This window comes from Triticum urartu, chromosome 6A, assembly GCF_056163025.1.
Source record: "Triticum urartu cultivar PI428250 chromosome 6A, HENAU_Tu73, whole genome shotgun sequence".
Lineage (NCBI taxonomy): Eukaryota > Viridiplantae > Streptophyta > Magnoliopsida > Poales > Poaceae > Triticum > Triticum urartu.
This window is the reverse complement of record NC_141878.1, coordinates 559995348-560067436: the sequence shown is the minus strand read 5'-3', so window position 1 is coordinate 560067436 and position 72089 is coordinate 559995348. Positions and strand designations below refer to the sequence as shown.

The following is a 72089-nucleotide window of genomic DNA, read 5'->3' as shown; positions in this document are numbered from 1 at the left end:
ATAAGATGCATAAAAGATAAACATCACATGCAATCAATATAAGTGATATGATATGGCCATCATCATCTTGTGCTGGTAATCTCCATCTTCGAAGCACCGTCATGATCACCATCGTCACTGGCGCGACACCTTGATCTTCATCTTAGCATCGTTGTCGTCTCGCCAATCTTATGCTTCCACGACTATCGCTACCGCTTAGTGATAAAGTAAAGCATTACAGCGCGATTGCATTGCATACAATAAAGCGACAACCATATGGCTCCTACCAGTTGCCGATAACTCGGTTACAAAACTTGATCATCTCATACAATAAAATTTAGTATCATGTTTTGACCATATCACATCACAACATGCCCTGCAAAAACAAGTTAGACGTCCTCTACTTTGTTGTTGCAAGTTTTACGTGGCTGCTATGGGCTTAAGCAAGAACCAATCTTACCTACGCATCAAAACCACAACGATAGTTTGTCAAGTTGGTGCTGTTTTAACCTTCGCAAGGACCGGGCGTAGCCACACTCGGTTCAACTAAAGTTGGAGAAACTGTCACCCGCTAGCCACCTTTATGCAAAGCACGTCGGGAGAACCGGTCTCGCGTAAGCGTACGCGTAATGTCGGTCCGGGCCGCTTCGTCCAACAATACCGCCGAACCAAAGTATGACATGCAGGTAAGCAGTATGACTTATATCGCCCACAACTCACTTGTGTTCTACACATGCATATAACATCAACACATAAAACCTAGGCTCGGATGCCACTGTTGGGGAACGTAGTAATTTCAAAAAAAATCCTACGCACACGCAAGATCATGGTGATGCATAGCAACGAGAGGGGAGAGTGTGATCTACGTACCCTTGTAGACCGACAGCGGAAGCGTTGTGACAATGCGGTTGATGTAGTCGTACGTCTTCACGATCCGACCGATCCAAGCACCGTTACTCCGGCACCTCCGCGTTCTTGGCACACGTTCAGCTCGATGACGATCCCCGGGCTCCGATCCAGCAAAGCGTCGGGGAGGAATTCCGTCAGCACGACGGCGTGGTGACGATCTTGATGTTCTACCGTCGCAGGGCTTCACCTAAGCACCGCTACAATATGACCGAGGTGGAATATGGTGGAGGGGGGCACCGCACACGGCTAAGGAACGATCACGAAGATCAACTTGTGTGTCTAGAGGTGCCCCCCTGCCCCCGTATATAAAGGAGCAAGGGGGAGGGGGCGGCCGGCCTAGGAGGGGGCGCACCAAGGGGAGTCCTACTCCCACCGGGAGTAGGACTCCTTCCTTCCTTGTTGGAGTACGAGAAGGGGAAATAGGGGGAGAGGAAGAAGGAAAAGGGGGTTGCGCCCCTTGTCCAATTCGGACCAGAGGGGGGGCGCATGCCTACTTCCTTTTGACCTCTCTCCTCTATTCCCGTATGGCCCAATAAGGCCCATATACTCCCCGTATGGCCCAATAAGTCTCTTTACTCGTTCCGTAATACATCATCTCACAACTAACTCATTAGTTGCAATGCTTGCAAGGCTTATGTGATGTGCATTACCGAGAGGGCCCAGAGATACCTCTCCGACAATCGGAGTGACAAATCCTAATCTTGAAATACGCCAACCCAACATGTACCTTTGGATACACCTGTAGAGCTCCTTTATAATCACCCAGTTACGTTGTGACGTTTGGTAGCACACAAAGTGTTCCTCCGACAAACGGGAGTTGCATAATCTCATAGTCATAGGAACATGTATAAGTCATGAAGAAAGCAATAGCAACATACTAAACGATCGGGTGCTAAGCTAATGGAATGGGTCTTGTCAATCACATCATTCTCCTAATGATGTGATCCCGTTAATCAAATAACAACTCTTTTGTTTATGGTTAGGAAACATAACCATCTTCGATTAACGAGCTAGTCAAGTAGAGGCATACTAGTGACACTCTGTTTGTCTATGTATTCACACATGTATTATGTTTGCGGTCAATACAATTCTAGCATGAATAATAAACATTTATCATGATATAAGGAAATAAATAATAACTTTATTATTGCCTCTAGGGCATATTTCCTTCAGTCTCCCACTTGCACTAGAGTCAATAATCTAGATCACATCGCCATGTGATTTAACATCAATAGTTCACATCTTTATGTGATTGGTTCACATCTCCATGTGACTAATACCCAAAGGGTTTACTAGATTCAATAATCTAGTTCACATCGCTATGTGATTAAGACCCAAAAAGTGATCATGTTTTGCTTGTGAGAGAAGTTTAGTCAACGGGTCTGCCACATTCAGATCCGTATGTATTTTGAAAATTTCTATGTCAACAATGCTCTGCACAGAGCTACTCTAGCTAATTGCTCCCACTTTCAATATGTATCCAGATTGAGACTTAGAGTCATCTGGATTAGTTTCAAAACTTGCATCGACGTAACCCTTTACGACGAACCTTTTTGTCACCTCCATAATCGAGAAACATATCATTATTCCACTAGGGATAATTTTGACCGTTGTCCAGTGATCTAATCCTAGATCACTATTGTACTACCTTGCCAAAATCAGTGTAGGGTATATAATAGATCTGGTACATAGCATGGCATACTTTATAGAACCTATGGCTGAGGCATAGGGAATGACTTTCATTCTCTTTCTATCTTCTGTCGTGGTCGGGTTTTGAGTCTTACTCAATTTCACACCTTGTAACATAGACAAGAACTCTTTCTTTGACTGTTCTATTTTGAACTACTTCAAAATCTTGTCAAGGTATGTACTCATTGAAAAACTTATCAAGCGTCTTGATCTATGTCTATAGATCTTGATGTTCAATATGTCAGCAGCTTCACCGAGGTCTTTCTTTGGAAAATTCCTTTCAAACACTCCTTTATGCTTTGCAGAATAATTCTACATTATTTCCGATCAACAATATGTCATTCACATATACTTATCAGAAATGTTGTAGTGCTCCCACTCACTTTCTTGTAAATATAGGCTTCATCGCAAGTCTGTATAAAACTATATGCTTTGATCAACTTATCAAAGCGTATATTCCAACTCCGAGATGCTTGCACCAGTCCATAGATGGATCACTGGAGCTTGCATATTTTGTTAGCACCTTTAGGATTGACAAAACCTTCTGGTTGTATCATATACAACTCTTCTTTAATAAATCTATTATGGAATGCAGTTTTTGTTTATCCATTTGCCAGATTTCATAAAATGCGGCAATTTCTCACATGATTCGGACAGACTTAAGCATAGATACGAGTGAGAAACTCTCATCGTAGTCAACACCTTGAACTTGTTGAAAACTTTTGCGACAATTCTAGCTTTGTAGATAGTAACACTACTATCAGTGTCCGTCTTCCTCTTGAAGATCCATTTATTATCAATGGCTTGCCGATCATCGGGCAAGTCAACCAAAGTCCATACTTTGTTCTCATACATGGATCCCATCTCAGATTTCATGGCCTCAAGCCATTTTGCGGAATCTGGGCTCACCATCGCTTCTTCATAGTTCGTAGGTTCCTCATGGTCAAGTAGCATGACCTCCAGAACAGGATTACCATACCACTCTGGTGTGGATCTCACTCTGGTTTACCTACGAGATTCGGTAGTAACTTGATCTGAAGTTACATGATCATCATCATTAGCTTCCTCACTAATTGGTGTAGGAGTCACAGGAACAGATTTCTGTGATGAACTACTTTCCAATAAGGGAGAAGGTACAATTACCTTATCAAGTTCTACTTTCCTCCCACTCACTTCTTTCAAGAGAACCTCCTTCTCTAGAAATGATCCATTCTTAGCAACGAATGTCTTGCCTTTGGATCTGTGATAGAAGGTGTACCCAACAGTAACTTTTTGGGTATCCTATGAAGACACACTTTTCCGATTTGGGTTTGAGCTTATCAGGATGAAACTTTTTCACATAAGCATTGCAACCCCAAACTTTAAGAAACGACAACTTTGGTTTCTTGCCAAACCACAGTTCATACGGTGTCGTCTCAACAGATTTAGATGGTGCCCTTTTAACGTGAATGCAGCTGTCTCTAATGCATAACCCCAAAACGATAGTGGTAGATCGGTAAGAGACATCATAGATTGCACTATATCCAATAAAGAACGGTTATGACGTTCGGACACACCATTATGTTGTGGTGTTCCATGTCGCATGAGTTTGTGAAACTATTCCACATTTTTTTAATTGAAGACCAAACTCGTAACTCAAATATTTGTCTCCGTGATCAGATCGTAGAAACTTTATTTTCTTGTCACGATGTTTTTCCACTTCACTCTAAAATTGTTTGAACTTTTCAAATGTTTCATACTTATGTTTCATCAAGTAGATATACCCATATCTGCTCAAATCATCTGTGAAGTTCAGAAAATAATGATACTTGCCGTGAGCCTTAACAATCATCGGACCGCATACATCAGTATGTATTATTTCCTTTGGCCGGACTGTTGGACTATGAAGATACAAGATTGAAGGCTTCGTCCCATGTCCGGATGGGACTCTCCTTGGCGTGGAAGGCAAGCTTGGTAGTACGGATATGTAGATCTCCTTCCTTGTAACCGACTCTGTGTAACCCTAGCCCCCTCCGTGTCTATATAAACCGGAGGGTTTAGTCCGTAAGACCAACAACAACAATCATACCATAGGCTAGCTTCTAGGGTTTAGCCTCTTCGATCTCGTGGTAGATCAACTCTTGTACTACTCATATTATCAAGAACAATCAAGCAGGACGCAGGGTATTACCTCCATCAAGAGGGCCCGAACCTGGGTAAGACATCGTGTCCCCTGCCTCCTGTTACCATCCGCCTAGATGCACAGTTCAGGACCCCCTACCCGAGATCCGCCGGTTTTGACACCGACAGTGACCATGGGAGACTACACCTGCTTCCTTAGCAGTAACATCATCAGTGGGCTATATACACACAAGAAGAGGTGATCCATCGGAATTAGTTGCCAGGCGCCACAGAGTATATGGGCGCTGCTCCTCCTCATGCTCGTGATCATCACCATCGTCATATCCCCCTTGGTTATAAAAATTTTCAAGTATAGGTGGTGGGATGTTCACAGGACCATGGAAACACAAGAAGAAGGTTAATTAGTAAAGGGAAACTTGCTAACCCACATGCATGTGGATGAAACAATTATAATTACGGTGGAAGACAAACGTACCAAAACTACGAGGATCCCATGCAAAAATAGTGCCACGAGTGGTGGCAGCAAACACAAGGCCCTCGTATTCAATTGCATCACAGTACTCATCCATGTACAGAAACTGATTTTTGAGCAATATCCATTGAGTCGAACCACCAAGGACGGCAACAAGCATGTCGAAGATAGCAACAACTCCATAGTTGTTGTAATTCCAAGAGCGGTTGGGAACTCGACAAATTGCTATCTTCCGTAGAAGACAGTCACAATGATCGTATTTGAACGTGCGTACAATACCGGTGTGCTCAACCTCTGGGCAGTCTGCTGAGATTTTTGGAAGTTGAACCCGGTCACGAGTGTACACATTCAATGTAAACAACCCAATCTCCATTTGCGCCCGCCCAAGCCTTGCCCTCAAGCGATGGCATCTTAACATCATACGTATCATTATCAAGCGGCATAAACTGGCACAGGGTGAGGTCTTCGTCGTGCTGGCGCCAGTCATCAGGGTCACGGCGAAGAAGATAGGGGAGATCAAACCACTCCTTGACTCTTGGGTTCTTTGTAATGATGTTATTAGTTGAGCCGAGAATGGGCTTGAACGAACCTGCCATGCAAGCCGAGGTGATGACGTCGCACCGATCAATGAGTTCCTCCACCACGTCATCTTTCAGATCGGGGCAAGAATAATAGGGTCGTTTCCAGCCTGTTCCCTCCATGGAGAAGACGATCGAACAATGGCAGAAGAAAGGGTGAAGGGCTGAAGGAAAATGGAGGAGGGAGAGGAAGAGCGTGCAACAGTAGTTCCAAATCGAGAGGGAAAGGCGAAGAGTCGGTGGACGGTTGCGAGTTTGCCACGGTTCACGAAGAGGCGCCCCGGCCTACACGTCCGTTCGGAAATACTCCTACTACTCGCCGTCGTCTCACTGATATGTTGGAACGGGACCACATGTCAATGAAACATGGTGTGTAATTTCTCGTGCAAAATGCGATCTGGCCGCGTTGGCCCGAGGTGCCGCATTAGTTATCGACCTTTATTTTTTTAATGGCGTGCCGATCAGTTTTGAAGCATGACTAACTGGTACTGTACGCAGAGAAAATATAAACTACTCTACCACTACTCCACCTCCAATACTAGTAGTATAAAAAAGATATATAGGCTGGAGCTTGAGCGCTTTCTTGCTAAGGGCTGTCCACTTGCTTCTCACACTACCACCCTCTATCCAGATCTAAAAAACACGGCCCCTCTCTCCCTCCTCACCGGTGGCCACAGATCCTTCGGGGAAGAAAAGGACGTGCAGCGTTGACGCACTCGTCGTCGGCGAGCGAGGTCACGCACTGACGACAAGGCCGTCCTCTCAGACCTAGCGCCCGCGCGGGATGGCCTCTGTCCCCAAGCTCGCTACCGTAGTGTGTGCGGAGGACGACGACCACGAGCGAAGCCACTTCCCGCCGACCCTCAGGTATGCTACCTCTTTTCGAACCATAACCTTGTTCTACTGCCCCATTTTCCACGTCATTGCATGTGGATCTTTTTCCACTCCACCATCTTCCCAATTTGCTATCCTCTGCTCCGCTGGCCACACAGACGAAAACCATAATTTGCACTATTAAAGGAAACCCTACTTCATGCAGACTAACCCATGTCTGGGTTGAATGAGGAAAGGAAGGGAGACTGTACTGTCCAAGAGAGTAGGCATCGAACCCGCATCTAGGTCTCCATCATATGCGGATTTTCGTGCTGAACATTTTGATATATTATACGTTTTTTCTGACATCATATGCAAAAGTTATAGCCGTTTTACATTTTCCCTACACTTTTTGCAAAACATGTCCACATTTAAATTTTTAAATTTCCCCAACTAGTAGATGTAAGAACATAACTACATCTCGAAGGATTTTAATTTTTGAAACATTTTGATATATTATACGTTTTTTTCTAACATCGTATGCAAAAGTTATAGCCGTTTTACATTTTCCCTACACTTTTTGCAAAACATGTCCAAATTTAAGTTTTTAAATTTTCCTAACTAGTAGATGTAGTAACATAACTACATCTCTAAGGATTTTAATTTTTGAAGTTTTTATCATTTTCTTTTGCTTTTTACAAAACCGAAAAGGCGATCCACAGGGGGGGTAGAGTCTCAAAATGGGACCTTTAGTAGTAGCGAGGGATTTTACCCCTCGCTACTACTATGGCATGTCCCGGAGGGGCACGGTTGAGACCTCTTAGTAGTAGCGAGGGGTAAAAACTTAGTAGTAGCGCGGGTTTATAACCCTCGCTACTACTATGGCATGGCCCAGGGGCACGGTAGAGACCGCTTAGTAGTAGCGAGGGGTAAAAACCAGCGCTACTGCTATCAACTTAGTAGTAGCGAGGGTTTAAAACCCGCGCTACTACTATGGCATGTCCCGGGGGGCACGGTAGAGACCGCTTAGTAGTAGCGATGGTTAAAAACCAGCGCTACTGCTATCAACTTAGTAGTAGCGAGCTTTAAAAACCCGCGCTACTGCTACTTAGCAGCAGCGCCTGATTTTAAAGCGTGCTGCTGGTAAGATTCTGTGTATAGGCTTTTCCCTAGTGGTGCCTCGCAACGCCCCATGCATGAAGGCCAGAGGCACTCCTGAGACGTGGCTTGCTTAGGCTCTGGCACGTCGATGCAGACGCGCAGCCCACCATCCTTGCATGGATGTGGGGCTACGGTGGGCAAGCAGTGGCTGCCGCGCATGACTCTCGACTCCTATAGCTCCTGGGTGTTTCTTGCGATGAACTCCTGAGGGTTTGGTCTTCCTTGCCTTGTACCTTCCTGAGGGAAACGTGCCTGGAAGCACCCCTCCAAGTGGTGCCCGAGCGCCTCCCTCACGACCTTCGCAAGGTCAGTGGCTCTCCAAGAAAGAGCCCTCGAGCCCTGCCTGAGGAGGGCGCCGGGCGCGCCTTCCTATGCGAGAGAGGGTGGCGCTCCCTGATTGGGCGCAGATCCTGATGCAACACCTCCGGAGGCGCCGGCCTCCTTATGGCTTGGGCCAGGCGAAACCTTCTTCTTCTTAAGGGTCGCCTCGGGAAGTCTTCCGTTTCTGTGGTCCGGGTCTTCGATTGCTGCGGCTTGGAACGCGCGCTCAAGTGAACACATTGCGTCCTTTTCTTCACAGGGTATGGTGATGACTCCACCGCTTCCTGGCATCTTGAGGACATTGTATCCATGGTGAGTCACTGCCATGAACTTGGCCAGGGATGGGTACCCAAGGATGGCGTTGTTTGGCAGGCGGATGTGGGCGACGTCGAAGTCGATGAGCTCGGTGCGGTAGTTGTTGTGCTGCCCGAAGGTGACCGGAAGGCGAACCTGCCCTATTGGAACAGTGGAACCATCGGTGACTCCTGAGAAGGGCTTGGTCGGCTGAAGCTGATTGTACGGCACTTGGAGATTGTCGAACGTCTCGACGGACAGGACGTTGAGTCCTGCTCCGCCGTCAATGAGGGTCCTGGTGACCTGCACGTTGCTGATGACCGGGGAGCAAAGCATCGGGAGGACTCCGGCCGTTGCCGCGCACTTGAGCTGATCCGTTGAGCTGAACGTGATAGCGCACGCAGACCACCTGAGAGGGCGCGTGGCCTAAAGCTTGGGGAGAACTGCATTCACCTCGCGAGCAAACTGCTTGAAGATGCGCTGTGAGGCTGGGGCCTGCACGCCACCCAAGATGCAAGCGATCGCGCGCGGCTCCTGGAAGCCCCCAACCCCCTCGTCTTGATGTTGGTCTTCGTTCCTCCTTGGCGGTGGCGGCAGAGGAGGAAGGCATGCGTTGTCGTGCAGGCGATCCTCACGAGGCTAATCTCTCCAGCCTCCCTCACGAGGCTGGTCCTGCTAGCGATCCTCGCGAGGTCGGTCACGCCACCCTTGGCGAGGGCCACGGTCTTCCCATCGTCCACCACCTCTTCCTCCTCCTCGGCCATAGCCCCTGTCATTGCGCTCGGGGCGTCGGCCGACACACCCATCTCTCACGGCACTGAGCTCTTGACATTCGTTGGTATTGTGGGTGTGGAGGTCGTGGTACACGCAATACCGGCTGCCCTTGGATGACTCAGGCTGATCCCTGCCTCGCTTGGTGTCTGGTTCCGATGCAAGCACGGCAGCCCCCTTGCGCTTCACGTCCTTGTCCTGGGCTTCTTCTCTTCTGGGTCGGCAGCCGGGAATTCGAGGAGGGAAAGGCGCCCTTCCTCAGCCCTGGCGCACTTGGTCGCCAAGTTGAACAGCTCCAGGGATGTGCACAGGTCTTCATGGATTGCTAGCTCCTCCTTCATCTTGATGTCACGTACGCCATCGGAGAAGGCCGAGATGATGGCTTCTTTAGTCACCTTGGGGATCTTGAGGCGAGCGTTGTTGAAGTGCTGGATGTATTTCTACAGGGTTTCCCCTTGTTGTTGCTTGACGCGGCGCAGATCGCTCACGGACGGGGGCCGGTCGCGAGTGCCCTGGAAGTTGGCGATGAAGCGAGTGCGCATCTTGTCCCAGGAGGAGATCGTGCCAGGAGCTAGGTGCGGGCCCCGTCCTTGAGCGCCATGGGAAACCAGTTCGCCATGACCCTTTCGTCTCCGTTGGCGGCTTCGATGCATAGCTCGTAGAGCTGTAGGAACTCCACGGGGTCCGCCATGCCATCGTAGCGAGGGGGCAGGTCAGGCTTGAACTTGCCTGGCCATGCGATGCCGCGTAGCTCGGGGGTGAGGGCGCGGCAGCCTGCTATGGCCACCGGTGCCCTTTGCTGGTACTGGGCTTGCTCTTGGGGATTACCGCGCGCCGCCGCTTGGAGTAGCGCGGGGTCTTGGCGTGGAGGTGCAGGGACGCGATCTTGGTGCGCCGGTGCTGGGAGCGCGCGAGCACCTTGTTGGGGACAAGGGATCTCTTAGCAGCTCCTTTCTTGCTGCGCAGGCGCCAGACGCGGAGGGTCTCGCCCTGGGGCTGCGCACCTTGGAGCCAGGTCGCCTTCTTGGGGAGGAGGTGGTGGAGGCACCTCCTGATCCTCGCCTCCAGCGTGGAATCGAGGGCGAGGCAGCGAGAAAGACGGCAAGGGGGAGCCCCCTACGATGCTGACGAGCTCGGTGATGCGGGCGAGCCAGTCCTTGTAGAGGTCGTCGACGGGGCGGTAGTGCAGGAGCTCTCTTGCCAGTAGCAACGTGGCGTGCGCGTCCGTGAGGGCGTGACGGGCGTGGGACGACGAAGCAGCTGGAGTCAGCGACGGTGTGGCGGTGCAGCCCTCTCGCCGCACTGAAGGATGCTGGGACGAGGCCTGCTGCTCGTTCCCCGCCGGGCCGGTGGTGGCGTTGGCGGCAGGCGACGGGGAACGACGAGGGCGTCCGCCGACGGGCGCTGTCTGGGCGACGCGGGTGGCGAGAGTAGCCCGGCGCTTGGCGCGAGCCCGACGAGCATCAGCCATGGACACGACGGAAGATCACACGCGAACAGCGGAAGAAAGATTCCGGCGCACCCCTACCTGGCGTGCCAAATGTCGGATTTCCGGTTCTGGTAGACCCTTGAGGTTCGAACACTGGGGTGCACGCGGAGATCTCTCCCCTACCGATCTACGTCCAATCTCCTCGTGTGATCTAAGCTGGAAACAACGAACAACACAAGGGACACGAGGTTTATACAGGTTCGGGCCACCGTTGTGGTGTAATACCATACTCCAGTGTGTGGTGTGGTGGATTGCCTCAGGGGCAGATGATGAACAGTACAAGGGAAGAACAGCCTCGCGAGAGGTGTTCTTGAGCTTGGGTGAGTTCAATCGCCTCTCTCTCTCTGCTAGGGCTCTATCAGATTTCTAGATGTCCATGGATCTCTCTAGGTGTCTCTAGATGTCTCTCTCTTGATCCCCCTTACTCTGTGGTGACTAGCTCTATTTATAGAGGCCCTGGGCCTCTCCCCAAATAAATGAGCGGGAAGGGTGCCAACAACTGGCCATTTTGAAGGGGAACATCTAGTACAAGTTATCCTGACCAAAGGTGGTCTTCGGCTGCCAAAAGCACTGGTGATGACGCCGTCTTGGGCTCCACGGTGACCTCCGTCCTGCCGCTCTGCTGGTCTTGGTCTCGTTGCACCGGAATGGTAACCTTTGCCCGATGCCTTGGCCTGTGCTTGCCCCCTTTGCACCAAAGGGGAAACAAGGACACTGCGCAGGCCGGTGCCCGCCTGGCGCCCGCCTGGTCTCGATCGTCATGGCTTGCATCACGGGCTCCTCGCGAGGTAACCCTGCCTTGATTTCTCCGCCTCCTCGCGAGCCTGCCTGATGAGGCTGCCTCTGAGGAAGTTTCTAGTCGTCCGCCCCGCGAGGCTTGGCCCCTCGCGAGGGTCTTGAGCTGTAGTTGATGAAGATGGGCCGCGCTGGGCCCCCACTTGAGCCACGCCGCAGGCCGCAGGCAGACAAGTCTGGGGACCCCCGTTCCCAGAACGCCGACAATACCGACGGATTATACGCTCACTGTGTCAGCGTATAGCTTTGTATATTGTTTAGTTGACCGGTCAACCAATCCACATGCTGCCTTATCAGCTCGTGTTCTGTATCTTCGTGTGCTGGCCCATGTGGCAGTGGGTGAAAATAAGTAAACTAGAGGCCCATCTGACACGCGGTGAAGTAAACAAAGTTGAAACCACTCGGGGTAGCACCCCGCACGCTAGTAAATTGAGGGAGCATTGAGGACAAACTTCTTGCGCGCGAAGGACGCACTCGCGCACAATTCACCACTGCGCGGCGGCATGCACAGAAGGATGCACTCGCGCACAACCAGCACAAGTGTACACCGGCGTCACCGCCCCTTGAGATGGACGGCGAGGCAGCCAACAAGCGGAGGCGGCTCGAGCCAAAACCGCATCCGGCGAGCCTGGACTTCATCAGCAGCCTCCCGACAACATGCTGCTCGTCATCATCGGCCTCCTCCCCACAAAATCTGCCGTGCGGACCGCCCTGCTCTCCCGGTGGTGGTGCCCCCTCTGGCGCTAGCTGCCTCCCCCTCAACCTCACCGTCGACAGCTGCCTCTGCGACGGGGATTGCAAATGCATGGCCGCAGTCTCCAAGATCCTTTCATTGCACCCTGGGCCAGCCAGACGCCTTGACATCCACATGTTCAGTACCAACTCCAAGGTCCAACCCAAGTTCGATGAGTGGTTCTTATCCCCCGCCCTAGATCAGCTCGAGGAGCTCAGCTTTGAAGCTGGACGATGTCGCTCTCTGCCGCCGTCCGCGCTCCACCTCATGCCAACGTTGCGCCACGCCAGCTTCAGCTCTTGCTATCTTCCCCAGATTAATGTCGCGCCCTCCCTTCTTCTCCCTCAACTCAAGTAGCTCGACCTCTTCGACGTTGTCATCTCGAAGAAGGCTATGGAGCACCTGCTCCGCAGCTGTACTGCGCTCGAGTACCTTCATCTTGAGCAGATCCACGGGTTCATTAGCCTCCACATCGCCTCGACGAATCTCCGATGGATTTATGTGTCTTGCTGGCCCCACAACAAGACATCAATTGGGAAGAGATCACTCCAGCTGTTCCACATTATGGTCATTGAGAATGCGCCTTTCCTTGAGAGATTGCTTGTATCGGATCTAGAAGGTCCAACAAAAATCAGGGTCATTGACGCGCTGAAATTGACAGCGTTGGTGTACTCGTCTGCCAAATTCTCAGAACTCTTTATTGGATCCGTAATCGTTCAGGTACAGCACTCATCTTCTTCTCCGTCTTCTTGAAATTCACATTTTTAATTTCTTCTTGATGTATTTATGACCGTCTTCCAGAAAATGATTCCCACAAGCTTGACCCGGTCCATGCGCACAGTGAAGATCTTAGCACTAAAATCTATCGGCCCCAATCTGGATCAAGTTGTTGGATTCCTTACATGCTTTCCGTGCATGGAGAAGCTACTCATCGAGGTGAAACTTCTTTCCTATAAGTAAACGGTAATCACAACGTAGCTCAATTTTTTCGTAATTTTCCCAAATTATGATGACAAGTGTAGTTTTCAAAACTGCATCTACGCACTGCACCAAAAGAAATGTTTTTCAATATTTTTTCTCACGTGATCACCTGCATCATTTTTATGTTGTACTACTATAGTAGCCTAGGCTAGTCATAGTGGAAAGTAACTTAGACTACTCCAGTAACTCTATGGTTACCCTAAGAGCAAGTACTACCTCCGTCCTGGTTTACTCTTCCAATTTTGTAGTATCAAAATTTGACCATGGATTTAACTGACAAAATGTTAATGCATGTCACTAAGAACTATATCATTGGATTCATATTTGAACATAATTTCAAATGGTGTAATTTTTAGTGACATGCATTGGCATTTTCTTAGGTAAATCTATGGTCAAAATATTATACTAAATACGAGGTAGTATTCCCTCCGTCCCAAAATTCCTGTCTTACATTTGTTTAGATACGGATGTATCTAACACTAAAATGTAACTAGATACATCTGTATTTAGACAAATTTAAGACAAGAATTTTGGGACGGAGGGAGTACAAAAGTGGGCTATGTAGGCCAAAACATGTGCCAAATTCACTTGTGATGCATTTGGCATCGATGCCCCTCCATTCACCGGTGCCCCAATCTGGATCATCTACTTTGCTCTGGTGCCAAATTAACTCACGCAATGAAAAAACACTGCGTGGGAGAGAGAGGACTGAGGCAATAAAAAACACTTGTTTGGGAGAGTGAGAGGCTGGTGTAGTTGGTTTGATTGATTTGTTTATACATGTGGGTCTGTGTGCACAGCGGTGCCAACTCTCTCACATCGCGAGAGCAGTGCTAAAATCTTTTGATTTGACATCGATGCGTATTATGTGGCATACTTTTGCGAAATATGGCATCGGCCACATAGTGGAAGGCAACAAATTCCCAAGCTCTTCACGTGCTCCTAGTTAAATGAGAGGAAACAGAGAGAGAGAGAGAGAGAGAATATCACTAGCCAGCCAACCCTATCGTATGAGCGAATGATATCGGTCCTCTTGATGACATGAGAATCTTATGCAGCCAGCTGCTCTAATATGTTCTCTTCTTTTGCAGATAAAAAAGACCCGAAAGTGAAAAATGTGCTGCACTATAACAATCTCATCGAATGCCTTGATCTCTATCTTTCAGAAATTGATTTGATCGACTACCGAGGCAGCACATCTGAGATTAAATTGGCCAGGTTCTTTATTCTGGAGGCAAGTGTGCTCAAGGTAATGAGGTTTGGCGTTCTCTGGCGCAACAATGAATGGCGTGCTGATCACCGCAAGCGTCTAAGCCTAAATGACAAAGTCTCCGCAGAAGCTGAATTTGTTTTTGAAACATCAAGTGGCCAGAGACTCGAAAACTTATTTACCCATTAGTGACTTGTCAGGGCAGTGGATTTTAGTTTGTACGATAATGTTGCATCCACCTAAAGTAACGAAAGTTCTTACGTAAACTTCCTAGTAATTCCCTCTTCGTAGGTGCAGCATTACTCCTAACATTTGTAATATCAGTTTGAAACTTGTAATATTGCATTGTCCTATTCCTACGTTTTCAAAATCCTGCGAATCAAACAGGTCCTGAGTTGGTGATGATGTTGTGCCTCCCATCTTTCACCAATAGCCATCGGATCTAGATCTGACGCATACAAACCAAGCTTCTCCATTTTTGCAAAAAGATGCCTGCACTTGTTCTCTATTTACAAACAACTCCTTGTCTCTCACAATCAGACCTATCTCCTCCCCACCACATCTAGGAGGCCGTGGAAAAATCTGGCCCGATGGTAGCTGCCGGAGCCGTCCACCCCCAATCTTGGTGTTCCATGCAATGCACGGGCATCTACGCATGGGAAATTGTGTCGAACATGGCTAGTTGTAAGCAGGCTAGCTCTACAGCCATGATGATAGTGACTGCAGATGGTGAGGCTGACTATGGTATGCCGAACACGGCGCCTATACTCAGGTGTCATCTCCGGCGCAGGGTCTTGTCACTTCACTGTGAGGAGCAGCACGTAATAATTTGACCAACGGGCAGTACAGTCCTAGTACTCATACTACTACATTGGTAGTACTACTACTAGTACTAGTAGCACCACCGTCTGGATTTAGGAGTACTACCACGTCCATCTGGATTTTAGTATTTGACTAGCAATATCTAGTAATGCATGTCACAAAAAATGTACTACTCCCTCTGTAAATAAATACATGGTGTTTTATTCCTATCGGCGAGAGAACTTAATGTTTTTTTGCTAACTAGAGTACCAATAGGATTACATGCAATGAACTAAACATTGCATGTCATGTTTGGTAGTCTCAAGTCATTGAAAGCATGCACGACCCACATCTCTCATTGGTTGATATGTCACGAAATAAGAAACAAGGAGGGAGTTAATGCACTATGCCTAAGTATTTTGGGATTATTTGGTTTTCATAAGGTGACTTACACAACATTTTTGTTTACATGCATTAACATTTTATTAGTTAAATCAAAGGTCAAAACTTGGCGTAAAATTCAAAGGGGACCAATAAACTAGTAAACATCAAACTTCTCTCGTTTGGCTCCAACTAGAGGTCCGGTGAGATGACTATACTGCACCGGCACGGAGGGGGACACAGCTTTGTTGACTTATGGCAACTACCTTTGGGTGAATGACACGTGGGCCCAGGGGGTGGCTGGCCCACCTATCATACAGCCAAAGGCAGGTGCAGTAGAGGGCCAAGGAGTAGTACGAAATCCTATGCACCTACGCACACTAACCAAGGGCAAGAGTGATCACTCGAATCGCAAGATCAGTTGATTAGAAGCTAAGCTAGACCCATGGAGGCGATGAGCGCGAGCATCAGCCGGCTGTGCCAGATGGTCCACGATGCCGGCCTGCGGCCTGGCACCGAGGAACGTCTCCAGGTAGTATTGCTTGAGGCCGCCAGGGTGAGGGGCCGCTTGGACGACAGCTTTGTCTCCTTGTTCGACGAGGTCCTCGTCGGTTTCCTCGACAAGTTCACCGTCATCAAGAAGCTTGCGGACGACTTTGACATAAGCCTCCAACCGACGCACCCAGGCTCTGCGATGCCCACCACCCTCAACGGCCAATATGATGACAACTTCTTTGACGCACCGGTGGCCCTGCGACTGCCCGCCGTCGCGTCGGAGAATGTCCACCTCGAGGTCGCGCTCGCCGCGCAGCGCCTGGCGCAGCAAGACACCATCGACATAATCACCCACGTCTACGCGCAAATCCTCCAGAAGGACTACTACATGCAAAAGGAGGACGATAGGACATTGGCCTTCTTGGACCGCAGGGCAACCTTGGACGGCACTGTTCAGAAGCACGTTGAGCTCGCCGCCAACACCGCTGCTCCTCACACGTCGGTTGGTGACCCGGCGTACTAGGGCGTGAGGATGTCGTTGATGGATCCGTATGTATTTTTATCTTTTTGTCAAATCCATGTAGTAGTATATGATACTACAGTAATTATCTTACCTTTCACATCAACTACATAATTTTCGTATGTACTCCATGCATGAACGGCGCCAGAACGAAACTTCTCATTACTCTAGGCAAAATCGTTATTTTCTATCTATCGGTCGCGCCATGGAGCAGAACCAAATTTTACAAGTTACGAGTTCAAAAGGAAAAGCCTGTCGTGTTTGCTCGCACCCCCACACGGTTGATCTGGCACGCCGCTCAAGCGGGAATGCGTGCGGTGTTGCATTTTCACTTACAAGTGGGACCGCAGTTGAGCAAACCGACTATCGGCAAACCCCCACCCCACCCACCGTGCGATGGCTGAGGAAACAGGAGGGAGAAGAGATGGCTATAGCACGGACTCCAAGAAAATTGGTGTCGGATGGGACTCATGTGGGTGGCGTGTGCCGTACTGCTAGACATGAATGCTGCCCATGCCACCCCACTATATCGAGCCTATATCGAGGTACGTAGAACAAATTTCCTGCAGTCCATGCTTAACCCTCCTCTATCTCTCTTCTCAGCCATCCAGCGGATGCGCAGAGCCCATCGTCTGTTTGCTCACATGCGGCCCAACATGTCAGTGAAAATGCAAGAGGACCCACTGAACCAGCACATCTTTCACCTCGATGTGCTGGTGATGAAAAACAAATCCAATAAATATCTTCGGTGGCCGCTTTTGGAGTTACTCAAGAATAGTAAGATTCTATTTACAGTTTAACCCAAGATGCACATCTCGTGGCTTCAACTACCACTCTATTTTCTTTCATGACACGACCTGGATGCTGGATGTCCCACGTGTCGGCAAAAGGAGGAAGAACCCGACCAAATCTTCGGTTGTGCTCTCGGATTAGACTAGTTGTGCTAACTTAAAAAAATTATTGTGTACTCCCTCCGTTCCAAAATACTTGACTTCCATTTGTCCAAAAATGGATGTACCTATATACTAAAACATGTCTAGATACATATATATTTTGAGAAATAGAAGGCATGTATTGTGCAACGGAGGGAGTGGAATGGATGCAAGTTTTTGTATTGGGAAGAAGAGTACATCCATATATTGATAGAGCGCAATTTAGTAGATGTTCTATCACTTTTAGCTAGCATAGAGGCTAGAGATGAGATTAGTGCACTTGTTGATACTCCTACTAGAATAGAGGCTAGACATGAGACTAGATGCGAGGAAGCAACGTCTACTTCTTTAAACTCGAAGAAGAAAGAAGCACGCAAGATCGAGCCTCCACAGATCAACAATGAATGCATCGAGAAGGCACTAATCCAACTTACAGGAATAGTAAAATGTATTCTTGTTGTTCTTGTTTTCTTTGGTCTTGCTTTTCTAGTCAAAATTATCGTTGGAGTTCATGCAAAATGGAGGTCCGTTTGGGGTCGTGCGTTGGAGTTGGCCTTACAAGTGGGACCGCAGTTAATGAAACCGACTATCGGCAAACCCCCATCTCGCCCGCCACGCGATGGCTGAAGTTAGAGAAACAACAAGGTTGAAGAGATTGCTCTAGCACGGACTCCAAGAAATAATATGGTGTCAGATGGATGTCGTGGTGGTAGCGTGTGCCATACTCCTGGACGTGAATGCTTGTTCTGGCCCATGCCACCCTACTACTCCTACTACTTACTCCTACTATATAGTACTAGTATCGAGGATTCGAGGTGCTGGTTACGTACAGCGAACACATTAACATATGGCTACAGTAAAAACACCCGCCCGACGCGCGAAGCATGTAAAGCTAGTACAAATTGTGTACTACTATTGTTGATTGGCCTCATCCGATAACCTGTTGCAATGCACGTACAATTATGTATTCGGAAAATATTTTTTTGCCTCGTCGCACCACTCACTCAGAGAAGCGACTCGAAAGCCATTCATAAATTTAGTAAGTTTATCACAGGCATATCATTTTATTACATACAACAGGTCATCAACCCACATCGACAACGAGGATACATTATAAATACTAAAGTTTTCACCACACAACAAATAACAAGCAATGAAATACACTTCAACTCAACCATTCCTCGGTGTTGGAAACGCTTGCTTTGAACCACAAGTGATTCTCTAGGACGGGCCATCGATTGTCGATCTGGAAACCAACGCAGGACTGATCATCCAGGCTAAAGCGGCCTACTATATCAGTACCAGGGTAGGGAACCACCCAAATGTCTGAGGTATAGACACAGTTGCTTCTCATAAATGGTATTGTTAACGTTGTGTCAACAGCAGTTGGATCGCCTTTCACCATCATCGGATAGTTTTGTCCAAGGAAGAGCGAGTGTCCGCAATTCTGTACCAGGGAGAAGGAGTTGGCGCTAGCACACTAGTATCCATCCTGAATACCATGCAACGGGTGTTGGAATAGGTCCGGAGAGTGTGAATGAGGGACTCCTGGATTAGGGGGTATCCGGACAGCCGGACTATATCCTTTGGCCGAACTGTTGGACTATGAAGATACAAGATTGAAGACTTCGTCCCGTGTCCGGATGGGACTCTCCTTGGCATGGAAGGCAAGCTTGGCAGTACGGATATGTAGATCTCCTTCCTTGTAACCGACTCTGTGTAACCCTAGCCCCCTCCGGTGTCTATATAAACTGGAGGGTTTAGTCCATAGGACCAACAACAACAATCATACCATAGGCCAGCTTCTAGGGTTTAGCCTCTTCGATCTTGTGGTAGATCAACTCTTGTACTACTCATATTATCAAGAACAATCAAGCAGGACGTAGGGTATTACCTCCATCAAGAGGGCCCGAACCTGGGTAAAACATCGTGTCCCTTGCCTCCTGTTACCATCCTCCTAGACGCACAGTTCGGAACCCCCTACCCGAGATTCGCCGGTTTTGACACCAACATTGGTGCTTTCATTGAGAGTTCCTTTGTGTCGTCATCTTTAGGCTTGATGGCTCCTTCGATCATTGATAGCGATGTAGTCCAGGGTGAGACTTTTCTCCCCGGATAGATCTTTGTATTCGGCGGCTTCGCACTGTGGGCCAACTCGCTTGGCCATCTGGAGCAGATCGAGAGTTACGCCCCTGGCCACCAGGTTAGGTTTGGAAGCTTAAACTACACGGCCTACATCTGCGGAGACTTGATCTTCGACGGATTCGAGCCCTTGCCGAGTGCGCCGCACGGTCACGATGAGCATGATTTAGCTCTACCATCGGACAGTGTTCGGGTGATCACACTGGCAGCCGCTCCGACCCTCAATTCGGAGCCAATTGCGCCATCCATGGACGGGTGGATAGACCCCACCATGGAGGCCGCATTCTCAGCGGCGATCGAGCCGAGTATCGACCTTACCCTTCACGAGAGTCGTGATGCCAAACTGTCAGATTCTCCCCCGGCCACGGACTCCGAACCGCCTGCGCCAGTGCCTATCGAATCCGACTGGGTGCCGATCATGGAGTTCACCTCCGCGGATATCTTTCCGCACTCGCCCTTCAACGACATACTGAACTCATTAAGGTCTCTCTCCTTGTTAGGAGAGTCCTGGCCGAACTATGTCCGGCAAGATTGGGATGCGGATGACGAAGAAATTCGCCACCCACCCACCACCCACTTAGTAGCCACTGTCGACGATTTGACCGACATGCTCAACTTCGACTCCGAAGACATCGACGGTATGGACGACGATGGAGGAGATGAACAGGAACCACTGCCCACAGGGCATTGGATAACCACCTCATCATATGATATATATATATATATGTGTGTGTGTGTGTGTGTGGTGGACACACCCAAAGAAGGCAATGGCGACGGGACAGCGGAGGATGACCCCTCCAAGAAGCAACCCAAGCACCGACATCAGCAGCGCCGCTCTAAGTCTCGCCAAGGCAAAAGCGGTGATACCGGCACAGGAGATAATAGCACTCCGGACAGTGCCAAAGATGACGACAATCCCCTCCAGTAAGATTTAGAGCAGGAGGATGGAGAAGCCAGCCCTCCCGAGAGAGCGGCAGATGGAGAGGCGGAGGGTGATAATTTCATGCCTCCCTCCGAAGATGAGGCAAGCCTCGACGATGACGAATTTGTCGTGCCTGAGGATCCCGTCGAACAAGAGTGCTTCAAGCGCTGGCTTATAGCCACGGCAAATAGCCTTAAGAAAAAGCAACAGCAGCTTCGAGCTGATCAAGATTTGCTAGCTGGCAGATGGACTGAAGTCCTTGTGGCCGAGGAATATGAACTCGAACGCCCCTCCAAGAGTTACCCAAAGCACAGGTTGCTACCCCGACTGGAGGAGGATGCGTTAAAACCTACACCTCCAGTGTATGACGCGGCTAATCGGCCACCTCGTGGCTGTGACAGAGAGGCATTTCAGCCAAAAGCTCAGCCCGCACCCCGACGCCACTCAAATAAAAATGTCAAGGCATGGGGAAATACTACACTAGACCTGTGAGACGTATTGGAGGACAAAGCAAAACACGCAAGATCGATCTACAGATCACGAGGGCGCGCCACTATGCGAGACGATAACTGTCACGCCGGATACAGTAAAAGTAAATCCGGTCGGGCCGAACACAGCGGACAAGACTCACTTGAGCTGCGTCGCGATATAGCCCAGTACAGAGGCGCCACACACCCCCTATGCTTCACAGACGAAGTAATGGATCACCAAATCCCAGAGGGTTTCAAACCCGTAAACATCGAATCATATGATGGTACAACAGATCCTGCGGTATGGATTGAGGACTTCCTCCTGCACATCCACATGGCCCGCAGTGATGATCTACACGCCATCAAATACCTCCCACTCAAACTCAAAGGACCACCTCGGCATTGGCTCAACAGCCTGCCAGCAGAATCCATTGGATGTTGGGAAGATCTGGAAGCCGCATTCCTCGACAACTTCCAGGGCACTTATGTGCGACCACCAGATGCCGATGACTTGAGCCACATAATTCAGCAGCCAAAGGAATCGGCTAGGCAATTCTAGACACGGTTCCTAACAAAGAAAAATCAAATCGTCGATTGTCCGGATGCAGAGGTCCTAGCAGCTTTTAAGCACAACATCCGCGATGAGTGGCTCGCCCAGCACCTTGGCCAGGAAAAGCCGAAATCTATGGCAGCCCTCATGACACTCATGACCCGCTTTTGCGCGGGAGAGGACAGTTGGCTGGCTCGCAGCAGTAACATATCAAAGAACCATGGTACTTCGGATACCAAGGATAGCAATGATAGGTCACGTTGCAACAAACACAAGCGCTGCATCAACAACGATAATACTGAGGATACGGCAGTCAATGCCGGATTCAGAGGCTCTAAACCCGGTCAGCGGAAAAAGCCATTCAAAAGAAGCACTCCGGGCCCGTCCAGTTTGGACCGTATACTCGATCGCTCGTGTCAAATACATGGCACCCCCGACAAGCCAGCCAACCACACCAACAGGGAATGTTGGGTGTTCAAGCAGGCCGGCAAGTTAAATGCCGAAAACAAAGATAAGGGGTTACATAGTGATGACGAGGAGGAGCCCCGGCCGCCGAACACCGGAGGACAGAAGAGGTTCCCCCCACAAGTGCGGACGGTGAACATGATATACGCAACCCACATCCCCAAGAGGGAGCGGAAGCGTGCGCTAAGGGACGTATATGCGTTGGAGCCAGTCGCCCCAAAGTTCAACCCATGGTCCTCCTGTCCGATCACCTTCGATCGCAGGGACCACCCCACTAGTATCCGTCATGGTGGATTCGCCGCACTGGTCCTAGACCCAATCATTGATGGATTTCACCTCACCCGAGTCCTTATGGACGGCAGCAGCAGCCTGAACCTGCTTTATCAGGACACATTGCGCAAAATGGGTATAGACCCCTCAAGGATCAAACCCACAAAAACGACCTTCAAAGGCGTCATACCAGGTGTAGAGGCCCATTGCACAGGATCAGTCTCACTGGAAGTGGTCTTCAGATCCCCAGATAACTTCCGAAGCGAGGAGTTAATCTTCGATATAGTCTCGTTCCGCAGTGGCTATCACGCACTGCTCGGGCGAACCGCATTTGCGAGATTCAATGCGGTACCGCATTATGCATACCTCAAGCTCAAGATGCCAGGACCTCGGGGGGTCATCACAGTCAATGGAAACACAGAGCTCTCTCTTTGCACGGAGGAGCACACTGCGGCCCTTGCAGCAGAAGCACAAAGCAGCCTCTTAAGGCAATCCACCAGTTCGGCGATTAAACACCCGGACACCTTCAAGCGCGCCCGGAGTAATCTGCAACAAGACCGCCTGGCATGTTCTGAGCTCGCATAGAAATGCGGCCCCCACCCTAGTCCCAACCAAACAGCGAAATCCGTGCCACGCGTACATAATTACGCATTAAAAATACCATGGGCATAGGTGGAGGGAGGCACGACTACGGAACACCCCAAAACGCGGCTCAACCGCACTAGGAGCTTCCCACTTTGTTATTTTTTCTCTCTTTCAGGACTTTACTCTCTGGAAAACTCCTCCGGCAGTACGATTGCCGGACACATGATACAACAACCAAGGAGGCAGAAAGCTACATCGCACCATGGAACTCCCAGGTGGTCTTTGATAACGAGTAAAATACCTGCTTTACTGCTTTAAATATCATTCCGCAGCTTGCCCTTGGAGAGGACATGTCAAATAGTCCTACTTTTTGCTTATCGCACTACTTGTATCATTCTGCTTCGACGCACCTTTTTTTAAAACAATGCATAGCACTAGACTATTACCGCATTCTCTATTCTTTCTTATATATATGTTCATTCATGACATTCGGCACCCGTACACTCTAGTACGGCCAATACTCCAGGGGCTTAAACATACCCCATAATACGGCATGAGAAGTCTAAACACTTTCGACAGTGCGGCACCCCGAACTTATAGCATTATATGCATCAGCTCCGAATCATGTCTTGGGTCAATAGTTGGGTTTGCCCGGCTCCCATGTTTTGGTACCTTACGTTCCGCTATATCGGCTAAGGTAGCACTGGGAGAACTACTGCGATTGTGCCCCGGTTCATCTCAGCAAGCACCTCAGTAGAGAAAGCTAAAACTGACTGTCATGATAAGGCGAGAGCCGGTCGCTGTTCGAGAGGTCTCGAGTCCCTAAAGACTTATGCCGCTTAGAGCGAGGAGTCGGCTTTGTCCGGCTTAGGTGTGTATAGCGTCCCGAATTCGGCCTTCCGAATACCAGGGGCTTCACCAAAATTTAAAATTGTAGACTTCTATGGCTAAGTGGGAGTGATAAAGCATTATAGTCCGATTGCCTTGTTCGTTGTGCTGAGCACCTCCCTCGAAGGACCCAACAATGGGAAAAAGAGTGCTCAGATTTATCCCGAACACCCCAGCACTCGTGGCATGGGGGCAGAAGCCGACGACTGGCCATATCTCAGATTTGATAAACAGAAGGTAATATTTTAAATTCAAACAAGTGTTGCATAGTGCAAATGAACAAGTTTTCATAATACAGGATCACACGAGCAAGTTCATTCAAAAATTACATCCTTCGCACACTCGTCCGCCATAATACGGGCACCCTTCAGGACATCCTCATAATACATTTCAGGGTGCCGATTCTCCTTGCCTTGCGGCGGCCCCTTATTCACCAGCTTCTCAGCGTCCATCTTGGCCTAGTGCACCTTCTCACGGGCAAAAGCCCGGCGTGCACCTTCGATGCAGACGGACCGCTTTATGACTTCCAGCCGTGGGCAGGCATCCACAAGCCGCCTCACCAAGCCGAAGTAGCTGTTGGGAAGGGAGTCGCCAGGCCATATCCGGACTATAAGGCCCCTCATGGCCTGTTCGGCCGCCTTGTGCAGCTTGACCAGTTGCTTCAGCTGGTCGCTCACAAGCATCGGGTGTTCTGTCCCAGTATACTGAGACCAGAACAACTTCTCCGTTGAGCTTCCCTCCTCGGCCTGGTAGTACTTTGCGGCATCCGACAAGCTGCGGGGCAAATCTGCGAATGCTCCTGGAGAGCTCCGGACTCGGGTAAGTAACAAGTAATTTACTTTCACATGCTTGCTTTGCATGATGAATGCCTTACCCGCTGCTATCTTCCTCATCGCCTCAATTTCCTGGAGGGCCTTTTGGGCTTCAGCCTTGGCACACTTTGTGCTCTCGAGGGTCGCGGCAAGCTCGGACTCTCGCGTCTTCGAGTCAAGCTCCAAAGCCTCGTGCTTCTTCACGAGAGCCTGGAGCTCTTGCTGCACCTCGCCCACCCGTGCCTCTTGTTTCTCCTGCTCGGTGCGCTCCTCGGCCGCTTTGTTTTTGGCCTCGGACAACGCTTGCTTCAGGGTTGCCACTTCGGTCGTGGCCCCTGGCACATCCATGATGATCCTATCATTTTGCAACCACGTCTTTATATATATATATATAGAGAGAGAGAGAGACAAGTTATTACTTACCTTTGTTCTCCTTGAGCTGCCTCTTGGCAAGGCCGAGCTCTTTCTCAGACCGCTCGAGGTTCTGCTCAATGCGGCGACCTCCGCAGTCAGTGTGGCAGAGGTCAGCAGCGAAGCCTGCATACGCATATAGACATACTTGTATTAGACTCTTGCAGATATTATTTGATCCTCTATTCGGCTTTTCTTTGTGAACACCAAACAGAGCATCAGGGGCTACTGTCTATGCGGTAATATTATCCTATATTTTAAATACTTACCTCAAAGCCTGTTAGAAGGCTGGCACAGGCTTCAGTCAGTCCGCTCTTGGCGGACTAAACCTTCTTGATCACCGCACTCATAATAGTGCGGTGCTCTTCGTCGATGGAAGTTCCGCGAAGCGCTCCCAATAGGTTGTCCGGTGCCTCTTGATGGATAGAGGTCACCGGCACGGGCGGCTTGCCCCTCTTGGAAGGGGGTCGCCCGCCGGAGTCCGGAACCACTGAAGGTTCCGGCGCGGTGTTCGGCTCAGGGCCGAACTTGGAGCCCTTGGGAGTCTTGCTCCCTCTGCGCCTGGAGTCTGGAAGGTCGCCTTGAGGCGCCTCCAGGACTACCTCCCCTCGGTTCGGTGCCCCTTGAGACAATACCTCGACATTGTCCAGAGGGCGAGGAGAGGAGGCGTTTGGAAGTGACTCGCTATTCATATCCGATGAGTCCAAGGAAACGTCCGACGAGGATACGTCGATACTGGCTCGGGGCGGACTGCTTGAGCATATTCGACGTTAGGAGAAGCAGTGCAATAAAAGTATGCTATGAGTTACTCTGGTATCCGAATACTTACGACTTCGCCAGGGGCTTGGCCCTGAGTAACCACTCGTCTTCGCCGTCGGCGCGGGTGGTGGAACAGTCCGGAAGGAGAGTCCTTCCCTTCTTGGACCCTCCGACCTCCCTAGTTGGGGCGGCCTTCCTTTTCCTGTCTCCCCCGGCTGGAGGGGGAAAACCTTCATTTTCCTCCTCATTTTCACGGGAGGAGTGCGTCTCGGAGTTATCGGACGATGAGTCTGATACCACCTGGCGTCGGGAACCGGGTTCCCATGGCCTTCTTCTTGATCTTCTTCTTCGGCACCCCATAAGGAGCCAGAGTCCGCATCTCCGTCAGGAGAGCGTCTGCAGGGTCTTCGGGCAGAGGGGGCGGACAGTTAATCTGCTCCGATGTCTCCACCCAGTCCTGTCAAAGGCATGGGAGCTCAGACCCCGCACATGGTTAAACTATGGAAAATGAATACCCTACGAGATGTACAGAACTTACCAGATTCGCAGGACGCGTCGCGCTTAGCCCGCGGTCCTCGGTAAGGGGAGGGGGGACCTCGGCGCCCTTGAGCAGCACCTTCCATACGTCCTTATGCGTCGTGTCGAAGAGCTCGCATAGAGTCTGGTGCTGGGCCGGGTCGAACTCCCATAAGTTGAAAGCCCGTTGTTGAGACGGGAGGATCTGGCGGAAGAGCATGACCTGGACTATGTTGACAAGTTTGAGTTTCTTGCCTATCATGTTCCGGATACACTTCTAGAGTCCGTCCAGCTCCACCGATGAGCCCAGGACAGGCCCTTCTCCTTCCAGGGAGTCACGTGGGGATTATGGATCGAAACTCGGGGGCCGCCACCCAGTTGGTGTCGCGCGGCTCGGTGATGTAGAACCACCCCGATTGCCACCCCTTTATGGTCTCCATGAAGGAGCCCTCGAGCCATGTAATGTTGGGCATTTTGCCCACCATGGCTCCATCGCATTCCGCTTGTTGGCTGCCTACTACATTCGGTTTGACATTGAAGGTCTTCAGCCACAGGCCGAAGTGGGGCCGGATGCGGAGGAAAGCCTCGCACACGACGATGAACGCCGAGATGTTGAGGATGAAATTCGGAGCTAGATCATGGAAATCCAGCCCATAATAGAACATAAGGCCACGGACGAATGGATGGAGGGGAAACCCCAGTCCGCGGACGAAGTGGGTGAGGAAAACCACCCTTTCGTAAGGTTCCGGGGTAGGGACAATCTGCTCCGCGGCTGGCAGCCGGTGCGCAATATCTGTGGCTAAGTATCCGGCCCCGCGCAGCTTTTTGATGTCTCCCTCCGTAACGGAGGAGACCATCCACTTGCCTCCCGCTCCGGACATGTTTGGAGAGGGTTGAGGAGAAGGATGTGGACTAGGGCGCTGGAGCTCGAGTGTGTGAGAATGGATGAGCAAGGAGGAAGAAGGCGTGGGTAGAAAAAGGTGAACCCTTATCCCTTTATAAGGGCGGACGAAACTATGCGCCCCCACCAGCCTGGTAAAACTCGCTTATCCCCCAAGCGCCGTAATTGATGGCGCGGTTGGGTTACCCACATCTGTATTGATGGGAATCTCGTAATAAGGGGACACAATCTCTGCTTCGACAAGACGTGCCAAGGAAACCGCCTCACGAAACACGCTGAGGTTGGTTGTGAAAAACGATTCGAATGGTGACCTGGTTGTGGTGTGATGTCACACTGCGGAATGCATCGGCAGATTAGATCTATGAAAATATTATTCTCTCTACGGTTGTATGTGGAACTTGTTTTGCAGAGCCGGACACAATCCTCGTGTTCAAAATCTTCTATGAAGTATTCGGAGGAGGAACCCGCCTTGCAATGCCGAAAACAATCTGCGTGCCGGACTCATCGTCATTGAAGCCTGGTTCAGGGGCTACTAAGGGAGTCCTGGATTAGGGGGTATCCGGACAGACGGACTATATCCTTTGGCCGGACTATTGGACTATGAAGATACAAGATTGAAGACTTCGTCCCGTGTCCGGATGGGACTCTCCTTGGCGTGGAAGGCAAGCTTGGTAGTACGGATATGTAGATCTCCTTCCTTGTAACCAACTCTGTGTAACCCTAGCCCCCTCCGTGTCTATATAAACTAGAGGGTTTAGTCCGTAAGACCAACAACAACAATCATACCATAGGCTAGCTTCTAGGGTTTAGCCTCTTCGATCTCGTGGTAGATCAACTCTTGTACTACTCATATTATCAAGAACAATCAAGCAGGACGTAGGGTATTACCTCCATCAAGAGGGCCCGAACCTGGGTGAGACATCATGTCCCCTGCCTCCTATTACCATCCGTCTAGATGCACAGTTCGGGACCCCCTACCCGAGATCCGCCGGTTTTGACACCGACAGCGACCATGGGAGACTACACCTGCTTCCTTAGCAGTAACATCATCAATGGGCTGTATACACACAAGAAGAGGTGATCCATCGGAATTAGTTGCCAGGCGCCACAGAGTATATGGGCGCTGCTCATCCTCATGCTCGTGATCATCACCATCGTCATATCCCCCTTGGTTATAAAAATTTTCAAGTATAGGTGGTGGGATGTTCACAGGACCATGGAAACACAAGAAGAAGGTTAATTAGTAAAGGGAAACTTGCTAACCCACATGCATGTGGATGAAACAATTATAATTATGGTGGAAGACAAACGTACCAAAACTATGAGGATCCCATGCAAAAATAGTGCCACGAGTGGTGGCAGCAAACACAAGGCCCTAGTATTCAATTGCATCACAGTACTCATCCGTGTACAGAAACTGATTTTTGAGCAATATCCATTGAGTCGAACCACCAAGGACGGCAACAAGCTTGTCGAAGATAGCAACAACTCCATAGTTGTTGTAATTCCAAGAGCGGTTGGGAACTCGACAAATTTCTATCTTCCGTAGAAGACAGTCACCATGATCGTATTTGAACGTGCGTACAATACCGGTGTGCTCAACCTCTGGGCAGTCTGCTGAGATTTTTGGAAGTTGAACCCGATCACGAGTGTACACATTCAATGTAAACAACCCAATCTCCATTTGCGCCCGCCCAAGCCTTGCCCTCAAGCGATGGCATCTTAACATCATACGTATCATTATCAAGCGGCATCAACTGGCACAGGGTGAGGTCTCCGTCGTTCCGGCACCAGTCATCAGGGTCACGGCGAAGAAGATAGGGGAGATCAAACCACTCCTTGACTCTTGGGTTCTTTGTAATGATGTTATTAGTTGAGTCGAGAATGGGCTTGAACGAACCTGCCATGCTAGCCGAGGTGATGACGTCGCACCGATCAATGAGTTCCTCCACCACGTCATCTTTCAGATTGGGGCAAGAATAACGTGGTCATTTCCAGCCTGTTCCCTCCATGGAGAAGACGATCGAACAATGGCAGAAGAAAGGGTGAAGGGATGAAGGAAAATGGAGGAGGGAGAGGAAGAGCATGCAACAGTAGTTCCAAATCGAGAGGGAAAGGCGAAGAGTCGGTGGACGGTTGCGAGTTTGCCATGGTTCACGAAGAGGCACCCCGGCCTACACGTCCGTTCGGAAATACTCCTACTACTCACCGTCGTCTCACTTATATGTTGGAACGGGACCACATGTCAATGAAACATGGTGTGTAATTTCTCGTGCAAAATGCGATCTGGCCGCGTTGGCCCGAGGTGCCGCATTAGTTATCGACCCTTATTTTTTTAATGGCGTGCCGATCAGTTTTGAAGCATGACTAACTGGTACTGTACGCAGAGAAAATATAAACTACTCTACCACTACTCCACCTCCAATACTAGTAGTATAAAAAAGATATATAGGCTGGAGCTTGAGCACTTTCTTGCTAAGGGCTGTCCACTTGCTTCTCACACTACCACCCTCTCTCCAGATCTAAAAAAGACGGCCCCTCTCTCCCTCCTCACCGGTGGTCACAGATCCATCGGGGAAGAAAAGGACGTGCAGCGTTGACGCACTCGTCGTCGGCGAGCGAGGTCACGCACTGATGACAAGGCCGTCCTCTCAGACCTAGCGCCCGCGCGGGATGGCCTCCGTCCCCAAGCTCGCTGCCGTAGTGTGTGCGGAAGAAGACGACCATGAGCGAAGCCACTTCCCGCCGACCCTCAGGTATGCTACCTCTTTCCGAACCATAACCTTGTTCTACTGCCCCATTTGCCACGTCATTGCATGTGGATCTTTTTCCACTCCACCATCTTCCCAATTTGCTATCCTCTGCTCCGCTGGCCACACAAACGAAAACCATAATTTGCACTATTAAAGGAAACCCTACTTCATGCAGACTAATCCATGTCTGGGTTGAATAAGGAAAGGAAGGGAGACTGTACTGTCCAAGAGAGTAGGCATCGAACCCGCATCTAGGTTGGAAAGGGGAAAATCAGTAGCTAAGGAACGAGTCTCGTGTCTCTTGGTTGAAGAAGGGTAGAAAGGCATGACAACGCAATAGAGAATGAACTGGTCGATCGGTTTGTTGTCCTCGCATAGGAAAAGGTGGCTAAAGAGAACAAAAATGGGACGTAATCCACATATGCTGCCTGGATATTTGTTGCTCTGGGCAACCATACCTCCCTCACCACTCTGCGTCCGTGGACGTACATCGTCCTGGTGCGCCCACTATCCGAATGGGCCTCCCATGCTCTTATTGCCACTTTTTTACTGTTAGTATAACGCCAGCAGTCAAGTCAAGTAATGCTACTGCTAAAGTGATGCCACATTTAACTAATGCCGCTCTCAGTCTAATGCCACCGATAAATTTAAGCAATGACATTTAATGTCACTGGATTATTTCAGGGTTAGCTGTTGATTGTGGATATATTAAAGATTTTTCAGCTAAAGCATTCTAATGATGTTGCACAGCCAGTATACCAATGATGAAACTTGTTACTACCTTCAGATTTTTGCACTGTTAATGCTTATAGTTTACATACCTCACTTTCATGAGATAAGTTAATTTTTTTTGTACAGTGTCACCAAAATGCCAAGGCATTGATGTCATTTTATTTTGGTTAAACTGCACAGACAATTATGAAGACAAGAGTAAAGGTCAAGAGTGGGCACCTCCTCCTCCGGCTGTCTCTTGATTCGTTCAATCAAGTTTTTATGTTTGATCGATTATCAAGATTGGGGTAGCAATTTTTAAGGTCCCCCCGAGTTCGAAATGATATTTACCTTGGAGGTACATGGTTTGCAATTTTTTTATACTGTCATTAGTTAATAATGCTAGTTACCTTCAGACTTTTGTATTTGGTTTAATGCTCATGCACAGCTAGTATACAATGATGAAACTTGTTACCTTTACATTTTGTATTGTTAATTCTTATAGAAACCTTCCAGTGCTAGAGTTTATTGAATCTGTTCAGTAAAACCATTGTACTGTACCCTATAATAAACTAACTACTCTATTGTTGCACTAACCACTGGATTAGTGTATATTTGTAGTATTCGAATGGTGTTGCATTAACGTATGGACATAAATAAAGTGTGGCAAGCTTTCCCAGATATGTGCTCAAGAAAACTACTACATGTTTTTCTAAATACTAGACGTTTGGGTACTTTAAATTGAACCACGAAAACGTCTTATATTAAGGAACAAAGGGTGTAGAGTTCACTCAAATTATCCCGGTAAAGGTAGTCACACCTTTGTTAAAATTAATGTTCATTATGGTATCGGAGGAGGTCTGTATGTTTGTCTCTAATGCCTGTCGACTACATACCTGACATCATGATGTAATGTTAAGTCATTTCCTTTTGTACAGTGTCACTGAATTGTCAAGGCGGTGATGGCATTTTATTTTAGTAGAACTGCACAAAATTTGCTTAAAAGAAGAGGAAAGGTCAGGAATGGCTCAGTTTTTCAAGAAAAAAAACTATGTATGCCTTCCTGACATCAGCCATTGTTGCTTTATTTATTCCTTCAAACATGTGGTTAGAAACAGTCTTGCTACCTTTTCCCATTAAGAAATTGGAATGCTTATATTTGTGAGTCTATGCTTCAACTAGTGTCACTTTTAGAGTAATCACACTTTCAATATCTATGCAAACAGGGATGCTCGATTTTAGTGGAACTGCACAAAAAGTCCAACTGGTTCAACATTAGGAGCATGTTTTTTTCCAAACCTTTATATCCAATTGGTGGCACTATGAGCTGTTCATTACGAAGGTTCATGGTTTGCTACTATCTTGCTACTCTTTTTGTACTGACATTAGATAGTAATACTAGTGGTTTGCATGTGAGTTTATTGGCAGGGTGGACCTACATTGGAGGTGCAGGACGGGATTCAATGATTGGATGCTCAATTTCGGTTGTATTGATTTCACCTCTTCCATCACTGCGAACATGGATATCCTTGGTCTGATGAAGAATAGGCGCTATATTTCTGCTATGAACCAGCAAATCAATACAGTATGAAATTGTCCAGTGCAGAACATGACAGATGCTAAGCGGAAGAGACATGTTTAAACCGAAAATACAAGGTGTGGTATATGTTTACTAGCTTCTTGATATTTGTGCAGACAGAGATGTCTGCCCGTTGCTATTTGGCAAACAAACAAAGTGTCCGCAATTTTGGTTGAACTGCACAAGAGAATAGTATAGTCACTGCATGCAGTGCCATTTGAAAATAGACACAGAAAGATTGGATAGTCACTTCATGGACTGCAGAAAAGTAGTATTGTACTATTTATTGGCCAACACTAGGTGCTTCATTGCTTTGGTCTGATTATACAATGGGCATCATTTTACCTAAGTTAAAGTTTGTATTCCGAAAATAGTCTCGCGGTGTGATCGAAAGAAGACCAAATCATATTGCAGTGGATGTTCCTCCATCATGTGTGGTTCATTCTCATGGTTCTAGCTGTTGGTGAAACCACTTACGTTTGCAAGAGGAATTGTAGGCTTCACAAACAAATTTGTCTTTCGGTCTGTACTGAATGTTGGCAAAGAGAAGCATCCATGTTAGTAGGAAGAACAGATGTTTTTTCTAGATCTTTGATTTTTGAGCTACATATTTGTATATGATCTGTGAATCATTGAGATGCATTAACATGTTGATCTTATGTATGGGAATCATACTAGTTAGTTTTAGTTGTGACGCAAGATCCGAAGTGGCTGATCTTTGCTTTTGGAGCTACATATTTGTATATGATCTGTGAATCATTGAGATGCATTAACAGTTACTTATTTCTGTTCGCTCAGTGTTTACAAGTTACTGATCGATCACTAGCTAGCCTACAAATGCGCTCCTGGCAGTTTTATTTGCGACGCAAGATGTGAAGTGGCAGTTTTTTGAATAAAAATGCCTACCTCTGAAGAAACTGACAAGCTACACTATCGATCCTACACGGATAAAAATGCCTACCTTTGAAGAAGTTTAAGCCTAATTAATTCCGTGAGCAAAGCAGCTAGACCAAGGCATGGCAATAATTAACAGCATGCAGAAGTTTAGGCCTAATTAATTCCAGCGATTTAAGTGGCTGCATGCGTGCCCTCGGATGCGACTCGTTGCATGCTGCTTCGCGTACTGCCTGTGAGCGATTCTGACTGCCTGCATGCAGCCGGCCGTAATTAAGGCAGCTAACTAATGCGAAAAAAGATATGCTTTAATTGTTGCGGGCTTTTTAAATCCGTGGAATCATTATTGACAAGGAGGGAGATGATTTGAGTGCACTCGTTTGACCGCCATGCCGGCAGGCGACCCAGACGGGACGGGACGGCACAGTCATAATTTCAGTTTCTCTAGTTTTTCACGGCAAGCTGGCGCGCTAAGCCATTATGCATTGAATTCCGATGTCCGTCGCGTAACCTTCCGCCTATAAGTACTGCTTCCCGGCCTTCTCCGGTGCCACCGTGACCCAACTCGCCATATCCTCATAAGCCCCCACCGGCCCGACGTCGCACGCCACGTCCGACATGCCCCCGCCCGTCCGCAGTAGGCGACGCCGGAGGCGGTCACCGCCGAAACTAGTGTTCGGGTTTTCACCGGAAGGCAGACAGAGGGAGGAGGCATTCTATCTATCTTTAGATGGCAATGCGGAGATTGAGGAGTTGTTGGAGCGCGACCGCATGGCGAAGGAGCAGGAGTTGTTGGAGCGCGACCGCCTGTCGGAGGAGCAGCGTATCGCCGATTTGCACCGCCAGCGGGACATGGAGCAGCAGCGCACCGACGCTCTGAGTCGCGAGCAGAGTGCCAGCAACTGGGCCGACTACGTGGAGGCCGGCGCCCGGCAAATAGCCCTGGAGGCTGTCAAGCACGCACACGTTCGCGACGCCGATTTTTACTACCAACTCGTCAAGTGGGTTTCCCGCTTGGAAGCCGAAGCTTCGGTGGACCACGCCGGCATGGAAAGGGCCAACGCGCGCGAGCAACGCGCCCTATCGCACCTCTTGCAAGTCTGAGGTGAGGCGCACGACGCCGGTGCTAGTGTTTAGCGTGTACCACAGATGGCGGCCGGCATCGTCTAGTTAGCTAAGAGTAAGTTAGTACCTGTATGCTACTAGAGTATTAGTGGGAGTAGATAGTTAACTTGGCTATGATGGTTGTCAACGTGGAAGTTCAGTACTCTATATGTGGATCAAACCTGTTACTTTGCCCTGAATGTTGAACTTTCCGTTTGAACGTATGGAATGGGCTGTTATTTTTTTAAATGGGTTGTATTTGTCCTCCACGGGTTTAGAGGCTGACTTGTGGGCCTAGCAAGTTGACGCGTACACAATCAAGAGATGATTGTACGTGGAGAGGATGACAGCAGGGACCTGCCAAGGTCATGGCAGTACGCAAGCGAGTGCCTCCTTATTTCAAGCTAATAAAAATGGCTCCTCCTAGTGGATTTCTGACATCTGGGTCCCATGCCATTGTCAACGTAGTCAATAAACGAGAGAATTGCACAACGAGCGGCTGACACCAGGGACCCAGCAACTCGCCCAGTTATTTTTGTTTTGGGTTAATTTGATAAATGCCACTCCAAATCTGGTGTATTCGAGAAATGCCATTGCAATTTCCAAACTTTGAAAAATGCCATTTCATGCCATTTCTAGTGGCATTTTTCGAAGTCTGGAGTGGCGTTTTTCAAAGTTTGCAAACTGCAGTGGCGTTTTTCAAAGTTTGCAAAAATTGCAGTGGAATTTTTCAGAGTTTGGAAATTGCAGTGGAATTTTTATGAATCGCCATAATTGGAGTGGCATTTATCTAATTTGTTTTTGAGACGGCAGCAGCGTGTCAACTGGTCTGTGCGGGACACTCTGGCCTGTCTAGACAGCCTTTTTCTTTTATGTTTACCACATACCAGCCCAGTAGTTTTTTTTCTTTCTGAAAATGGCTAGCCTAGTTTTTTTGTGATTTGTCAAGTAAGTCGCTTTATCAGGCCTGTTGGGCTGTGAATCTTTCAAGACGAGGAGAGATTCATTCGGCTGGCCGAGAAAATGGCCTATCAGTAATGAGAAATGGGTTGTACATTTTTAAAACACATCAAACCGGCAATTAGTTTCAAATATATTTTTTTCATTTCGAGATTTTAAATTGCATTGGTTTTTATGCATGGACAATTTATTGGATTTTATATTGATATACATTTATTTTTAAAAGCAGTCTGAATGTGACTCGAAATTTCGGGATTAAAAACAGTTCAGACCGCACCGACATATGCAAAATTTTGTATAATTTTTTAACCGTGTCCACAATATGGGCTGTAATGCTAATAAAAAGAATATGGGCTCCAAAAAAACCCGTAAGAATTAGCAAATGGGCTGTAAATTATTTGAAATAATGGCAGATGGGTTGTATGCTGTTTTCAAGAGATTTGAGGCTTTCCACAAATGGCCTGTATACTGTTGGATGTCCATCCAACGGCCGTCGTGTTTCTTCAATCTCTGCTCTTCCTGCTCCAGCCGCTCAAACAAGCGCCGGCGGGACTGCCTGCTCCCTCCTCCCCACGGCCGGCTGTGCTACCGCGCATGCCTCACCTCCCCACCGTACTCCCATCGCTGGCCTAGCCATCCCTCTACTCACCCACACCTGTTGTTATTCTCCGGCGACGGCAGACGAACCAGTAAACCCTCGTACAGTCGTACTCCCCTCCGCGTGGGAAACAAAAACAACTGCCGAGTCTTCCCTGCCTCCGTGTCGTTCCCTTCCTAGGCCTCGCCGTCATCCACCGCCCTGGTGCTCTCGGCGTGGCGTGGTCAACGTGATCAACGACCGACATGCATCTGAAGTGGACTGTACGTGGAGAGGCTGACAGCTGGGTCCACGGCCGCACGCAAGGAAATGCATCCTTATTACGTGCAAAATAATGATTCATCCACCTGACATCTGGGACCCACCGAAAGGGCCTCTATATTTCATGAAAAAAACATTATCGCCGCTGACAGCTCGGACCCACCAGCTATATCTTCCCACGCAAAGAAGTGCCTCCTTATTACGCACAAAAAAATGAATACTCCCCCTGCTAGCAGGGACCCAGTATAGTGGGCCTACTAAGTTGACGGGGACGAAGGGCTTTGTCAACTTAGTCAATATGCACGATTCTAGCTTGATTGACCGTACGATGTCCATCCAACGGCCGTAGTTCTTCTTCAACCTCCGGTCTTCTTGCTCCAGCCGCCCAAAGCAGCGCCGGTCGTGCCGCCTGCTCCTGCCTCCCGTGGCCGGCTATGCTACCGCGGAGGCCTCACTGCCCCCATACTACTCCCACCGCTGGCCAGGCCATCCCTCCACTCCACTCACCCACACCCCCTGTTATTCTGCGGCGACGGCAGCGCAGCCGAACCAGTGAACCATCGTACTCCTCTCTGCGTGGGCATCCACTGCCGCGTCTTCCCTGGCTCCGCGTCGTCGCCTTCCTAGGCCTCGCTGTCGTCCACTGCCGTGGTGCTCTCGGCGCGGCGTGGTCAATGTGGTCAACGACCGAATTCCATCGGAAGAATACTGTACGTGGAGAGGCTGACAGCTGGGTCCATGGCAGCCGCAAGGAAGTGCCTCCTTATTACGCGGAAAATAATTATTCCTCCACCTGACAGCAGGGACCCACCGAACGCCCACCAGTATTTTGTGAAAAAAACGTTTGCCCCTGACTGCTGGGACCCACCTGAGGGCCACCGTATTTCGCAAAAAAAACGTCCCCCCTGCTATCAGCTCGGACCCACCGGAAGTGCCTCCTTATTACGCACGAAAAAATGAATACCCCCTGCTAGCTGGGACCCACCTTGGTGGGAGGCTGACTTGTGGGCCTACTAAGTTGACGGGGACGGAGGGCTTTGTCAACTTAGTCAATATAAACGATTCTAGCCCCAGTGACCGTACGATGTCCATCCAACGGCCGTAGTGCTTCTTCAACCTCTGGTCTTCTTGCTCCAGCCGCCCAAAGCAGCGCCAGTCGTGCCGCATGCTCCTGCCTCCCGTGGCCGGCTAAGCTGCCGCGGAGGCCTCACCGCCCCCTACTATTCCCACCGCTGGTCAGGCCCTGCGGCGATGGCAGCCTCACACCGCAGCCGAACCAGTGAACCCTCGTACTCCTCTCCGCGCGGGCTTCCACTGCCGCGTCTTCCCTGGCTCCCCGTCGTCCCCTTCCTAGGCCTCGCCGTCGTCCACCGCCCTGGTGCTCTCGGCGCGGTGTGGTCAACGTGGTCAAGGAACAGCTTCCATCGAACATGGAATGTACGTGGAAAGGCTGATAGTTGGGTCCACGGCCGCAGCAAGGAAGTGCCTCCTTATTACGTGCAAAATAATTATTCCTCCACCTGACAGCAGGGACCCACCGGACGGGCCACCGTATTTCGCGAAAAAAAACATTTGCCCCTGACTGCTCGGACCCACCAGCTACATCTTCGCACGCAAGGAAGTGCGTCCGGGCAAAAAAACGATTCGCCCCCCTGACTGCTAGGACCCACCAGCTACATCTTCGCAGGCAAGGAAGTGCCTGACAGTCGGGACCCACCTGGTCGAAGCGTATGTAGCGTTGTCATTCTGGTCGCGAACGTGTACGTACATATATACTGGTGGATGTAGAGGCGCGCACGTGTCGTAGTAGAGGCGCGTACGTGTCATAGTATAGGCGTGCACGTAGCATGTACACGTACGTACAGCGACCAGGGTGCAAGAAAGAAAATACAGCCACGTATGTGTACATACGGGCGGGGTCTCGAACGCCTACTCGCGCATACATACGGTCAGGGCTCGTGTACATGGCTGGGTCGGAACGGAGAAACAGCGTCGTCGTCGTGTTCATGGGGAGGCAACGGAATTCGCGGTGTTCATCGGGAGGCAACGGAACGTGTGGGAGCCAACCGGCTGGGTCGGAACGGAATGCGTGGTCGTGTTCATCGGGAGGGCTTGGACGGAACAGGCCATGGAAACGAGGCCTAGCGTACCGCACAATGGAGGAAATGGACCTCCTACGTTCGGAACGGGGTCCTATTGATCGGGAGGGGTCTGGCGTACCGCAAAACAGAGGAAACGGACCTCCTGCGGTCGAAACGGGGGTCCTGTTGATCGGGAGGGGTGTGGCGTACCGCAAAACGGACGAAACGGACCTCCTACGGTCGAAACGAACGAAACAGACCTCCTACGGTAGAAACGGGGGTCCTGTTGATCGGGAGGGGTGTGGTGTACCGCAAAACGGACGAAACAGACCTCCTACGGTCGAAACGGGGGTCCTGTTCATCGGGAGGGGTGTGGCGTACCGCAAAACGGGACTCCATGGGATATTGTTCATCTCCACCGTCGACCTCCTCCAGCCTCCACGGGCTACCGTCGACCTCCTCCAGCCTCCACGGGCTCCTGTTCATCCAGCCTACACCGCGCGCTACTCCACTGGCTACTGCTCAACCACCCCTCCACCATCTACTGTTCATCCAGCCCTCCACACCACAGAGTCCTGTTCAACCACCCCTCCACGGGCACCCCTCCACCGTCTACTGTTCATCCAGCCCTCCACCACACCACGGGGTCCTGTTCATCCAGAGGCAACGCCACCGCTCACTGTTCATCCAAACCCCCCGCGACGCTCACTGTTCATCCCAGAGGCAGCATCGATCGGGTTCAGTTAACAGCCATCGATCGATCGCTCGGGTTCAGTAACGCGTAGCCTGCAGTGCAATCGCTCGGGTTCAGTTAGAGCCCAACGCCTCGCTCGGGTTCAGTTAGAGCCAACGCCTCGTACACACGCATGTACGTGTACGAGAGAAACGCGCATCGCTCGGCCCCCGATCTCCCACCGTAACCGGGAACTCCCCGAAATTTTCCTCCCCCTTGCTTCTACCACGGTTTTTTCCGTCATGGACGGCCCAAAGAATGTCATGCAGCTGCATCTCCGGCCCGCCCAGGACGAAAAGCCCATTTTCTGTCATGATTTTTTGTCATAGAAGTAGGAGCCCACCACATCTATGATGATACCGGGTTTTGTCACAATTATCGTCATAGAAGTGTCATATGTATGACAGAAAAAAATTCGTTCGGCCCAAAATGTCACGGATGTGTCTTTTTTTGTAGTGTGTGCGTGTCGCCAGCCAAGCTGGTGAACAAGACATAGGCTCCGTGCTCCTCAGGGTATTCATCTTGTATCGGTCCGACTGGCCAGACCGCCGGCTGCTGAGGAGGAGGAGGTGGCGGGCCGGCAGGCGGCAGGGGCTGGAGTCCATCGCCCTTGGTGATCCTGGTGAGCTAGTGGCACTTCCGAGTGGTGTGGTTGGACGGCTTCACGCCGCTGTGGAACTTGCAGGGTGCATCGAGGGTTTGCTCGTACGAGAAGGCGGGTAACCAGTTGGGCTTGCCACCCTTCTGACGCTTGGGAGGAGGCTGCCCCTCCGGCCGCTGATCTTCGATCGTTGCCACCTGCCGGCTGGTGGAAGCTCGCTGCATGGCCTTGCGCTTGTTGTCATTCGGTTGCTGTTGCCGACTAGAGTCACTAGCCGGGGTGCGCAGGGCCTGAGGGGCCACCTTGCCCAACACATTGACTTGAATTTCCGTCTTCATAGAGGAGTCAGCCGTGGCGTATTTGTCTGCTATGACCAGCAGTTCGTCGAGGGTCGCCGGCTCATCGCAGAGAAGCTTGTGTTTGAGGAGGGTGCCCTCTCGGCACCCGACGGTGAAGTATTCGATGGCCTGCACCTCGTGCACGTCTTCGCAAGAGTTGCGGAGCTCGGCCCAGCGCGTAAGGTAGTCGCGAGTCGATTCATTGGGGCCTTGGACGCACAAGGAGAGCTGGCAAGGCTTGGCAGCCGCTTGTACGTGCTGGTGAAGTTGCGGATGAAGGCTTCGGTGATGTCGACCCAGCTGTTGATGCTGCGGGGTTTCAGGCTGTTCAGCCATGTCTGGGCCGTGCCTTGGAGCATGAGCGGAACGTACTTCACGGCAACCCGCTTGTTGCCGTTCGCGATGGTGACGGTTGTGGAGTAGTCGACCAGCCAATCCTCCAGCTTCACGGAGCCGGTGTACTTGGCCGTATCTCTCGGGAGCGTGAACCCTTTGGGGAAGGGCTCATCTCGGATGCGGGGGCCAAAACAAGGCGGACCCATCTCATCTTCTTCTTCTAGCGCCAGGGATCAGTTGAGACGGTCGATCCGGTGGCGGGCATCGTTCTCCCCGACTCCTTCTCGGCGGCCAAGGCGGTCGCCGAGTGTCGGGTGCTCAACAGGCGGCGGGAAGACGTGCCTCTCCCTGCGGGGGGGGGGGGGGGGGGGGGAGGCGGACAGTCATCCCGTCGATCCACTGCTCTTGGGCGGCTGTTTTGGTCGCGCTCGATAGTGATGCGAGTCGGCTGCGGCTGGCAGCCGGCTCCTTGTCTCTTCTTCCGTGGACGCCACCAGTCGGTGTCCGAGATGTCGCGCCTTGGTCTCGGCGGGGAGGCGGATCATCGTTTCGCCGGTTGGGAGCTTCGGTCCGGCAGCCGGCATCTTGCTGCTCAGCAACCGCGTCGAGGAGCCGCTGAACTCGCTCCGTCATGTGGCAACGCTCGTCGCCCTCGAGCTTGTCTAACTCGTCCGCTGCTGCTTGTCTAACTCGTCCGCATGCATGGCATAGACAGGACAATCTGTGTCAAACAAGCCGGCGATGGTCGCGTCACGCTGCTGGATCTGGCCAATGCGGCTAGGCCCACCAGGAACCGGCGTGCCACCGACGGCACGGTCCATCTCACGCTGGTAGGCCTCCGAAAGGCGTCTCATGCTGGCCAGCCGGCTGGCGCTCTCGATGAGCCGGAGGCGGCATGCCTCCAGCGTCTCGGCGTCAGCGTCTTCCGGGATGGGCGCAATCAGGTCTTGTACGGCCGCCCGCAACGGATCCTGGCTGCCTCCGCCAGAGTGCTCGCCGTGGCTGATGACGAGCAGTTCCGTGACGGTGCTGCCACAGCTATCCGCACGAGGAAGCGGCTCGTCGTAGACCACCACGTTGGAGGGGAACGCGTCGAGCGATGCCATGTCAGAGTCGACCAACATCGGGTCGGTGGAGCCAACTGACTCCAAATCAGCAGCAGGCTCGCTGGCGACGTGGAGCTGATCGAGGAGGCTCACGAGGCGGCTCTCGAGGCCGTCGATGCCCGCATCAGACGTGGGCTCATCGGAGAGGCGGATCTCGCCAACAAGATCGGCGAGGCAGCTCACCGCGCAGGCGACCTCTGCACCACGCAGCGTGTCGGCGTAGACACCGTCTGGCGTGCCGGGCTGGCTGTGCTCGCCGGGAAGGAACAAGGTTCCCGTCCAGAGCAGGTCTCCAGACGACGGTGCACCTCGCCCCACGGTGGGCACCAAATGTCGGGGGTTGGGTGCGACATATGCCAAAGGATGGCTTATCATGGTGGGAGCGAGTAGAACGTCGCCGGTGCCTGGAAGCGGGATGAGGCGTAAACACGTACGCCGGCAAACTTTACCCAGGTTCGGGGCTCTCCTAGGAGATAACACCCCTAGTCCTGCTCTGCGGGGTCTCCGCATGATCACTAAGGCACTAGTGATACAATGGTGCTCCTTCAGCTGTTTGCTAGAGGTGGAAGAAAGCTAGGCTAGCTCTCTCCTCTCTCTATGTATGAGTCTAGTTCTAACAACTTGGGAACCCTTTGCATGGGTGCCCTGGGGGTTTATATAGGCCAACCCCCAGGGGTACATTGGTAATCTCATCGGGTGTAGGGGCCGGCTGTCGGTGTCTCTGGTCTTCGGCTTCTCCGCCGGCTGCTGGGGCCCGCCGTCTGGTGCGGAGCCGACAGGTCGACCCCGCCGCTTGCGGGTCGTGCCGGCTGCTGATCACTGTGGCCGTGATGCTAATGACGCAGGCTTGGTCAGGGGAGCGTGGCTACAGTCCCGCCGTCTGGCGAGCGATCACTGTAGCCATTCCATGTCTTGTCTGGTTAACGGCGTGTGGGCCCCGAGGGAGGGCGTAGGCCGCCTGCTGGAAGCCGACCTCCCTCAGGTCCGACTGATCTAGCCTCTGCCGTCTTCTGGGCTCTCACTGACTGGGAGGGCCCGCCGTCTCGGGCCGTACTGCCTAGCGGTCGTGGGAGCAGGGCCCTGCCTGACAGGAACGACGTCAGGGGTGGAGTGGCAACAGTGACGCGCCGTGCGGAGATCTCCGCCTGTACGGTGCACTGTGGCCATGCCCGGCCCTGGATTCGGGGGGATGGGCTACGCTGTAGCCGTACCTTGTCCTGTCTCCTTGATGAGGGTGCAGACTTCGAGGACGCCACAGGCCGGCTGCTAGGGGCCGACTTCTCTGGAAGCCGCCCACTAGGAATCGGCTTGTCTTGATGCCGGCTTCTGGAATTCGGCCGTCTACGGGCAGCCGGCTATTCCTCCAGCCGGCCACCAGAAGGCGGCACTTCGCCTTGATGCCTTGAGGGACGCTGCCAGCCCCGATGTCTTGGAAAGTTCAGGGACTCGGATTAGCCTACCCGTGGCCCATTACTCTGACATGGATGCAGGAACCCAAAAGATCAATTTTCAAGTAATTTATGATTTTTCCTGTAGATTTTCTAGTGTGTTGTCTCTTCTGGATGTTCCGAAGAGAACCCATGTATGTTGGAGAGTGGCTAAATGGCTCCCAAGCTCATCTGCACCTGCGCATGAGCAGTAAAATCAAATGAAATATTAGGAAATTTCAAAAACTTCCAATTTTCTTGCATGGAAGATGGTCTAGCGCGTGAGGTTCGTGTAAAATTTCAGCTCATTTGAACATGTGAGCAGCTCTCAGCAAAAAAAGAACAAAATTAGAGTTTGTGAAAAAAGTTTACAGTTTTGCATTGTTCGGGGCAATTTTTGTTATTTTTGCTGAGAGCAGCTAGGATATCCAAATAAGTTGAAATTTTGGACGGACTTCAGACAATAAAATATCTTTCACACAAAAAAAATCTGGAATTTTTTTCAATTTATTTAGTATTTGTTATGATTTGACTGTTCACTGAGATCAGATGAGCTCTGGAGCCGAAATGGATATTCGTGTATGTTGTACTCCCTCCGTTCCAAAATAGATGACTCAACTTTGTACTCTCTCCTTTCATCTATATAGGGCATACTGCGTTTTTTAAGACCACTTTTGACTATTGACAAAATTAATAGTACATGACATGTACAATGTGAAAATTATATCATTGAAAGATCCTTTCACACATGAATTTAACGGTGTGCTTTGTGTAAGTTGCATGTCATATATTGTTGCTCTAATATTTGATTAAAGTTAGCCTCGAAAAACGCATTAGGCCCTATATAGATGGAAAGATGAAGTACTAACTTTAGTATAAAGTTAGTATAAAGTTGTGTCAACTATTTTAAAACGGAGGGAGTATGTTTTTACTCTTATGAATGATGAATATATGGTATTTCTCCTAAAAAAGAAAGCCAGGCTTAGTCATGCTCATGCACGTGATAGGCAGTACACGTACGTGCGCTATAATAATTCAGGCAAGTCATTATCACGGCCCCACAGGTCAGAGAGAGACGAGACGTGCACCGCGCGCGGCGCCAGCGCCAGCGCACGCATTCCCGAACATGCCCGGTTTCACCGCCACGCAGGCGACAGACAGACAGACAGGACACACCCTCAAATCGACCAACTACCTCCACCCCCACCACTCCTCCCCCCACACGTGGAACCACGGCCCACACACCAGCCACAGCAGCTATAACACGGCCGCGTGCGGTTCCCGTAAGCAAGCGCAGCTCACACCGCCTTGTCGCGGCGCGCGCGAGCACATCATCTCCAACTATTTCATCCCCCGTTCCAACCCCGCCGCTCGCTCGTCCAAATAATTTACCTCCGTCCCCTACTATCTCCGTCTCCTCTGGAAGCGTCGCGTGTGGTCCTACCCAAATCCGCCACGCAACCCGGCATTTGCGCCACTTGTGATGGCGGCGGCGAGGCACCGGAAGGAGGAGGAGGACGAGATGCTGCTGGACGACGGCGACATCGAGGAGAGCCCCCGCGACAGCTTCCGCGACTCCGACGACGACGAGGCGGAGGAGGAGGGGCGGGGCGAGGACGGCGACGGGATCGGCTCCTTCGAGTCGCACCAGTGGCCGCAGAGTTACCGGTACGTGCGCATTCTCTCCGCTATTCAGTTAGATGGCTGTGTTGATCAGAGTGGATTTGGTTGACTTCGGTGATTGGGAATGGCCGACAGAGCACTAGTTTGTTCTGCATGTGGATTCACTGGATTGGCACTGACGAGTCTGGTTGCACATCTGGGGCTAGCTGTCCATGTTTAATCGATTTTCGGGAGTGGCCTCGAGTTCACTGACACTTGGGGAATGGTCTGATCTGTTCGATCAGATGACCAAGGTTGACTGAAACCACTGACAATGATGAAAAAAGGGGTAGGAAATAGAGTATGTTTTCTCTAGCTTCTCCTAGCATCAGTACGATAATGTTGTAATAATTTATAAAATTTATAGTATTATTAAAGTGCAGCATTCAATGTTTGACACTACCTGTACACCTGGCAGCAGCAGTACTCTACTGTATTACCAGTATGTCATAAGTACGTTTTTGTACTGATTGTACACAAAAAGGAGTAGTATTATTTTGCTTCATCAATGGCTACCGTTTTTGTACTGATTGGTGTAACAGGAAATAAAGCATCATTAGTGGATGCCTTTGCTGGCATATCTCAGTATAGCTGTCCGTACTCAAGAATGCCAGCAGCTTTCCTTCTTGTGTACAGATTGCAGTTTTCCTTTTTGTGCACAAGACTACAGATGACAGCTTTCCTGTTTGTGTACAGCAGATACAGACGGCATGACCATGACATGGTGTTTAATTTGCAGGGAAACAACTGACACCTACACAATTGCTGCGTCTCCCATCTTCGGTTACCTTGGTCCTTCAACCAGCAAATACTCAATCGATGGTGGCCGCAGTGGCCTGGCTTCTGACATCAAGCTGCCTTTCATCTCGGATAAGCTAGAATCTGTCAAGAGCCTGAGGCGACATCTTCTTGGTTCAGTCAGAGACGAGAAGCTCTCATTTCAGTATACTGGAGAGATTTACGTCGGTCAAGGGTGCAGCGTGACACAGACAGTCTTCAATGGTAACTACAAATGTGGAAATGTAGAACAGGGGATGCTCAGTAACTTCCTTCCTAGTTGATCTTGATCAACCTATGTTTCGTTTCTGTAGGTATTAACGTACTCGCTGGTGTTGGCCTTCTTTCCGCTCCGTTCACAATTCATGAAGCTGGATGGGCTGGTCTTGCAGTTCTGTCTGTTTTTGCAATTATTTGCTGTTATACTGGAGTTCTTCTCAAACATTGCTTCGAGAGCAAAGACGGCATTGCAACCTATCCAGACATCGGGGAGGCCGCCTTTGGAAGAATTGGCCGCTTGATCATATCTGTAAGCCCTGCCTTCTGTAGAATATTCTACTGTGTTTGGCTATAAGGTTGTGTCCTCGATGCTATACTCACTTGATTAGTGAAAATGCATACGTTTTTCTAGGTCGGGTATTATTCACTTTGTCGTAATAAACAAACTTAAATTATTTGACAAGTTTCACTTGGGAAAAACACAGACATATCTGCTGTGCCCGCTCCTCTTTTGCCATTTTGTTATGTGCTTGGTGTTAGTTTGACAAACTAATCCTTGCTGGCTCACTGCCACATCTGAAAAATTCACAAGCTAGCATAAACCTTTTCCTTGCTAGATCATTGCCGTATCTGAAAATTCACAAGCTATCATAAAAACCTGCTGATTCGATCTAATCTCTAGATCCCTATTCCTATTTTTAAATGATCGCTACCCACTTCAGATTTGTAAGGCAGAAGTTTCAGTCTTACTTTTTTTTAAAGGAGGGAATGCCTCCGGCCTCTGTCTATTTTCACTATTAACTACCCCTACCTCTAGGCTGAGAAGATGCGCATCTAAGTATATAACCCATTTGTCTTACCTTCATGCATAAATTGTTTTTTCTTTGGTAAGCGAAAAAACACTAACTGATCTTTAATCTCTTTTTTGCAGATTATTTTGTATACTGAATTATATGTAAGTGGCTTATTTCAATGTGACTTGTATTTTCCAAAGTTTTCCATCTAATAGCTTGATTATTGAGCAAATTACTGAATTGTTTTAGAAACTTATCTCATGTATACTTCTTGGGAAAGCAACATTTGTCTCATGCATAGTTTTTTGGATGCAGTCATACTGCGTGGAATTCATTATACTGGAAGGTGATAATATGACATCAATCTTTCCTGATGTCAATATTAATTTGTTTGGGATTCATGTCGACAGTAAACATTTCTTTGGAGTGTTAACTGCTCTGGTAGTTCTGCCCACAGTATGGCTGCGAGATCTTCGAGTGCTATCATATCTTTCAGGTCTCACTACTCCTAACCTGCTTAATTAATTCTGTTATGGCCATCGTTAGTTAGCTATTAACATGATTTAATTACTTGCACAGCGGGTGGTGTGATTGCAACTCTTGTGGTGTTTATATCTGTCACTTTAGTCGGTACTACTGAAGGTGTAGGGTTTCATCAGACCGGGGAAGCAGTAAAGTGGAGTGGCATGCCCTTTGCTATCGGTATTTATGGTTTCTGCTACTCTGGGCATTCGGTATTTCCTAATATCTACCAGTCAATGTCTGATCGCACAAAATTCCCTAAGGCACTTTTTATATGGTATGCATGAACAAATGTCTTACCTTGGCTAGTTTGATGTGTAATGGTCAAATTCCTCAAGTATGCATAATTGTATTTTGCAGCTTTGTAATTTGCACAGCGATATATGGCTCGTTTGCTATTATTGGCTATCTCATGTTTGGTGACAAGACTCTGTCGCAAATAACTTTGAATCTTCCGAAAGAGTCATTTGCCTCGAAAGTTGCTCTGTGGACCACGGTAACAATTATGCTCAACTTTATCTTAGTTCCTGGTACTGTAACTGTCTTTCCTTAATATTGATCTTTAAATTTTTGGTGTTTCAGGTGATCAACCCGTTCACCAAGTATCCTTTGGAATTTCTATCGTCAAACTTCGTAATGTCAAGGCTTCTAGGATTATGTTGATTTTCACTGTACCTAACTCCATATAGAACAGCTTCATCCTTAACCATAAACAGATTTGCCTTGTTGTTAAACCCATTGGCTCGGAGTTTAGAAGAGTTGCGCCCTGAAGGATTTTTGAACGAAACAATCGTCTCTATTATACTGAGGACGAGCCTTGTGGCGTCAACTGTTGTCATTGCATTTGTTCTTCCATTCTTCGGTATGCTTATACCTTTGTTCAGCACTGATTATTTTTGCTATGCATTTTTTTAAGATTGTCAAATCTTATGCACATAGAATGCGTACTTACCATCCTTAGTTTTGTTGTCTTCTGCGAATGCAGTCTTCACTGTCAATTCATTGTACTTCTTGTAGTACATTTTATTTCCTTTGTTTTTCTTGAAAACCCAGTAAATTTCCTATGGACACACATTACTTTGGAATGATGGATGGCGCATAAACTTTACACGCAATTGTTTCCCTCAGAAATAGCTAAATGCAAAGTGGCTCATTACAAATAATGTAGTACCAAGATTAGTAGTTGAAAACAGCATCTAGATTCATTGCATTTTCAAGATTTTTTAACTCCATGCTCCTGGAAAATTAACACTTTCATAGTGTTACGACTTGAGATCAATAATGGGCAGTGACCTGCTCAGATCGGTGTTTAGTTGAGGACTGGGTTATCTTCCTTTTAGGAAAAAATAATTGGGGACTGCTTGTAGGCTCCGTTACAAATCCAAATATTCCTAAAACACTTCCTTCTTTTAGGGAACTCCTAAAACACCTCTGCTTACTATAGTACTATGCACTTCAGCTGCTTAAGCTAATTATCTGCTTTGTAATCTTTATTATTGGCGATTCACAGAAGACTTCTTTGAGAACACATTACAGAAGAATTATACTATGCATTCCTGATTTGCATGTTGCATATTTCAGGTTTGGTGATGGCTCTGATTGGATCCCTGCTCAGTATACTTGTGGTATGCCATTCTTTCCCCCACTTAATGGCCTATATAGCTGTACTAAGCTGCGCATAATAAGAAAATCTGTAAAAAGATCAAACTCGTCAAACAACATTTTTTGGTGTGCTAAAATTGACTACATCCATGTGGGCTGTTGATGAGAATAATAGTCTCATCCTCTAAAAACCAAAAACTACAGTTTCGTAAGAAATACAGATGACAAAGTAACAGATGTGCTCTTTTTTTTCTTTTTCTTTTGCGGGGGTGCTCCTTTTGACTTCATTGTACGATTACAGGCAGTCATAATGCCCGCCTTGTGCTTCTTGAAGATCACACAGAATAAAGCCACACGTACCCAGGTACGATATAATTACCATAAGCTTTCCAAGCTTCCTTCTCTTCTGGAGATGATTTCTGGACATTCAAGATTTCTCTGTGCATACCGTGTGGGTACTCCAATTTCAGGTGATTGCAAGCGTCGTCATAATAGTGGTTGGAGTCATCAGTGCCGCCCTCGGAACCTACTCCTCGGTGGCCAGCATAATCGGATACTACTGATTCTTCCAAGGCAATATCTTCGATAGCTCCCAGTACCGTCACTCTTGCCAAGAGTTTTTGCTGTGTATCATCGAATTTTACCATGCTCTATGTACATCCTTCGACCTAGTATAGTCGATTTATAAAGACTGCATCTCTAGCAACAATGCATTATTGTTACCATTTAGCTGCTGCTATATCATTTGGTGTACCATATTTCTGCCAAGCCCTGCGGTTTAAATATTGCCTGTTTCTTTTAAGGGGAAAAGCCAACTTTATTAACCTGAAATATTGATTGTTGCTATTTATTTGGGAAAAACAAACTTTTTTTAGGGGAAAAGCCAACTTTATTAACCTGAAATATTGCATGTTGCTCCGCTATTTTTTTTCTGAGTCGAAGTTGCTCCACTAGTTTTGCGGCCGAAATGGACACAGTAAAATGGGCCAGGATGCACTCTAAGGACTTATGCCAGGTGGTTTCAGTAGGTGGGCTGGAATTTAGGGCTTGCGCCAGCTGGTGATATCTGTACGTGGGTTGGGCCTTATTCTGTTTCTGCCTCCTGTGCACTTTGAACAACCAGTCGTGCAGACCATTCTGATTTCTGAGTTTCTAGAAAGCTGGAAAAATCATGCAAAATCTTATAAAAATATGAACATTTGCGGTATGTACAATAAATCTCTACTACTAAAGAGGAGTTTGTTAGTTTTGCTTCTATCCCTCTAAGCTTTTTTTTTTCAAACCATGCGATAACTTCCATTATTTATTTATTTCAAACCGACTCCACCTCCTTATTTCTGGGGCAAGAAATCCCTTGTAAGGCAATCAACAGAAATCAAACAAGCCGCCAATAACAAGAAATCCCTTGCGAGCAAATAAAAAAAACTCACTTAGTTGTATGTATACAATCTCAATCACGTCGTATTTTTCCTTATCTTTTGACTATGGATTCCTTCTCGTCACAACATATTTCAATCTCAGTCTAATCAAAAAAAATTCTACGTTGACCCACTAGAATAAAGTTGCCCTCGTGAAACACGGGTATTTAGCTAGTAAAATTATAAGTGAGCAGTACCATGTCAACAAGATATGGGACAAGTTATATCCATGTCCTTATTTCAACAGACGAGACTTGTCTGCTCCCCCGTCGTGTGCCCATCCGTGCTCCTGTCTACGTGGTTTGATTTAATTGGAACAAAATAAGGCCCGGCCCCACCCTCTTAAAATCAGGGGTAGGGGGGGAGATGATTAGATTAGAAAGAAAAAAGAAAAAAAGACAGCCGTAGGATTAAGTGGGAGCATGGATGGGAGCACAGGGAGGGAGCAGGCAAGCCGGATCCTATTTCAACTAGATAACTGTCGCAGCATGAGAATAAATATTCTAGGGAAATTTTAACTGGGGAACATTCCTAGTTAGGAGGTCCCAGGGAACAGACCCACAACTATTGAATCCAAATCACACAGTTGGTAATTTTCTTTAAAAATTGACCCCATTATTTTTTCAATCAAACGACAACTTTCTCTTCTAATCATGGCAATTCCTGTAAAGCTGCCATGACAAATTTAGTTGAAATTGCATGGCAATTCGAGCGTTCGCTGGGAAAATGGTCTTAGGAAATGTTTCTCGAATATTGGCGTATTCTAGTAGGTTAGCTTGTGATTTACCTACCAATTTATTATTAATATGATTATATAAAATAAATTTATATAGTAACACATAGTTTTATCTAAAAAAACATATTGTTATTTGGTAAATCAATAAGTGTGGGTAGTTGAGGCATTTTTAGAGGAAAACGGTAAAAGAAAAACTAGAGAAGGGAGAAGAAAAATCAGAATGGGTAGAGCGAGGAGGGGAACGTACATACATGATGTGCTGGAGGGGGAAACCATCTTCATCATCACCAAACCTCGACTCTCAAGCTCCAAGATGAGTTGTGAGTGGTCGATCCCTTGGACTATGGGTTTATGACACTAGCCAAAGTTGTAAGCTCTCCATCTTGACGTGTTTAGATGTTCAGTACAATAGCTATATGAGCTACCATACATGATTATGGTTGATCTGATGTATTCATAGCAGTGATGTTGATCATGTGATGAATTATTTCTTTATGTTTATATTTATATCCATGCCATCTTGTTTGATTTATAGATGTATATTTCTCTCCGGTTACTTGTTCACTCTTGGTCAGTTCAGATCGATAATCAGTAGTGAGAGAGGTATGCATTAGTTGGGTTCAATCTTGCAAGTAATCTACCACGATGATAGAAAGTGAAAAAGGCTTGTGCAGAATTGTTGACACTAATAGTTAAGGTTTATCCGAGGGTTCATTAGAATCCCATATACACACAAATGTGTCATTTTGCTGCTCAAAGCAATTACTGTTCACACTTAATGTCTAGATGGTGCAAAGAGATCTCGATCTCTGGATGGGCTATTTATGGTTTCTTGGTCTAGTATTATTACAGATGTACTGCCTGAAGGAAATATGCCCTAGAGGCAATAATAAAGTTGTTATTTATATTTCTTTATATTATGATAAATGTTTATTATTCATGCTAGAATTGTATTAACCGGAAACTTAGTACATGTGTGAATACATAGACAAAACAGAGTGTTCCTAGTATGCCTCTACTTGACTAGCTCGTTAATCAAAGATAGTTAAGTTTCCTAACCATAGACATGCGTTGTCATTTGATGAACGGGATCACATCATTAGAGAACGATGTGATGGGCAAGACCCACCGGCCCGTTAGCCTAGCATAATGATCGTTAAGTTTTATTGCTATTGCTTTCTTCACGACTTATACATATTCCTCTGACTATGAGATTATGCAACTCTCGAATACCGGAGGAACACTTTGTGTGCTATCAAACGTCACAACGTAACTGGGTGATTATAAAGATGCTCTACAGGTGTCTCCGAAGGTGCTTGTTGGGTTGGCATAGATCAAGATTAGGATTTGTCACTCTAAGTATCGGAGAGGTATCTCTGGGCCCTCTCGGTAATGCACATCACTATAAGCCTTGCAAGCAATGTGACTAATGAGTTAGTTACGGGATGATGCACTACGGAATGAGTAAAGAGACTTGCCGGTAACGAGATTGAACTAGGTATGATGATACCGACGATCGAATCTCGGGCAAGTAACATACTGATGACAAAGGGAATAACGTATGTTGTTCATGCGGTTGGACCGATAAAGATCTTCGTAGAATATGTAGGAACCAATATGAGCATCCAGGTTCCGCTATTGGTTATTGACCGGAGATGTGTCTCGGTCATGTCTACATAGTTCTCGAACCCGTAGGGTCCGCACGCTTAACGTTAGATGACGATTTGTATTATGAGTTATGTGTTTTGGTGACCGAAGTTTGTTCGGAATCCCGGATGAGATCACGGACATGACGAGGAGTCTCGAAATGGTCGAGAGGTAAAGATCCATATATTGGAAGGTTATATACGGACACCGGAATGGTTCTGAAGAGGTTCGGGGATTTTTCGCAGTACCGGGAGGTTACCGGAACCCCCCGGGAAAGTTAATGGGCCTCATGGGCCATAGTGGATAGAGGGAGGAAGGCCACAAGAGGTGGCGCGCCCCTCCCTCTCCCCCTTTCTCCTTTCCCCCTCTCCGTTGGAAGGAAGGGAGGGCGAATCCTACTAGGAGTGGAGTCCTAGTAGGACTCCCCGCCCCCTTTGGCGCGCCTCCTCCTCCCCCTCTCCTTTATATACGGGGGCGGGGGCACCCCAAAGGCACATCAATTGTTCTTAGCCGTGTGCGGTGCCCCCCTCCATAGTTTACTCCTCCGGTCATAGCATCGTAGTGCTTAGGCGAAGCCCTGCGCGGATCACATCACCATCACCGTCACCACGATGTCGTGCTGACATAACTCTCCCTCGACCCTCTGCTGGATAAAGAGTTCGAGGGACGTCATCGAGTTGAACGTGTGCTGAACACGGAGGTGTCGTACATTCGGTACTTGGATCGGTTGGATCGTGAAGACGTTCGACTACATCAACCGCGCTAACCTAACGCTTCCTCTTTCGGTCTATGAGGGTACGTGGACACACTCTCCCCTCTCATTGCTATGCATCTCCAAGATAGATCTTGCGTGATCGTAGGAATTTTTTTGAAATTGCATGCTACGTTCCCCAATAGTGGTATCCGAGCCAGGTCTATGCGTAGATGATATGCACGAGTAGAACACAATGAGTTATGGGCGATAATAGTCATACTGCTTACCACCAATGTCTTATTTTGATTTGGCAGTATTGTTGGATGAAGCGGCCCGGACCAACATTACATGATCACATTCATGAGACCGCTTCTACCGACGTGCTTAAGTGGGATGACTAGAGGGATGTCTATCTAAGTGGGAGTTCTTAAGTAATATGATTAATTGAACTTTAATTTATCATGAACTTAGTCCTGATAGTTTTTGCATATCTATGTTGTTGTAGATTAATGGCCCGTGCTACCGTTCCCTTGAATTTTAATGCGTTCCTGGAGAAAGCTAAGTTGAAAGATGATGGTAGCAACTACACGGACTGGAACCGTAACTTGAGGATTATCCTCATTGCTGCACAGAAGAATTACGTCCAGGAAGCACCGCTAGGTGCAAGGCCCGCTGCAAGAGCAACTCTGGACGTTATGAACGTCTGGCAGACTAAAGCTGATGACTACTCGATAATTGAGTGTGACATGCTTTACGGCTTAGAATCGGGACTTGAAAGACGTTTTGAACATCATGGAGCATATGAGATGTTCCGGGAGTTGAAGTTAATACTTCAAGAAAACGCCCGAGTTGAGAGATATGAAGTCTCCAACAAGTTCTGTAGCTGCAAAATGGAGGAGAATAGTTCTGTCAGTGAACACATACTCAGAATGTCTGGGTACCATGACCACTTGACTTAGCTGGGAGTTAATCTTCCTGATGATAGTGTCATTGACAGAGTTCTTCAATCACTGCCACCAAGCTATAAAGGCTTTGTGATGAACTATAATATGCAAGGGATGGAAAAGGCAATTCCTGAGCTCTTCGCGATGCTAAATGCTGCTGAGGTCGAAATCAAGAAGGAGCATCAAGTGTTGATGGTTAACAAGACCACAAGTTTCAAGAGAAAGGTCAAAGGGAAGAAGGGGAACTTCAAGAAGAATAGCAAGCAAGTTGCTGCTCAAGGGAAGAAGCCCAAGTCTGGACCTAAGCCTGAGACTGAGTGCTTCTACTGCAAAGGGACTGGTCACAGGAAGCGGAACTGCCCCAAGTATTTGGCGGATAAGAAGGATGGCAAAGTGAAAGGTATATTTGATATACATGTTATTGATGTGTACCTTACTAATGCTCGTAGTAGCGCCTGGGTATTTGATACTGGTTCTGTTACTCATATTTGCAACTCGAAACAGGGGCTGCGGATTAAACAAAGATTGGCTAAGGACGAGGTGACGATGCGCGTCGGAAATGGTTCCAAGGTTGATGTGATCGCCGTCGGCATGCTACTGATATGTCTCCAACGTATCTATAATTTTTTGATTGTTCCATGCTATTATATTATCCATCTAGGATGTTTTATATGCATTTATATGCTATTTTATATGATTTTTGGGACTAACCTATTAACCTAGAGCCCAGTGTTAGTTTCTGTTTTTTCCTTGTTTTTGAGTTTTACGAAAAAGGAATACCAAACGGAGTCCAATGGACGTGCCAACTTTTGACAATTTTTTATGGACCAAAAGAAGACCTCGGAGTTAAAGAGTTGGGCCAAAAGAGTCCCAAGCCGTCCACGAGGGTGGGGGGTGCGCCCTACCCCCCGGGCGCGCCGCCCTATCTCGTGGACGACTCGGGGACCCCCTGACTTGTTCCCGATGCCGAAAATTCCTATAAATACAGAAACCTCCAGAAAATAACCTAGATCGGGAGTTCCGCCGCCGCAAGCCTCTGTAGCCACCAAAAACCAATCTAGACCCGTTCTGGCACCCTGCTGGAGGGGGGAATCCCTCTTCGGTGGCCATCTTCATCATCTCGGCGCTCTCCATGACGAGGAGGGAGTAGTTCACCCTCGGGGCTGAGGGTATGTACCAGTAGCTATGTGTTTGATCACTCTCTCTCTCTCTCTCGTGTTCTTGATGTGGCACGATCTTGATGTATCGCGAGCTTTGCTATTATAGTTGGATCGTATGATGTTTCTCCCCCTCTACTCTCTTGTAATGGATTGAGTTTTCCCTTTGAAGTTATCTTATCGGATTGAGTCTTTAAGAATTTGAGAACACTTGATGTATGTCTTGGATGTGCTTATCTGTGGTGACAATGGGATATTCACGTGATCCACTTGATGTATGTTTTGGTGATCAACTTGCGAGTTCTGTGACCTTGTGAACTTATGCATAGGGGTTGGTACTGTTGGGGAACGTAGTAATTTCAAAAAATTCCTACGCACACGCAAGATCATGGTGATGCATAGCAACGAGAGGGGAGAGTGTGTCCACGTACCCTCGTAGACCGAAAGCAGAAGCGTTAGCACAACGCGGTTGATGTAGTCGTACGTCTTCACGATCCGACCGATCAAGCACCGAACGCACGACACCTCCTAGTTCTGCACACGTTCAACTCGATGACGTCCCTCGAACTCTGATCCAGCCGAGCTTTGAGGGAGAGTTCCGTCAGCACGACGGCGTGGTGACAATGATGATGTTCTACCGACGCAGGGCTTGGCCTAAGCACCGCTATGATATGACCGAGGTGGATTATGGTGGAGGGGGGCACCGCACACGGCTAAAAGATCTAAGAGATCAATTGTTGTGTCTATGGGGTGCCCCCTCCTCCGTATATAAAGGGGGGAGGAGGAGGGGGCCGGCCAAGAGGAGGAGGCGCGCCAAAGGGGGGGCAATCCTACTCCAAGTAGGTTTTGCCCCCCTTTCCTATTCCAACTAGGAGAAGGGGGAAGGAGGAGGTGGAGAGAAGGAAGGAGAAGGGGGGCCGCCGCCCCCTTCCCTTTCCCAATTCGGATTGGGGCAAGGGGGGCCGCGCGCCACCTTTTGCCGCCTCTCCTCTTCCACCACTTTGGTCCCATGAGGCCCAATAACCCCCGAGGGGGGGGGGGGTTCCGGTAACCCCCCGGTACTCCGGTATATATCCGATAACCCCCGGAACCATTCCGGTGTCGGAATATAGTCATCCAATATATCAATCTTCATGTCTCGACCATTTCAAGACTCCTCGCCATGTCCGTGATCACATCCGGGACTCTGAACTACCTTCGGTACATCAAAACACATAAACTCATAATATAACCGTCATCAAACTTTAAGCGTGCGGACCCTACGGGTTCGAGAACTATGTAGACATGACTGAGACATGTCTCTGGTCAATAACCAATAGCGGAACCTGGATGCTCATATTGGCTCCTACATATTTTACGAAGATCTTTATCGGTCAAACCGCATAACAACGTATGTTGTTCCCTTTGTCATCGGTATGTTACTTGCCCGAGATTCGATCGTCGGTATCTCAATACCTAGTTCAATCTTGTTACCGGCAAGTCACTTTACTCATTCCGTAATACATCATCCCGCAACTAACTCATTAGTTGCAATGCTTGCAAGGCTTAAGTGATGTGTATTACCGAGTGGGCCCAGAGATACCTCTCCAACAATCGGAGTGACAAATCCTAATCTTGAAATACGCCAACCCAACAAGTACCTTTGGAGACACCTGTAGAGCACCTTTATAATCACCCAGTTACGTTATGACGTTTGGTAGCACACAAAGTGTTCCTCCGGTAAACGGGAGTTGCATAATCTCATAGTCACAGGAACATGTATAAGTCATGAAGAAAGCAATAGCAACAAACTAAACGGTCAAGTGCTAAGCTAACGGAATGGGTCAAGTCAATCACATCATTCTCCTAATGATGTGATCTCGTTAATCAAATGACAACTCTTTTTCTATGGTTAGGAAACATAACCATCTTTGATTCAACGAGCTAGTCAAGTAGAGCATACTAGTGACACTCTGTTTTGTCTATGTATTCACACATGTATCATGTTTTCGGTTAATACAATTCTAGCATGAATAATAAACATTTATCATGATATAAGGAAATAAATAATAACTTTATTATTGCCTCTAGGGAATATTTCCTTCAGTCTCCCACTTGCACTAGAGTCAATAATCTAGATTACACAGTAATGATTCTAACACCCATGGAGCCTTGGTGTTGATCATGTTTTGCTCGTGGAAGAGGCTTAGTCAACGGGTCTGCAACATTCAGATCCGTATGTATCTTGCAAATATCTATGTCTCCTACCTAGACTTGATCCTGGATGGAGTTGAAGCGTCTCTTGATGTGCTTGGTTCTCTTGTGAAATCTGGATTCCTTTGCTAAAGCAATTTCACCAGTATTGTCACAAAAGATTTTCATTAGACCCGATGCACTAGGTATGACACCTAGATAGGATATGAACTCTTTCATCCATACTCCTTCATTTGCTGCTTGCGAAGCAGCTATGTACTCCGCTTCACATGTAGATCCTGCTACAACGCTTTGTTTAGAATTGTACCAACTGACAGCTCCACTGTTTAATAAAAATACGTATCCGGTTTGCGATTTAGAATCGTCCGGATCAGTGTCAAAGCTTGCATCGACGTAACCATTTACAACGAGCTCTTTGTCACCTCCATAAACGAGAAACATATCCTTCGTCCTTTTTAGGTATTTCAGGATGTTCTTGACCGCTGTCCAGTGATCCACTCCTGGATTACTTTGGTACCTCCCTGCTAAACTAATAGCAAGGCACACATCAGGTCTGGTACACAGCATTGCATACATGATAGAGCCTATGGCTGAAGCATAGGGAACATCTTTCATTTTCTCTCTATCTTCTGCAGTGGTCGGGCATTGAGTCTTACTCAACTTCACACCTTGTAACACAGGCAAGAACCCTTTCTTTGCTTGATCCATTTTGAACTTCTTCAAAACTTTGTCAAGGTATGTGCTTTGTGAAAGTCCAATTAAGCGTCTCGATCTATCTCTATAGATCTTGATGCCCAATATATAAGCAGCTTCACCGAGGTCTTTCATTGAAAAACTCTTATTCAAATATCCTTTTACGCTATCCAGAAATTCTATATCATTTCCAATCAACAATATGTCATCCACATATAATATCAGAAATGCTACAGAGCTCCCACTCACTTTCTTGTAAATACAGGCTTCTCCAAAAGACTGTATAAAACCATATGCTTTGATCATACTATCAAAATGTTTATTCCAACTCCGAGAGGCTTGTACCAGTCCATAAATGGATCGCTGGAGCTTGCACACTTTGTTAGCTCCCTTTGGATCGACAAAACCTTCCGGTTGCATCATATACAACTCTTCTTCCAGACATCCATTCAGGAATGCAGTTTTGACATCCATTTGCCAAATTTCGTAATCATAAAATGCAGCAATTGCTAACATGATTCGGACAGACTTAAGCATCGCTACGGGTGAGAAATTCTCATCGTAGTCAATCCCTCGAACTTGTCGAAAACCTTTTGCAACAAGTCGAGCTTTATAGACAGTAACATTACCGTCAGTGTCAGTCTTCTTCTTGAAGATCCATTTATTTTCAATGGCTTGCCGATCATCGGGCAAGTCAACCAAAGTCCACACTTTGTTCTCATACAACTATCCCATCTCAGATTTCATGTCCTCAAGCCATTTTGCGGAATATGGGCTCACCATCCCTTCTTCATAGTTCGTAGGTTCGTCATGGTCTAGCAACATAACCTCCAGAACAGGATTGTCGTACCACTCTAGTGCGGATCTTACTCTGTTTGACCTACGAGGTTCAGTAACAACTTGATCTGAAGTTTCATGATCATCATCATTAACTTCCTCACTAATTGGTGTAGGTGTCACAGGAACCGATTTCTGTGATGAACTACTTTCCAATAAGGGAGTAGGTATAGTTACCTCATCAAGTTCTACTTTCCTCCCACTCACTTCTTTCGAGAGAAACTCCTTCTCTAGAAAGGATCCTAATTTAGAAACAAATGTTTTGCCTTCAGATTTGTGATAGAAGGTGTACCCAACAGTTTCCTTTGGGTATCCTATGAAGACACTTTCTCCGATTTGGGTTTGAGCTTATCAGGTTGAAGTTTTTTCACATAAGCATCGCAACCCCAAACTTTAAGAAACGACAACTTTGGTTTCTTGCCAAACCACAGTTCAGAAGGCGTGTCTCAACGGATTTCGATGGTGCCCTATTTAACGTGAATGCAACCGTCTGTAAAGCATAACCCCAAAATGATAGCGGTAAATCAGTAAGAGACATCATAGATCGCACCATATCTAGTAAAGTATGATTACGACGTTCGGACACACCATTACGCTGTGGTGTTCCGGATGGTGTGAGTTGCGAAACTATTCCCCATTGTTTCAAATGAAGACCAAACTCGTAACTCAAATATTCTCCTCCACAATCAGATTGTAGAAACTTTATTTTCTTGTTACGATGATTTTCAACTTCACTCTGAAATTCTTTGAACTTTTCAAATGTTTCAGATTTATGTTTCATTAAGTAGATATACCCATATCTTCTTAAATCATCTGTGAAGATGAGAAAATAACGATATCCGCCGCGAGCCTCAACATTCATCGGACCACATACATCTGTATGTATGATTTCCAACAAATCTATTGCTCGCTCCATAGTTCTGGAGAACGGCGTTTTAGTCATCTTGCCCATGAGGCACGGTTCGCAAGTACCAAGTAATTCATAATCAAGTGGATCCAAAAGTCCATCAGTATGGAGTTTCTTCATGCGCTTTACACCAATATGACCTAAACGGCAGTGCCACAAATAAGTTGCACTATCATTATCAACTCTGCATCTTTTGGCTTCAATATTATGAATATGTGTATCACTACTATCGAGATTCAATAAGAATAGACCACTCTTCAAGGGTGCATGACCATAAAAGATATTTCTCATATAAATAGAACAACCATTATTCTCCGATTTAAATGAATAACCGTCTCGCATCAAACAAGATCCAGATATAATGTTCATGCTCAACGCTGGCACCAAATAACAATTATTCAGGTCTAAAACTAATCCCGAAGGTAGATGTAGAGGTAGCGTGCCCACTGCGATCACATCGACTTTGGAACCATTTCCCACGCGCATCGTCACCTCGTCCTTAGCCAATCTTCGCTTAATCCGTACCTTGTTTCAAGTTGCAAATATTAGCAACAGAACCAGTATCAAATACCCACGTGCTACTGCGAGCATTAGTAAGGTACACATCAATAACATGTATATCACATATACCTTTGTTCACCTTGCCATCCTTCTTATCCGCCAAATACTTGGGGCAGTTCTGCTTCTAGTGACCAGTCTGTTTGCAGTAGAAGCACTCAGTTTCAGGCTTAGGACCAGACTTGGGTTTCTTCTCTTGAGCAGCAACTTGTTTGCCGTTCTTCTTGAAGTTCCCCTTCTTCTTCCCTTTACCTTTTTTCTTGAAACTAGTGGTCTTGTTGACCATCAACACTTGATGCTCCTTTTTGATTTCTACCTCCGCAGCCTTTAGCATTGCGTAGAACTCAGGAATTGTCTTATCCATCCCTTTCATATTATAGTTCATCACGAAGCTTTTGTAGCTTGGTGGCAGTGATCGAAGAACTCTGTCAATGACACTATCAAAAGGAAGATTAACTCCCAGTTGAGTCAAGTGATTATGATACCCACACATTTTGAGTATATGTTCACTGACATAACTATTCTCCTCCATCTTGCAGCTATAGAACTTATTGGAGACTTCATATCTCTCAATTCGGGCATTTGCTTGAAATATTAACTTCAACTCCTGGAACATCTCATATGCTGCATGATGTTCAAAACATCGTTGAAGTTCCGGTTCTAAGCCGTAAAGCATGGCACATTGAACTATCGAGTAGTCATCAGCTTTACTCTGCCAAATGTTCTTAATGTTGCCAGCAGCATCTGCAGCAGGCCTGGCACCCAGCGGTGCTTCCAGGACGTAATTCTTCTGTGCAGCAATGAGGATAATCCTCAAGTTACGGACCCAGTCCGTGTAATTGCTACCATCATATTTCAACTTTGCCTTCTCAAGGAACACATTAAAATTCAACGGAACAACATCACGAGCCATCTATCTACAATCAACATAGACAAGCAAAAACTATCAGGTACTAATTTCATGATAAATTTAAGTTCAATTACTCATATTACTTTAGAACTCGCACTTAGATTGACATTCCTCTAATCCTCTAAGTGATTACGTGATCCAAATCAACTAAACCATGTCCGATCATCACATGAGATGGAGTAGTTTCAATGGTGAACATCACTATGTTGATCATATCTACTATATGATTCATGCTCGACCTTTCAGTCTCAGTGTTCCGAGGCCATATCTACATATGCTAGGCTCATCAAGTTTAACCTGAGTATTCCGCGTGTGCAACTATTTTGCACCCGTTGTATTTGAACGTAGAGCCTATCACACCCGATCATCACGTGGTGTCTCAGCACGAAGAACTTTCGCAATGGTGCATACTCAGGGAGAACACTTATACCTTGATAATTTAGTGAGAGATCATCTTATAATGCTACCGTCAATCAAAGCAAGATAAGATGCATAAAATATAAACATCACATGCAATCAATATAAGTGATATGATATGGCCATCATCTTGTGCTTGTGATCTTCATCTCCGAAGCACCGTCATGATCACCATTGTCACCGGTGCGACACTTTGATCTCCATCGTAGCATCATTGTCGTCTCGCCAACTTATGCTTCTACGACTATCGCTACCGCTTAGTGATAAAGTAAGGCATTACAGGGCGATTGCATTGCATACAATAAAGCGACAACCATATGGCTCCTGCCAGTTGCCGATAACTCGGTTACAAAACATGATCATCTCATACAATAAAATATAGCATCATGCCTTGACCATATCACATCAAAACATGCCCTGCAAAAACAAGTTAGACGTCCTCTACTTTGTTTTTGCAAGTTTTACGTGGCTGCTACGGGCTGAACAAGAACCGTTCTTACCTACGCATCAAAACCAAAATGATAGTTCGTCAAGTTGGTGCAGTTTTAACCTTCTCATGGACCGGGCGTAGCCACACTCGGTTCAACTAAAGTTGGAGAAACTGACACCCGCCAGCCACCTGTTGCAAAGCACGTCGGTAGAACCAGTCTCGCGTAAACGTACGCGTAATGTCGGTCCGGGCCGCTTCATCCAACAATACCGCCGAACCAAAGTATGACATCCTGGTAAGCAGTATGACTTGTATCGCCCACAACTCACTTGTGTTTTACTCGTGCATATAACATCAACGCATAAAACCTGGCTCTGATGCCACTGTTAGGGAACGTAGTAATTTCAAAAAAAATCCCATGCACACGCAAGATCATGGTGATGCATAGCAACGAGAGGGGAGAGTGTGTCCACGTACCCTCGTAGACCGAAAGCGGAAGCGTTGGCACAACGCGGTTGATGTAGTCGTACGTCTTCACGATCTGACCGATCAAGCACCGAACGCACGGCACCTCCGAGTTCTGCACATGTTGAAATCGATGACGTCCCTCGAACTCCGATCCAGCTGAGCTTTGAGGGAGAGTTCCGTCAGCATGGCGGCGTGGTGACGATGATGATGTTCTACCAACGCAGGGCTTCGCCTAAGCACCGGTACGATATGACCGAGGTGGATTATGGTGGAGGGGGGCACCGCACACGACTAAAAGATCTAAGAGATCAATTGTTGTGTCTATGGGGTGCCCCCCTCCTCCATATATAAAGGGGGGAGGAGGAGGGGGGTGGCCAAGAGGAGGAGGCGCGCCCAAGGGGGGGGGGAATCCTACTCGAAGTAGGTTTTGCCCCCCTTTCCTATTCCAACTAGGAGAAGTGGGAAGGAGGAGGTGGAGAGAAGGAAGGAGAAGGGGGGCCGCCACCCCCTTCCCTTTCCCAATTCAGATTGGGGCAAGGGGGGCCGAGCGCCACCTCCTGCTGCCTCTCCTCTTCCACCACTTTGGGCCCATGAGGCCCAATAACCCCCGGGGGTTCCGGTAACCCCTCGGTACTCCGGTATATATCTGATAACCCCCGGAACCATTCTGGTGTCCGAATATAGTCGTCCAATATATCAATCTTCATGTCTCAACCATTTCAAGACTCCTCGCCATGTCCGTGATCACATCCGGGACTCTGAACTACCTTCGGTACATCAAAACACATAAACTCATAATATAACCGTCATCAAACTTTAAGCGTGCGGACCCTACGGGTTCGAGAACTATGTAGACATGACTGAGACATGTCTCTGGTCAATAACCAATAGCGGAACCTGGATGCTCATATTGGCTCCTACATATTCTACGAAGATCTTTATCGGTCAAACCGCATAACAACATATGTTGTTCCCTTTGTCATCGGTATGTTACTTGCCCGAGATTCGATCACCGATATCTCAATACCTAGTTCAATCTCGTTACCGGCAAGTCTCTTTACTCGTTCCGTAATACATCATCCCGGAGCTAACTCATTAGTTGCAATGCTTGCAAGGCTTAAGTGATGTGTATTATCGAGTGGGCCCAGAGATACCTCTCTGACAATCGGAGTGACAAATCCTAATCTCGAAATACGCCAACCCAACAAGTACTTTTGGAGACACCTATAGAGCACCTTTATAATCACCCAGTTACGTTGTGACGTTTGGTAGCACACAAAGTGTTCCTCCGGTAAATGGGAGTTGCATAATCTCATAGTCACAGGAACATGTATAAGTCATGAAGAAAGCAATAGCAACAAACTAAATGATCAAGTGCTAAGCTAACGGAATGGGTCAAGTCAATCACATCATTCTCCTAATTATGTGATCTCGTTAATCAAATGACAACTCCTTGTCTATGGTTAGGAAACATAACCATCTTTGTTTCAACGAGCTAGTCAAGTAGAGGCATACTAGTGACACTCTGTTTTGTCTATGTATTCACACATGTATCATGTTTCCGGTTAATACAATTCTAGCATGAATAATTACATTTATCATGATATAAGGAAATAAATAATAACTTTATTATTGCCTCTAGGGCATATTTCCTTCAGGTACACGTTTTTTTCTTGACTCTCCAGTAGAAACTTTGGGGCACTCTTTGAAGTTCTTTGTGTTGGTTGAATAGATGAATCTGAGATTGTGTGATGCATATCGTATAATCATACCCACGGATACTTGAGGTGACATTGGAGTATCTAGGTGACATTAGGGTTTTGATTGATTTGTGTCTTAAGGTGCTATTCTAGTACAAACTCTAGGATAGATTGAACGGAAATAATAGCTTCGTGTTATTTTACTACGGACTCTTGAATAGATCGATCAGAACGAATAACTTTGAGGTGGTTTCGTACCCTACAATAATCTCTTCGTTTGTTCTCCGCTATTAGTGACTTTGGAGTGACTCTTTGTTGCACGTTGAGGGATTGTTATATGATCCAATTATGTTATTATTGTTGAGAGAACTTGTACTAGTGAAAGCATGAACTCTAGGCCTTGTTTCAACGCATTGCAATACTGTTTTCGCTCACTTTTATCATTAGTTACCTTGCTGTTTTTATATTTTCATATTACAAAAACCTATATCTATCATCCACATTGCACTTGTATCACCATCTCTTCGCCGAACTAGTGCACCTATACAATTTACCATTGTATTGGGTGTGTTGGGGACACAAGAGACTCTTTGTTATTTGATTATAGGGTTGTTTGAGAGAGACCATCTTCATCCTACGCCTCCCACGGATTGATAAACCTTAGGTCATCCACTTGAGGGAAATTTTCTACTGTCCTACAAACATCTGCACTTGGAGGCCCAAAAACGTCTACAAGAAGAAGGTTGTGTAGTAGACATCAGCTACCTCTACATCTACCGTTGGGATTAGTTTTAGACCTGAATAATTGTTATTTGGTGCCAGCGTTGAGCATGAACATTATACATGGATCTTTTTTGATGCCAGACGGTTATTCATTTAAATCAGAGAATAATGGTTGTTCTATTTATATGAGTAATATCTTTTATGGTCATGCACCCTTGTTGAGTGGTCTATTTTTGTTGAATCTCGATCGTAGTGATACACATATTCATAATATTGAAGCCAAAAGATGCAAAGTCAATAATGATAGTGCAACTTATTTGTGGCACTGCCGTTTAGGTCATATTGGTGTAAAGTGCATGAAGAAACTGCATGTTGATGGGCTTTTGGAATCACTTGATGCTTGTGATGACTAAGACTCCGTTCTCTAGAACAATGGAGTGAGCCACTGACTTATTGGAAATAATACATACTGATGTATGTGGTCCGATGAGTGTTGAGGCTCGCGGCGGGTATCATTATTTCTGACCTTCACCGGTGATTTGAGCAGATATGGGTATATCTACTTAATGAAACATAAGTCTGAAACGTTTGAAAAGTTCAAAGAATTTCAGAGTGAAGTTGAAAATCATCGTAACAAGAAAATAAAGTTTCTATGATCTGATCGTGGAGGTGAATATTTGAGTTACGAGTTTGGTCTTCATTTGAAACAATGTGGAATAGTTTCGCAACTCACGCCACCTGGAACACCACAGTGTAATGGTGTGTCCGAACGCCGTAACCGTACTTTATTAGATATGGTGCGATCTATGATGTCTCTTACCAATTTACCGCTATCGTTTTGGGGTTATGCTTTAGAGACAACTACATTCAGGTTAAATAGGGCACCATCTAAATCCGTTGAGATGACACCATATGAAGTGTGGTTTAGCAAGAAACCTAAGTTGTCGTTTCTTAAACTTTGGGGTTGCGATGCTTATGTGAAAAAGCTTCAACCTGATAATCTCAAACCCAAATCGGAGAATTGTGTCTTCATAAGATACCCAAAGGAAATTGTTGGGTACACCTTCTATCACAGATCCGAAGGCAAGATATTCATTGCTAAGAATGGATCCTTTCTAGAGAAGGAGTTTGTCACGCCCAATATGCAATCCTATCCGAGAGGAACTCGAAGGTCCCACCAAGGATAGAGCCGCATATTGCAACGCTTTTGCAAGGTGGATATCATTACAACGTACCATTACATAATAGCTGGGGATACATACAAAGACATACAAGGCCACATGAATACATCAATACATGAGATCAACATCCAACTACGGATGAAACACAAACAGAAACTCAAACAAAATCCACCCTGCTAGCCCAGGCTGCCGACCAGGAACCTATCCCAAGACCGATGAAGAAGAAGAACTCCAAAACAAGTAAACACCTCTCTCACATCATGATCATCGCATTACCTGTACCTGCAACTGTTGTTGTAGTAATCTGTGAGCCACGAGGACTCAGTAATCCCACTATGATGGGTTTCAAGACTAGCAAAGCTTAATGAGTATGGAATGGATAAGTGGTGAGGTTGCAGCAAGCGACTAAGCATTGTATGGTGGCTAAGTTACGAGTACAAGAGTAAGATGAGAAACTACGCAAATGGTCGCAATCTAGTAATGATCAAGAATTGATCCTGAACTACTTACGTTCAAACATAACCCCACTGTGTTCTCTTCTCAAACTCACTCGAAAAGAGACGGTCACGGTTACGCACGCGGTTGGTGTATTTTAATCCAGTTTAGTTCAAGTCCATTACAACCGGATATTAAAAATTCCCATCTGCCACATAACCGCGGGCACGACTCTCGAAAGTTTAAACCCTGCAAGGGTGTCCCAACTTAGCCCATGACAAGCTCACGATCCGCGGAGACAATCCTCCATCTCGGGACCCTCTTTCCTTCTCCCTCTCTCTCTATTTCCCCTTTTCCCTCTTCGGTGGAAGGAAGGAAGGGGGGCCGAATCCTACTTGGACTAGGAGTCCAAGTAGGACTCCCCCCTTATGGCGCGCCCCCTTGGCCGGCCACCTCCTCCTCCCCCCTTTATATACATAGGTGGGGAGCACCCCAAAGGGACAACAGACATCTCTTAGCCATGTGTGGTGCCCCCCTCCATAGTTTACCACCTCGGTCATATCGTCGTAGTGCTTAGGCAAAGCCTTGTGCCGGTAACTTCATCATCACCGTCACCACGCCGTCGTGCTGACGGAACTCTCCCTCGTCCTCAACTGGATCAAGAGCTCGAGGGACGTCATCATGCTGAACGTGTGCAGAACTCAGAGGTACCGTACGTTCGACGCTTGATTGGTCAGAACGATAAGAAGTTTGACTACATCAACCGCGTTGTCAAACGCTTCCACTTTTGCTCTACAAGGATACGTAGAAACTCTCTCCCCCTCTCGTTGCTATGCATCTCCTAGATAGATCTTGTGTGATCATAGGAAATTTTTGAAATACTATGTTTCCCAACAGTGGCATCAGAGCCAGGTTTATGCGTAGATGTTATATGCACGAGTAGAACACAATGAGTTGTGGGCGATAATAGACATACTGCTTACCACCAACGTCTTACTTTGATTCGGCGGTATTGTTGGATGAAGCGGCCCGAACCGACATTACATGACCATGTTCATGAGACTGGTTCTATCGATGTGCTTCACACACAGGTGGCTGTCGGGTGTCTGTTTCTCCAACTTTAGTTGAATCGAGTTTGACTATGGCCAGTCCTTGTTGAAGGTTAAAACAGCACACTTGACGAAAAATCATTGTGGTTTTGATGCGTAGGTAAGAACGGTTCTTGCTAGAAGCCCGTAGCAGCCACGTAAAACTCGCAACAACAAAGTAGAGGACGTCTAACTTGTTTTTGCAGGGCATGTTGTGATGTGATATGGTCAAGACGTCATGAGATATAAATTGTTGTATCAGATGATCATGTTTTGTAAAATTTACCGGCAACTGGCAAGAGCCTTATGGTTGTCGCTTTATTGTATGAAATGCAATCGCCATGTAATTGCTTTACTTTATCACTAAGCGATAGCGATAGTCATGGAAGTAATAGTTGGCGAGACGACAATGATGCTACGATGGAGATCAAGGTGTCAAGCTGGTGAATATGGAGATCATGACGGTGCTTTGGAGATAGAGATCAAAGGCCAAGATGATGATGGCCATATGATGGCAGCTGGAACTACGTCGGTATTTCCTCGGAGAGGGAGGGATGATGTAGCACATCGACGGTAGAGTATTTCTCTCAGTTATGAAACCAAGGTATCGAACCTGTAGGAGAACCAAGCAACACAACGTAAACAGCTCCTGCACACAAATAACAACACCTCGCAACTCGACGAATTAAAGGGCTTGTCAATCTCTTTCGAGGTACGACGCCTCAAGATAGGCAAGCGGACGTGAGGTAAATTGTAATAGATTGATAGATTGAACGCCAAATAAAATAAATTGCAGCAAGGTATTTTTGTATTTTTGATTTAATAGATCTGAAAATAAAAGCAAGGAAAAAGAGTAGATCGTAAAGGAAAATATATGAGAAATAAGACCCGGGAGCCGTAGGTTTCACTAGTGACTTCTCTCAAGAAAATAGCAAATGGTAGGTAAAAAAATTACTGTTGGGCAATTGATAGAATTTCAAATATTCATGACAATATCCAGGCAATGATCATTACATAGGCATCATGTCCAAGATTAGTAGACCGACTACTGCCTGCATCTACTACTATTACTCCACACATCAACCGCTATCTAACATGCATCTAGTATAGTAAGTTCATGGAAAAACGGAGTAATGCAATAAGAACAATGAAATGATGTAGACAAGATCCGTTTATCTATATGGCGGTATATAGATCTTGTCATTTTATCCTTAGTAGTAACGATACATATGTGTCGGTTCCCCTTCTGTCACTGGGATCAAGCACTGTAAGATCGAACCCACTACCGGGCACCTCTTCCCATTGCAAGATAAATAGATCAAGTTGGCCAAACAAAACCCAAATATCGGAGAAGAAATACGAGGCTATAAGAGATCATGCATAAAAGAGATCAAAGAAAACTCGAATACTTTCATGGATATAAAAACATAGATCTGATCATAAACTCAAAGTTCATCGATCCCAACAAACACACTGCAAAAGAGTTACATCATGTGGATCTCCAAGAGACCATTGTATTGAGAATCAAGAGAGAGAGAGAGAGATGAATCCATCTAGTTACTAACTACAGACCCAAAGGTCTACAAAGAACTACTCATGCATCATCGGAGAGGCACCAATGGAGGTGGTGAACCCCTTCGTGATGGTGTCTAGATTGGATCTGGTGTTTCTGGACTGCAGTGGCTGGATGAATATTTCGTCGACTCCCCTAGGGTTTTGGGAATATTTGGGTATTTATAGAGCAAAGAGGCGGTCCGGGGGGCACCCAAGGTGGGCACAACCAACCGGGGCGCGCCAGGGCCTCCTGGCGCGCCCTGGTGGGTTGTGCCCCCCTCGAGGCACCCCCAGGTGCAACCAGGGCCCATCTGCTTCCTTTTGGCCCATAAAAAATCATTGTAAAGTTTCGTGCCATTTGGACTTCGTTTGATATTGATTTCCTGCGATGTAAAAAACATGAAAAAACAGGAACCGACACTGGGCACTATGTCAATAGGTTAGTACCAAAAAATGATATAAAATGACTGTAAAATGATTATAAAACAGCATGGAACAATCAAAATTATAGATACGTTGGAGACGTATCAGCATCCCCAAGCTTAAATCCTACTCGTCCTCAAGTAGGTAAGTGACAAAAACAGAATTTTTGATGTGGAGTGTTGTTCATCAAGTCATATCATATTCTTTTCTTTATAGCATGGACATTTGGACTTTTATGTGATCCAAAGCAGCAATCTAGTTTTGACATAATGATTTAGATACTCAAGCATATCAATAAGCAACCATTTCTTTCAAAATATCAATGCTAAAATAAGTTATCCCCAGCCCATCATGCTCAAACATTGATCCATTCATGAAACACACTCGAATATTAACTACACCCAATACTAGAGCACGATCATATTGCCTCCTAGTTGGTGCTTTTTATAAGAGAAGATGGAGACTCAAATTCCAAAATAAGAATTGCATAAAGTAAAAGATAGGCCCTTCACAGAGGATTTGTAGAGGTGCCAGAGCTCAAAGCGAAAAATTTGAGATAAAAACATTTTGGGAGGTGTATCCATCCCACCAACGAAAATGACATAGATTTCCGAACACTTTCCATGCTAGATATGCCATAGGCGGTTCCCAAACAAAAAATAAAGTTTATTCCTTTTCCACCATAACTTTCACTTTCCATGGCTAACCTTATCCACTGGTGCCCTCCATACCAACACTTTCCAAGGAATTTATTATCTGACAACATAAAGTAAATTCATTTATTTTTGCATTTCGGGACTGGGCATCCCTAATACCTTTGCCTTACTCTCGTGCAATGACAAGTGAATAAACACTCATCTTGAGAATAACACATCTAGCATGGAAAATATTAGCCACCCGTCACCGCCCCGCGAGCGAAACAAACACACCAAAGAGAAGTTTATTTTGAAAATTAGAGATGGCACATGCAAATTTTCTTAGAACGGTAAAAGAATATTGCAAATAGGTAGATATAGTGGACTCATGTGGCAAAACTGGTTTAAAGGATTTTGGATGCACAAGTAGAGGTCATACTTAGTGCAAAATGAAGGCTAGCAAAAGACTGGGAAGCGACCAACCAAGAAACGAATAATCTCATAAGCAAGCATTAAGCATAATTAACACCGAATAATGCACCGCAAGTAGGATATAGTTTTCATTGCATGATTATTGACTTTCGTGCATGCATAGGGAATCACAAACCTTAACACTAATATTCTTACTTGAGCACAATTACTCATCAACATGACTCACATATCACATCGTCATATTGCAAAACTATTAGTAAGAATCAAGTTTATTTTGTCCAATGATCTTCATGACATTTTCTTTTCTTTATCCTTCTTGTATATCTATCACTTTGGGACTAATTTTCATGAGTTGCTTTTCATAAGCCCAACCAAATATATGTGAAGATCATGAGCATAACAAATTTTCTTTCTCTCAAAATTTTTTAAGTGAAGAAAGAGAGAGTTTCTTCAAAATTTTACTAACTCTCAAACAAATTTAAGTGACGCAAGAGAGCATTTCTTCAAAAATACTAAGCACACCGTGCTCAAAAAGATATAAGTGAAGCACTAGAGCAAGTCCTAGCTCATAAAAGATTTAAGTGAAGCATAGAGAGCAATTCTAACAAGTCATGATATAATTTTGGCTCTCTTAAATAGGTGTGTCCAGCAAGGATTGATGACTTAAAACACAAAATAAAACAAGCAAATACACATATCGCACAAGAAGCTCCAAGCAAAACACATATCATGTGACGAATAAAAATATAGTTTCAAGTAAAATACCGATAGTTGTTGGAAGAAAGCGGGGACGCCACTCGGGGGCATCCCCAAGCTTAGTTGGTTGCTCATTCTTGGATAATAGCTTGGGATGCCAGGGCATCCCCAAGATTAGGCTCTTACATCCTTCCTTCATCCATCGTAAGATAACCCAAAACTTGAAAACTTCAATAACACAAAACTCAACAAAAACCTTCGTGAGATCCGTTAGTATAAGAATAATAAACCACTACTATAAGTGATGTATCAAACCAATTCATATTTTGTTTTTGTATTATATATACTATATTACAACTTTTCTATGGCAAAAACTCATCAAAGAAAACCATAAAGCCATCAAAATAAGCACACAACACAAAGAAAACAGATTCTGTCAAAAAAGAACAGTCTGTAGCAATCTGACTGTTTTGAATACTTCGGTAACTCCAAAAATTATGAACAATTAGGAAGGCCTGATAAATTTGTATATTGATCTACTTCAACTGGAATGGGTATTTTATCGCTCTCCGGTAAAAATTGAAAATTAATTTCGTGAGCGCAAACTTTCTATTTTTTTCAGCAAGATCAAACAACTATTGCCCAAGAAGATCCTAAAGGCTTTACTTGGCACATACACTAATTAAAACATAAAAAACACAATTGTAACAGGTGCATAATTGTGCTAACACTCAAGAACAGGAAGCAAAAAGCAAAAATAAATTTATTCATTGGGTTGCCTCCCAACAAGCGTTATAGTTTTACGCCCTTAGCTAGGCATATAGCAAGGATCTAAGTTTTGTCATCTTTGGTTCGAGATCCATAAGATGCCCTCATGATTGATTCATAAGGTGGCTTAATTATAGTTATAGGAAAGTGTTCCATACCCTTCCTCGAAGGGAGTTGGAACTTAATATTGCCTTCTTTCATACCAGTCATGGCACCGATAGTGCGTAAAAACAGTCTACCAAGAATAATTG

At 47.1% G+C, this 72089-nt stretch overlaps 1 protein-coding gene across 2 annotated transcripts; it reads left to right on the top strand.

Moving 5' to 3' along the window:
* Positions 1-43971: 43971 nt before the first annotated feature.
* LOC125530050 (amino acid transporter AVT1A) lies at positions 43972-48996 on the top strand. Of its 2 annotated transcripts, XM_048694449.2 has the most exons (12): positions 43974-44286; positions 45020-45282; positions 45372-45586; positions 46208-46231; positions 46386-46566; positions 46650-46869; positions 46953-47088; positions 47175-47194; positions 47309-47454; positions 48174-48217; positions 48496-48558; positions 48665-48996. In XM_048694449.2, exons 1-12 carry the CDS (start codon positions 44102-44104, stop codon positions 48755-48757), a joined length of 1590 nt encoding a protein of 529 aa, XP_048550406.1. In that variant the 5' UTR covers positions 43974-44101; the 3' UTR covers positions 48758-48996. The 2 variants fall into 2 exon arrangements, with proteins under 2 accessions (XP_087384935.1, XP_048550406.1); XM_087528809.1 differs by lacking the exon at positions 46208-46231 and having other exon boundaries at positions 43972-44286.
* The last annotated feature ends 23093 nt before the right edge of the window (positions 48997-72089 follow it).

Excerpts from the sequence above, each read along its gene's own strand:
- LOC125530050 (XM_048694449.2), top strand. The coding sequence starts at position 44,102 with ATGGCGGCGGCGAGGCACCGGAAGGAGGAGGAGGACGAGATGCTGCTG. Across the intron at positions 45,587-46,207 it reads TTGGCCGCTTGATCATATCT|ATTATTTTGTATACTGAATT; the intron begins GTAAGCCCTGCC and ends TCTTTTTTGCAG. Across the intron at positions 46,870-46,952 it reads CCTAAGGCACTTTTTATATG|CTTTGTAATTTGCACAGCGA; the intron begins GTATGCATGAAC and ends TGTATTTTGCAG.